Genomic DNA, 72,089 nt, shown 5'->3' with positions numbered 1-72,089 from the left:
AAGGTAATCTATCCCTTCTCGTCCTTCTGGACCTGTCTGCATCCTTTGGCACGGTTGATCACAAAATTCTGCTCCAACGCCTCTCCACCGTCGTCCAGCTGACGGGACTGCACTCACCTGGTTTCATTCCTATCTTTCCAGTCGAAACCATAGAATCACTTGCAATGGCTTCTCTTCCTGATTCCGCACTGTCACCTCTGGTGTCCCCCAACAATCTATCCTTGGCCCCCTCCTATTTCTCATCTACATGCTGCCCCTCGATGACATCGTGAGTTTTCACATGTACGCCGATGATACCCAGCTCTGCCTCTCCTCCACCTCTTTCGAACCCTGAACCGTCTCTATACTATCAGACTGCTTGTCCGGCATCCAGCACTGGATGAGTAGACATTTCCTCCAATTAAATATCGGGAAGACCGAAGCCATTGTCTTCGGTTCACACCACAAAATCCGTTCCCTTTCCACTGATTCGATCTCTTTCCCCAGCTACTGTCTAAGGCTGAGCAAGACTTTTCACAACCTTGGTGTCCTATTTGATCATGAATGGAGCTTCCTACCTCATATCCGTTCTATCACTATGGCCACCCATTTCCACCTTCGTAATATTGCCCGTCTCCGCCCTTACTTTAACTTATCTGCTGCTGATACCCTCATCCATCGCTTTATCACCCATAGACTTGACTTCCAACACACTCCTGGTCGGCCTCCCTAGCTCTAACCTGCATACATTTGAGATCATCCAAAACTCTGCCGCCCATGTTCTAACTCGCACCAAGTCCCGCTCACCCATCTCCCCTGTGCTCGTTGACCTACATTGGCTCCCAGTCCAGCAATGCCTCGATTTTAAAATCCTCATCCTTGTTTTCAAATCCCTCCATGGTCTCGCCCCCCTCCTTATCTCTGTAATCTCCTCCACCCTATAATTCCCCTGGACCTCTGCACTCCGCCTATTCTGGTCTTTTGAACATCCCCGATTTTAAATGCTCCACCATTGGTGGCCGTGCCTTCAGCTGCCATGGTCCTAAGCTCTGGAATTCCCTCCCTAAACCTCTCCGCCTCTCCACTTCTCTTTCCTCCTTTAAGACGCTCCTTAAAACCTACCTCTTCGACCAAGCTATTGGTCATCTGTCCTAACATCTCCTTATATGGCTCGGTGTCATTTTTTTTTGATAACACTCATGTGAAGTGCCTTGGGATGTTTTATCGCATTAAAGGTGTTATATAAATAAAGTTGTTGTTGTAAGTTTCTATGAGGCTATGATTCTATAATAAAGAATAGTCAGCATGGATTTCAAAATGGAAGGTTACACTTGACCAACCTTAATGAATTCTTCGAATAAGTAACAAAGAGTAGGCAAGGGTAATGCATTGGATGTAATAAACATGGACTTTCTAAAGGCCTTCGATAAGGTATCGCATAGTAGACTCATGACTAAGATCAGAGCATGTGGAGTCAGGGGATAAGTAGCAGAATGGATAGCAAACCGACGACAAACAGAAAACAGAGAGTAGAGGTTAAAGGTAGTTGCTCAGACTGCTTGAAGTTGTGAAGTGATGTTCCGCAGGGATTGGTGCTGGGACCTCTGTTGCGCACCATTTCCATAAATGATTTGGACTCGGGAATCGGAAGTACACTATCAAAATTTCCGGATGACACCAAATTAGGGGGTATAGTTTATACTGAGCTAGACTGCAACAAAATACAAGAAGACATTAACAACTTGCAGAATGTGCGTGTAAATGGCAAATTAATTTCAATATAGATAAGTGTGAGGTGGTGCATTTTGGTAGGAGGAATAAGGAGGCCATCTACTCCTTGGAAAATAAGAGTCTAAATGGGGTAGAGACGCAAAGGGTTCTAGGGGTACAGATTCACAAATCATTCAAAGTAGCAACGCAGATTAACAAAGCCGTAAAAAGTGCAAATAACGCAATGGAGTTCATTTCTAGAGGAATAGAATTCAAAAGCAGAGAAGTTATGTTAAACTTATATAGAGCCTTGGTTAGATCACACTCAGAGTACTGTGCACAGTCCTGGTCTCCATATTACAAAAAGGAAAAAGCACAGGAGAAAACGCAAAAAAAGATTTACAAGGATCATACCAGAACTGAGAGTGCACAACTATCAGGAGAGACTGAACAGGCTGAGGCTCTTTTCTGTAGAAAAGAGAAGATTGAGAGGTGACCTGACGGGGGTCTTTAAAATCGTGAAGGGGTTCAATAGGGTAGATGTAGGGAAGATGTTTTCACTTGTGGGGGAGTCCAAAACTAGGAGCCATAAATATAAGACAGTCATTACAAAATTCAGTAAGAATATCAGGAGAAACGTCTTTACCCAGAGAGTGGTGAGAATGTGGAACTCTACCACATGGAGTGGTTGATGCCTTTAGGGGAAGCTAGATAAGCACAGGAGGGAGAAAGGAATAGGATATATTGATAGGGTGAGATGAACTAAGGTGGGAGGAGGCTCGTGTGGATCATAAACACTGGCATAGATCTGTTGGGCCGAATGGCCTGTTTCTGTGCTGTAAAATTCTTTGTAATTCCATGAAGAAAGGCTTGAAAGAATGGTGTTTTATCACGGGAACAGAGAAGGTTAAAGAGGAATGAAATAGAGGTTTTCAAAATGATGAAAGGTTTGAGAAGCTAAATAGTGTAAGGTTGTTTCCAGTGGTTGGCAAATTGATAGTAAGAGAGCATAGACTGAGGCCCAATGTTCCCTCCAAGCTGTGTGCGTGTGCAGCCATGCAGCAATCAGGAAGGTACTGCGCAGGCCGCTCACAAGCTGTTCCCTCTGAGATACTGCGCGTGCGTGGCCGCAGCAATTTTAACGGTACCACGCACAAAAAAATTTAGATGGAACATTGCTGAGGACTATCACTAGAAGAATATAGGAGGAAGTTCGAAAACATTTTTTCTTGGAGAAGGTTCAGGACCTTGGGCCGAACAGACCCTTTCAATGTTGTAAATTTTATGATTCTGTGATTCTATGTCTGGCTACCAAAATGTTGGGAAAACAATTAAAATTTAGGATTCTAACTGTCAGCAGGTTTCTGGCAGGAACCTGCTGGTTTCAGTAAGTTTCTCACCTGTCCACGGCAGTACGAGGCCACAGTGATTTTAACCACCTTATCTTATTAACATGCCGTTGGTCCAATTCCTGCCTGGAATTGGTCAGAAGCAGGCGCGAAGAGGTTGCTGGCCTCCAGAAAATTGGATGGCGGTAAATATAGGGGAGGGGGGCTCTGGAGGGTCTCACAGTAGTGAAGGGAGGGTGGGGGGGTTCGGTGCATAGGAGGCCTAAATGTTTCTTGTGGGGCCCCGAGGAGTACTCCTGCTCATAAGAACATAAGAAATAGGAGCAGCTGTAGGCCATATGGACCTTCGAGCCTGCTCCGCCATTCAATAAGATCATGGCTGATCTTCGACCTCAGCTCCACTTTCCCGTGCGATCTCCACATAACTTGAACCCCCTAGAGTCCAAAAATCTATCTCAGCCTGGAATATACTCAACGACTCAGCATCCACAGCTCTTTGTGGTAGAGAATTCCAAAGATTCACAATCCTCTGAGTGAAGAAATTCCTTCTCATCTCAGTCTTAAATGGACGACCCCTTATCCTAAGACTGTGCCCCCTAGTTCTAGTCTCTCCAGCCAGGGGAAACAGCTTTTCAGCATCTACCTTGTCAATCCCCCTCAGTATGTTATATGTTCCAATGAGATCACCTCTCATTCTTCTAAACTCGAGAGAGTTTCGGCCGAAGCTACTCAATCTCTCCTCATAGGACAACCCTCTCATTCCTAGGGATCAAGCTAGTGAACCTTCGTTGCAACCGCTCTAAGGCAAGTTTGTCCTTCCTCAGATAAGGAGACCAAAACTGTGCCCAGTACTCCAGGTGTGGTCTCACCAAGGCCCTGTACAATTGTAGCAAGACTTCCTTACTCTTATACTCCAACCCCCTTGCAATAGAGGCCAACATACCATTTACCTTTCTAATTGCTTGCTGTACCTGCATGCTAACTTTCTGTGTTTCCTATACGAGGACACCTAAATCTCTCTGAACACTCACCATTTAAAAAATATTCTGTTTTTCTATTCTTCCTACCAAAGTGAATAACCTCACATTTCCCCACATTATACTCCATCTGCCACCTTACTGCCCACTCACTCAGTCTATCTATATCCCTTTGCAGGCTCTTTGTGTCCTCCTCACAGCTTACTTTCCCACCTAGCTTTGTATCGTCAGCAAACTTGGATACATTACACTCGGTCCCTTCATATAAGTCATTGATATAGATTGTGAATAGCTGAGGCCCCAGCACTGACCCTTGCGGCACCCCACTAGTTACAGCCTGCCAACCAGAAAATGACCCATTTATCCCTGCTCTCTGTTTTCTGCCTGTTAACCAATCCTCTATTCATGCTAATATATTACCCCAATCCCATGAGCCCTTATCATTCGTAACAACCCTTTATGTGGCACCTTATCGAATGCCTTTTGGAAATCGAAAGATGCTACATCCAATGGTTCCCCTTTATCCACCCTGCTCGTTACATCCTCAAAAAACTTTAATAAATTTGTTAACCACAATTTCCCTTTCATAAAACCATGCTAACTCTGTCTAATCATATTATGATTTTCTAAGTGCCCTGTTACCACTTCCTTGATAATGGATTAGCATTTTCTGATGACTGATGTCAGGCTAACTGGCCTGTAGTTCCCTGTTTTCTCTCTCACTCCTTTCTTGAATAGCGGTGTTACATTTGCTACCTTCCAATCCGCTGGGACCGTTCTAGACTCTAGGGAATTTTGGAAGATCACAACCAATGCATCCACTATCTCTGCAGCCACCTCTTTTAGAACACTAGGGTGTAGGCCATCAGGTCCAGGGGATTTGTTGGATTTTAGTCCCATTAGTTTCTCAAGTACTTTTTCTCTATTGATATTAATTACTTTAAGTTCTTCACTCTTATTAGCCCCTTGGTTCCTCACTATTTTTGGTATATTTTTGTGTCTTTTTCTGTGAATACAGATACAACATATTTATCTCTGCCATTTCCTTATTCCCCATTATAATTTCACCTGTCTCAACCTCTAAGGGACCAACGCTTACTTTTGTTACTCTCTTCCTTTTTACATACTTGTAGAAGCTCTTACAATCTGTTTTTATATTTCTTGCTAGTTTACTCTCTTTTATATTTTTTGCTAGTTTACTCTCATTCTATTTTCTCCCTTTTAATCAATTTTTTGGTCATCCTTTGCTGGTTTCTAAAGCTCTCCCAATCCCCAGGCTTACTACTATTCTTCACAACATTATAAGCTTCTTCTTTTAATCTAATAGTATCCTTAACTTCTTTAGTTAGCCACGGATGGATCACTTTTCCCGTGGAGTTTTTATTTCTCCTTATGCTCCCCCTGGTCCCACAAAGGAAAATTAATGAACTTACCTGGAGGACCTCTTCAGCTTTCGGTTCCTCTACGCTGGCCTTCACGTGCTGGCTTCCACCCTCAGGCTAAAGTTAAAATTGGGCCCAATTATGTCACGGAGCACGATTAACATATTTGAATTAGGATCACATTGGCTTTAGGCCATTGGCTTAGCCACCTATCCAGAAGTGTCAATTAAATTTGTAAACGTTGGGGTCTGGACGGCTTTCCAGCAAGAGGTTGGGGTTAAAATCCCCCACTTGGCCTAGCAGTCAAATCACTGATTCGTAGTTGCTGACTTCCTTATTCCCATTAGGTGGTACTGTACTCTGCTCTGATTTGCCTACAGCAATGCGTCAGTGCTCTAAGTATTGTGCCCTCTAGTCAGGATTGCAATGATGGCTGCGATTTTGCCAGCGGAGGCGGATTCGCATTGAGTTCGCTGCTCGGCGGGTTCCGGTTTCAGCCGCATTGCGATAAGGATTTTCAGTTAACTGGGCTTATTAAGCCCGCCATGTGCATTACCCGGCCCAATCAGTGGGTTCGGGTCTGCTGCTCACCTCTGCTGATGTCTTCGATTCAGCTGCATTTAAGGGGCCCATGTAGCCTTTGGGTTTTATTCACTTCCTGATGCTCTTCAGTGGTATTGTTTGCGAGATGACTGCTGCAAGAACCAAGGCTTTTCCCCGATTTGATGATGACTCCCTCCATGCTCTTGTAGGGGGAGTAAGAGGATGCAAGAAGGTTCTGTTTAATATATTAGCATGGAGGGGGTAATATATATTAGCATGGAGGGGGTAATATATATTAGCATGGAGGGGGTAATATATATTAGCATGGAGTGGGTAATATATTAGCATGGATAGAGGATTGGCTAACTAACAGGAAACAGAGAGTCAGGATAAATAGGTCATTTTCAGGTTGGCCAACTGTTACTAGTGGGGTGCCACAGGGATCAGTGCTGGGGCCTCAACTGTTTCCAATCTATATTAGTGACTTGGATGAAGGGACCGAGTGTAATGTAGCCAAATTTGCTGATGATACAAAGATAGGTGGGAAAGCAAGTTGTGAAGAGGACACAAAGAATCTGCAAAGGGATAGAGACAGGTTAAGTGAGTGGGCAAAAATTTGGCAGATGGAGTATAATGTGGGAAAATGTGAGGTTATCCACTTAGGTAGGAAAAATAAAAAAGAGATGTGGACTGATTCCTGGTGGGAATCGGCATGAAGAAAAACATGAAGCCGACTGAGGAACTGGAGCTCGCCGACGATGCTTTCAGGGACGTTTAAGTTTTGCAAACCGTGTGTAATGAAGATCGATTTAAATGGAGGGAGACTACAGAATGCTGCGGTACAGAGGGATCTGGGGGTCCTTGTACCTGAAACACAAAAAGTTAGCATGCAGGTACAGCAAGTAATTAGGAAGACAAATGGAGTGTTGGCCTTTATTGCAAGGGGGATGAAGTATAAAAGTAGGGAAGTCTTACTACAACTGTACAGGGCGTGGTGAGACCACACCTGGAGTACTGCGTGCAGTTTTGGTCTCCTTAGTTAAGGAGGGATATACTTACATTGGAGGCAGTTCAGAGAAGGTTCACTCGGTTAATTCCTGAGATGAAGGGGTTGTCTTATGAAGAAAGGTTGAGCAGGTTGGGCCTATACTCATTGGAGTTTAGAAGAATGAGAGGGGATCTTATTGAAACATATAAGATGCTGAGGGGGCTTGACAGGGTAGATGCAGAGAGGATGTTTCCCCTCATGGGGGAATCTAGAACTAGGGGGCATAGTTTCAGAATAAGGGGTCACCCATTTAAAACGGAGATGAGGAGGAATTTCTTCTCTCAGAGGATCATGAATCTTTGGAATTCGCTACCCCAGAGAGCTGTGGAGGCTGGGACATTGAATATATTTAAGGTGGAGAGAGACAGATTTTTGAACGATAAGGGAGTCAAGGGTTATGGGGAGCGGGCAGGGAAGTGGAGTTGAGGCCAAGACCAGATCAGCTATGATCTTATCGAAATGCGGAGCAGGCTCGAGGGGCTAAATGGCCGACTCCTGCTCCTATGTTCTTATGTTCTTATGTTTCCCTCCAATGGACGTAGGAAGCCTCCTCAGCAAACCAAGGCAGCGTGGCTGCAAACTGCTGAGGAGGTTAGCGCCAGGTCTTTGTGTGCACGCACCTGGGTTCGGTGCAGGAAAAGGTTCAATGATCTGCTACGCTCAGCAAAAGTGAGTACAGGTAGACTACCTTTTATCCGAACTTCCGAAAACCGAAACCCTCTAAAAACCGAAGGTTTTTTCGTTCAGCGTAAGTCGTGCGCACGACATGACCAGAGTGGCGCACGACCCCGACCCCCGCGGACGACCCCCCGCGGACCCCCGCCGACCCCGACTCCCGCCGGCCCCCTCGCGGACCCCCGCCGACCCCCCCGCCAACCCCGACTCCCGCCGACCCCCCCGCCGACCCCCCCGTGGACCCCTGCCGACCCCCCCCCGCGGACCCCCGCCGACCCAACTCCCGCCGACCCCCCCGCCGACCCCCCCGTGGACCCCCGCCGACCCCCCCCGCCGACCCCGACTCCCGCCGAACCCCCCGCCGACCCCCCCCGCCGAACCCCCCGCGGACCCCCGCCAACCCCGACTCCCGCCGACCCCCCCGCGGACCCCCGCCGAACCCCCGCCGACCCCCACCGCCGACCCCGAACCCCCGCCGACCCCCACCGCCGACCCCGACGACCCCCACCCCCGACCCCCCGCGGACCCCCGCCGACCCACCCCGACAAATTTCCCAGTCTTATAAAATACCTTCCGAAATCCAAAATTTTCCGAAAACCGAAACACGGCTGGTCCCGAGGTTTTCGGATAAAGGATAGTCTACCTGTATAACATCAGATTTACCTTCAATCTGCTCCCCATCTCTTATCACCAGCGCTCTGCATTGTCAACCTACTCCTGCACATCCCAATTTACCCTTGCACCCTTAACCATCCCTCTCTCTCTATATACAGAATCACTGCACCATTCTACTATGCACCCCTCACACTCGCTCTCACTGTTATGCAATGACAACAACTAACAACGCACAGGGATGGCCCTTAATATTGGCACCTCACTCCATCTTTGTCTCCCTCTAAGCATCTATACTATGGATTCTCTACACTCACTCCAACATTCTTGCTCTAACTCCACTTGTCTCCCTCATTGCAGGAAAAGAGAGCCCACAATAAGAGGGAGAAGGGGAGTACAGGAGGAGGGCCACTTTCCATGGCGCATTTAACCAACGCTGAGGAGACTACTATCGAGATTGTCGGAGGTGCAGAGGAGCTGGAACTGGGGGACTGAGAGACGGGCGCAGTAGAGCAAGCTGGTGACAGAATAGATTTTCAACCCTCATTTAGATTTCATGAGTGACTGATATGGCATCTGATGTTCATACAGATTGAGTTCTGATCATCTGCACAATGGGATGTGTCTGCTACCTAAATATCACATGTTTAACTCATACCTTTATTACTCCACAGGATCATTGAGAGCCCCCCTCCCCACTGTCCAGGAGGAAGAGCCGGACGACTCCTCTGAGGAAGTTGCAGCCGCTGAGAGAGCAGCGTCAGCAGAAACATAGAAACATAGAAGATAGGAGCAGGAGTAGGCCATTCGGCCCCTCGAGCCTGCTCCGCCATTCAATGCGATCATGGCTGATCATCCAAATTCAGTACCCGGTCCCTGCTTTCTCCCCATACCCCTTGATCCCTTTAGCCTTAAGAAATATATCCAACTCCTTCTTGAATATATTTAATGAATTGGCCTCTACTGCCTTCTGTGGTAGAGAATTCCACAGGTTCACCACTCTCTGGGTGAAGAAATTCCTCCTCATTTCTGTCCTAAATGGCCTACCCCTTATCCTTAGACTGTGACCCCTGGAAATGAGCACACCCAGCACCAGCGCAGAGACGCACACCTCGGTGGGTCCTTTGCGAGATAGATTAGTGTTGTCACCTGGTGTATCACAGCTCACAAGTGAGCATCAGCAGATGGTGGAGACAGGGACAGCAGAGGAGAGTCCTCATCGGAGGGCGCTAGACCCTCCTAGCTCTGCTCAGCTGCACGTGGACGCTGTGCCCCTGGGGCCATCCAGAAAGAGAGCGGTGCTGGAGCTTCAGGAACAAGTGCAGGAGGCTCTGACAGGGTTTGCAACCATGGTAACTGTGAGTGTGCAGAGAATGGAGGAGTCCATGTCAAACATGAGCAATGCCGTGGTGCACGCAATGGCGAATATAGGTGTCGCCATGGAGGACATAAATCGCCAGACACAGCAGAACATGGTAACACTTCTAAATACATGGTCATCTATGGAGGAGAGATGGGCATCTATTGAGGAGAGAAACCAGAGGTGCATGGACGTCCTTGTTATGAGGAATGTCAGCACAGAGATGGGTCCTCATAGCCCCACTGATGTGCAGCAAGGTGCGCTCCAGCTACTTGCTAGCAGTGAAGTGCGGGTGACCCATGAGAGGGATGTTGGTGGTCGACAACAAGGAAGTGCGGACTCCTCTCCAAGCGCTCACACTCCCATGCCACTGCAGAGCCCTCGGTCAGAGCCCCAGATTCCTCACCCAACAGAGATGGCTGTCTCAGTCCCTGCACAGCCGTAGGAGGCGCAGACTGTTGCGGAGCCCTCCCAGGATCCCAAACCCATGAACGCCCGCCAAAGGCGTCTAAGCAGGCGCAGCAGAGAAATGAGTAAGCTACCTCTACAACTGCTGAAGCCACAGGGGAAGCACCACGTAGAAGCACGTGTAAGAGAAAGTTAACACACAAATAGTCACAAGGGTAGTCACTTGGGTGTTTTGATATAATACAAAGTCAGGTTTCTCATCGTTATTTCAATTGTATTAAAGAAATGCGATGTCAAAGATTTAAAGAGTTGGCCTATGTGTGCTCAGAAATGGAAGTTGCACAGTGAGGGGTCAGGGCACCTTTCATCTGTAGTGATGGTGGGGAGAGTGATAGGAAAGCACAGTTTATTGTACAGATGCTGTATGGCTTGTTAAGAAGGTGTGCAGACACTCATTTCCATGTGCCAGCCACATGTGTTTGCTGCGTAAACTTACACGAATCTGGCATGGATTAGTGCATCCCATGCCTCAGGGCCAGCAATGTGCTTGCGTGCTGGTGGAACTGGCACAGCCGCCTCCGCAAGGTCTTCCTCATCTGCTGCCTCTTCCTCCTCCTCCTTCTCCTCTTCTGAGGAGGCTGTGCGCTGAGCCACTTGTTCCTCAGGCAGCGCTAAGCCACGCTGCTCTGCGATGTTGTGGACACCCTGGCTGGTGCGTACTGCAGGGCTCCACCTGATCTGTCGAGGCATCTGAATCACATTTTGAGAAAGCCGATGGTTTGTTCTATGATGCTTCTGGTGGAAATGTGGCTCTCATTGTAGCGCTCCTTAGCTTCGTTTGATGGCCTCCTCATCGGTGTCATTAGCCACGTCTTCAGGGGATAGTTCCTGTCTCCAAAGAGCCATCTGGAAAGTTGGGTTGGCGGATTGAAGAGCTGAGGCACAGTGGACTGCCGCAGGATGAACGAGTCATGGCAACTGCCAGGGAACTTGGCCCAAACATGCATAATGTTCTTCCAGTGGTTACACACCAGCTGGATGTTAAGGGAGTGGTAGCCCTTATGGTTCACAAATAGCTGGGTTGTGATGGGGTGCCCTAATGGCCACATGTGTGGAGTCTGCGACGCCCTGCACCCTTGGCAAGCCTGCCATATTTGCAAAGCCAATCGCATGCGCGGTTACACTTGCTTCATCCGTGGAGAAGTGGATGTAATTGTGCGACTTGGCAAAGAGGGCATCGGTAACCTGCGTGATGCAACTGTGTGCGGCCGACTGGGAGATGCCGCTGATGTCTGCTGCTGATCCCTGGAAGGACCCTGAAGCAAAGAAGTTGAGTGCGGTGGTGACTTTGACAGCCACTGGTAGGGAGTGTCCACCCGCTCCTCTGGGCTCCAGGTGTTGGTGCAGCATTGTGCAGATGTCAGCGACTACCTCTTGCAAAATTTTCAGCCTACTTTGGCACTGCTGCTCACTCATGTTGAGGAAGCTCATCCTCGGCCTGTAAACCCTGTGTTTGAGGTATCTCCTGCGGCGCGGTGCAGTCCTGTGCTGATGCCCTCTGCCCTGTGCAGCATCAGGTGGCTGAGGAGAAGGTTGACGCTCCTGTTGTTGGTGCTGCTGTTGTGCCTGGTTCTGCTGCTGCCTCTAATTCTGGCCTCTTGAACATCCCCAATTTCAATCGCTTCACCATTGTTGGCCGTGCCGTCAGCTGCTCTTCCTCCGATTCTGAGGACCAGGATGAGAGGGTATAAATGGTTCCCATTCCGCTGCTATATATCTCAGTTGAGGAATAAATGTTAGAAGCGCTCAGTCAATGTGGGGAGAGGGTATTCCAAGGAGGTCACAGTGCATATGGATCTCAGATTAAAAACTTCCAACCTCAATACACCTGCAAAATGTGTTCCAAATCCTCAAAACAGAAAGTTCTGGCATCTGAAAGTGAACTCATGTTACAGGTCAGCTTTTATGCTGAAGGTAAAGTTATTCAGCGAGTTGCTGAACCCGGCACAATCGGCTGGCGTGTTTGTCGCACGATGTGCAACACGTTGAAAATGTAGTAAAATGGGAAGAGCCTCTCAAAATAGGATTATCCAGGCAGTTAACAAGCTGTTAACTGCCTTAAGTGGCTCTCCCGCCGCTTGGTGTTGGGTCTGATCGGGACTCACAGACCTGACACTTTGTCATTTTTATTTTAACTCCGGACCCGCCTCCAAACCCACCCTCTGAGTACCGGCAAAATCGCGGCTGAAGTGTATAAAGTTGTGGTCAGAATTGGGATGGATACATAAACACCAGGTGCTCAGAGAAGGAAGCATACATTTTGAATAAAGCTTTAGATATGCTACAGCTCTTGAGAGTTGTTCAGATAGACTACAAACATTTACACAGCGTCAGAACTGGAGTATAAATGAAAAGTTTAAAGCTCCTAAATGATTTGAAATGAGAAGGAACACTGGAATTTCCTACCCAACAATTTTGGAGGAACCATCACTACAACGACTAGCAGTTCGAGGAGAAGACCCACCACCACCTTCTCAGGGTAACTAGGGATAGGCAATAAATGCAGCCTTATTCGTTTCACCCATGTCCCAAGAACAAATTTAAAAAATAGTTTGAATGCAGCTCAAATTGATGGGATCAAAGTTTCTCTCTTTTTGCTGGCTGTAAGAATCCTAAATAGAATATATTTTTGATTAATTTCGATCTAATTCACATGGGCTTAAATTCATACCATAAAACTATCCAGTTATCAGCAGCCTCAGCTCATCTGCTGCTGAAACCCTCATCCATGCCTTTGCTACCTCTGGACTTGACTAGTCCAATGCACTCCTGGCGGGCCTCCCACATTCTATCCTCTGTAAACTTGAGGTCATCCAAAACTCGGCTGCCCGTGTCCTAACTCGCACCAAGTCCCGTACACCCATCACCCCCTGTGCTCGCTGACCTACATTGGCTCCCGGTTAAGTAATGCCTCGATTTTAAAATTCTCATCCTTGTTTACAAATCCCTCCATGACCTCGCCCCTCCCTATCTCTGTAATCTCCTCCAGCTCCACAACCCTCCAAGATTTCTGCGCTCCTCTAATTCTGGCCTCTTGAGCATCCCCAATTTCAATCGCTCCGCCATTTTTGGCTGTGCCTTCAGCTGCTAAGGCCCTAAGCTCTGGAATTCCCTCCTTAAACCTCTCCGCCTCTCTACTTCTCTTTCCTCCTTTAAGACGCTCCTTAAAACCTACCTCTTTGACCAAGCTTTTGGTCATCTGCCCTAATATCTCCTTATGTGGCTCGGTGTCAAATGTTGTTTTATAACGCTCCTCTGAAGTGCCTTGGGACATTTTACTATGTTAAAGGCTCTATATAAATACAAGTTGTTGTTGTTAACATTACATTAGCAGACTCATTCAGAGAAGCCAGAAGGATGGTTGACACGGGAAATTAAAGTGTAACAGCCACAAAGTGCAGGAGCCCTTCTAACTTGAGGGTGAAGGTGTATTCTTAATGCAGACGAGGGGAGGTTTACTCTGCCTTTGAATATCTTATCCCTGACACTGGAAGCAAAGAGTGGAGAAAATTGCCTTTCCCCAACTGGTGTCACCCATCTTAATGCGATTAAAGATTTACCAAAGATGAATGCAACGCACACAACTAGTGCTTCCAAACAAAATGATAAATGATTGAAATAACATGTTTCTAATTCTAAAACTCGTGTATAATAGTGAGTTATATTTATCTGGAGGGTGTTTGACAATTAACAGCACTTTGGTTAAGTCATTAAACACCCAGGACATGAATAATTAAGTGTATTTCAAAATAACACTCACCTCAACCTTAGTAAATATTGGAAAAAGATTTAGGACAATGACAGGCGTGTTGATATTTAGATCTGTTATTATCAGGCCTTGTAATATACTGGGTTGGTTTTCTTTCTCATTACACAGGCCCTGTTACTATCAAAGATAATGGCCTAGAAATTCAGTGCCCTTAGCACCGATTTTGCGGCGCTAGAGGGCCTAGCGCTGCAATTGGCGCCGGTTCCTAAATTGCCTGGGGCCCTTCCGCGGCGGTAGACCGGTAGCGCTGCGCCGGCACCGATGACGTCATCGGTGTGCGCAGCGTCCCGGTTGCCGTGGTAACCCGGCCCCAAGCCGAAATTCAGTTGCGGCCGCCTCGCCAGTGGCAGCCGCAACTAAGACTCCGGCAAACGAGTGTTGCCGGAGTCTGCGCCGGCGCTTTAAGGAGGCGCGGCGGCCGGCCGCTTTCCCGCCGGCCGCCTGCCCGCAGCTCCCTCCCCGGACTTCTCCCCCCGCCCCCCCCGGAACAGATGCAAGCCCGGCACTTGTCCGAGGTGCCGGGCTCATTTTTGAAGAGATTTGCGCGGGCCGCGGCCGGGTGCAGGCAGCTCCTCCTTAACGGAAGGAGGAGGCCTGCACTTCCCGAGCCTGCCGCACCGCAGCGGGCGCCGCAGCGCCAGAATAGTGCCGCAATGCGGCGCGTTGCGCCAGTTTTCAGGCGCTAAAACCCTTCAGTAGCGTCGGCAGCCGTTTGGGCGCGGCGCTACTGAATTTTTGGCGCGCGCAAAGGGACTTAGCGCCGGCGCTAACTTCCGGCGCTAAAGCCCTGGCGCAGCGCAAACTCAATTTCTAGGCCAATATGTTACTGTGTGCACAGGCCATGTTATTATTCTGGGATAATATCCACATTTCTGTGAACACAGACCTTATTACTATTCTGGGATAACATTTATGTTTCTCTGTACACAGGTGCTACTAGCCTGGGATAATATTCATGCTTCTCTGTACACTAGCTCTGTACACAATCCTTGTTACTATCCTAGGGTAATATACATGTGTATTTTTGCACAGGTACTGTTACTATCCTGGGATAATATTCATGCTCCGCGGTCACAGGCCCATTTACTATCACCATGAGATAATATTAGGGCTGTCAAGCAATTAAAAAAAATTCACAATTAAAATTTTTAATCTGTTAATCTTACTTTTAATTGCATATTTAATTGATACAATTACTCATACATTTCAAATTTGTTTTATTACTGATGCTATTATTATCACCCAAAAAACAAACCAGCAGAAAAACAATTTCCCTATTTCTGGATTCATATTGTTGGTCTGTCTTTAAAGTTTCATATTTATTAACACAATTATATGGCAATGTTCATAAACGGAACTGTTTATTGTGAAGAGAACATCAAAAACCTTTGAGTCATCATCTCTGAAAGTGCCAATTAAAAGTGAAAATTGGTAGACTTTATTTACATAGTTACTCGTAAGAAAAAAATGCAACGCAGGTCATGAGTCTAACAAACTTCAGTCCTATTGCTTGCTGCCATTTAACCAGTTGCTTAGACAGATAATTTGTTTACGTTTTCAGTAGATAATGCTGCTCGCTTCTTATTTACAATATGATCTGAAAGTGAGAAAAGTTGTTCGCATGGCACAGTTGTCGCTGGCGGTGCTAAGCATTTACGTGCCAGCTTTGCTAAACTTTCATGGACAACATGCTTCGACCACCATTCCAGAGTACAATCTTCCATCTTAATTCTGCTTTGTAACGATCCAATGTGGTTAACTTTTTCCTTTGTTTTCATCCTCTGAATCAGATACCACAAAGAAGAGAATAATGTTCTTTTTCGGTGGTTCAGCTTCTGTAGTTTGTGCACCAGGACTGCTGATCTTGTGAGACACAAGACAATAGTAAGGTAAGAATCAACTTCCACGCCTCATCCTTCTCAGATTTTGGAAGGCAGTTCAGATTCTTACGCCTTGCGTCCAGCGCCATCAATATCTTTAGCCATGTGAGATTGGTGCTTTCTTTGTGTTTAGTTAAGTCTGCAGTGAAAGAGTTCTTAAACCGAACAACATACACTGGGTCATCGGCTGAGAGCAGGAAACACCCATCTCTCCCCTAAGGAGCTCGATCACATACCTGCTGAGCTCCAGTAGGGCTTACAACTTTTTGAGTTTGTCAGGTTCAGCAGCAGTGGGCACTGCTAGATTGCGCTTCTGAAGAGCTAACGTGGCTGTGATAGCGAATCTGCAGTCGCTGAACCATCTGCAATGTGGACTTCCGTCTAGTTGAGATACCTTGTAGAAGAGAGTCTTGTTTCTGTCTATTTGCCGCCTGTTGTCGTTCTAGTGCTGCACTAATAGCTGGGCTATGTTTGAAATGGCCCACTAGTTTCCTACATTTTGTGAATAACTTCGAACCTGGCATTATTAAGCCCGACTGTGATTGATTGTTGCATCGCATGTGCAAAAAGGGCAAAAGATTGGCTGCTGTTATAATATTGTGTGTATTGTCAGTACCAATTGTTGTTACCTTGCCTTGTGTATCCTACTCTTTCGCAACATCCAAGAAACACTTTGCAAATGTTTCAGCATAGTGTCTCTCTTCAGTATGCTTTACTGTTAGTAGAAGAGTGTCCAAGTAGCATCAATCAGGTATGCAGTGATTCCAAGATAGCCGTGATTGCTGACGTCTGTCCAATAATCACCAGTCAAAGCAATGACTGACGCGTTCTTCAGTAGGATCAACTATGTAGTTTTTTTGTTTTATATATCTCGTCTACTCGTGATATGATGGTTCCTCTGGAAGGCAAGGTATACGATTGATTGAAAGATGCTATTTGAATAACATCTCTTAGCCCTTTATCACGTGCAATGTTAATAGGTCTGCAGTCGGTAGCTATCCATTTTGAAATAGCATTGGCTATATTATCGTACTTTGCTTGATTCACGGGCTTGCAGCGATCTTGAATTTCTAAGAGAGTACTCTATCAAAACTGATGGGTTTCGTTTGTTGTATTGTTATTGCTTGTAGCAGAAGAACTGCTAGAAATGTTATTTTCAGAAGTGAAGGCATGTTTAACATGCAGGTGATACAGCAGACTAGATGTACTTCTGTGATATTGTACCATAATAATAATAATAATAATAATCAACTTTATTGTCATTGTTATTGCACAAGTGCAGTACAACGAAATGTAGGCTTGCGGCTCCCGAGAGTGTACATTTAGATTAAGACATTTAACATTCGACATTCATTTGGCTTGTAATACATAAACATAAACATAATAAAGTGCATTGGCAGATGTGCAGGCTTTAGAGTTTATTTGTAGAGTTCAGTAGGATGACAGCCCTGGGAAAGAAGCTGTTCCTAAATCTGGTCGTTCGGGTGCGAATGCATCTGTAGCATCTCCCAGATGGCAGGGGGGCGAACAAACTGTGGCTGGGGTGGGTAGGGTCTTTGATGATGGTCAGTGACCTCCGTAAACAGCGTTTCTGATAGATGTTCTCTATGGTCGGTAGCCGGGTGCCGGTAATGCGTTGGGCAGTTTTGACTACCTGCTGCAGGGCTTTCCGATCATAGGAGCTACAGCTGCCATACCATACTGTGATACAGTTCGTCAGGATGCTCTCTATTGTGCAGTGGTAAAAGTTAGAGAGGATCAGGGGTGACAGGTTACATCCCTTCAGCCTCCGTCTTTCTATCCAATGAATTATCAGAAAGTTTAAAGAAACTAAAATTCCTATTCACAAGTCCTTCACTTTTAGTGCCTTGCTCCATAATGCCTAACTTTTCCTTTCTTTTCTTCGATTGCTTTCTGTTTGAATATTGAGTCACATGATGCCACAGACCAATCAGATCACACAAAGCCACTTAAGGTGTTCATTTTTTTCATTTTCTACTTTTATTTTTTATTTACAGGTGTCAGCCTTGGCTCAGTGGTAGCATTCTCACCTCTGAGTCAGAAGGTTGTGGGTTTAAGCCCCATTCCCGAGACCTGAGCACATAATCTAGGCTAGAATTTCTCTGCGGCACTGAGGGAGTGCTGCACTGTCAGAGGTGCTGTAATTTGGATGAGACATTAACCAAGGCGCTGTCTGCCCTCTCAGGTGAACATCAAATATCCCACGGCACTATTCAAAGAAGAGGAGGAGTGTTTGCCTGGTGTCCTGGTCAACATATATCCCTCAACCAACACCTATAACAGATGATCTGGTTATTTATTTCATTGCTGTTTGTGGTGCACAAATTGGCTGCCATGTTTCCTACATTACAACAGTACTTCATTGGCTGTAAAGCACTTTGGGACATCCTGAGGCCATGAAAAGTTAGTATATAAATGCAAGTTTTTAATTTTTATTTTAGCGCTTCCCTTTTTATTTAATTTTTAGCTCTTCCCTTTTTCAGAGATGACTCTCTGCCCTACCCATCCCAACCTGGCATCTTTCTGACCAGCTGACCAGGAATGCCTCCTCCTCAGCCACCCAGCATCATGTGGCATGTGCTATTACTCCCTAACTAACAGCTTCTAGGTTGACATCATTTTTTTTCTTGGCACCTGCTCTTCCCTCCACTAAGGTTCGGATGACTGGGAAGCAGTAGCGACAAGGAAAGGCACCACAGCATTCAGTGTCGGGGAAATTAACTGATTTAATTTTTGGTTTTGAAAAGACAAAACGAAGGTTAAGTGGGAATCCTTCATGTGGTGTAATACTGTTCCAAAGAGCAAAGTTAAAAAACAACAAACACCTTAGTTCCTTGGCAATTATTTTTGAAACCCAATTGATATGCGTTGAAAATTAATCACCAGAAATATTAATGCGTTAATCGCAGAAATTAATGGAAATTAATTGACAATTCCTAATATTCATGTTTCTCTGTAGGTAATATTTGTTACTTTGCATGCAAGGCCCATTAGTATTCTGGATTAATCATATTTCTCTGTGCGTGGACCCCAAAGTATCATGGGATAATATTCATGTTTCTATATGCACATGCTTTGTTACTATCCTGAGATAATACTTTTGTTTCTCTGTAAATAGGCCCTATTACTATCATTTGATAATATTCATGTTTCTATGTACATAGGACCAGTAGGACCAGTTGTTGTCTTGGGATCATATTTATATTTTTCTGTGCACAGGTTTTATTGTTGTTCTGGGATAATATTAAAAAAAATTTTCTTACAGCTTTGTTGATAAAGACAATAAATGTGTAAAAAAGTAAACCCATTTACTCAATACCTTTTATAAATATCAGTCTGTTTTATTTTAGTCCAACTTCCTGTTCATCTTTACATTTGTGGAAATGAGCCACGTCATCTCGTTTCACATACTGATCCTCAGTAGTTTCTTTCCCTTATGGTCGCTGGGATCTGCCAGTTAAAAGTCTGGCTGTTGATGAAGAACTCAGTAGATCCATCATTTACTGCGGTATGTGTACAGCATTAAATCTAATAACTTACCTAAAAAACAAAGGCCTAGAAATTCAGTGCCCTTAGCGCCGATTTTGCGGCGCTAGAGGGCCTAGCGCTGCAATTGGCGCCGGCGCCGAAATTGCCTGGGGCCCTTCCGCCGCGGTAGACCGGTAGCGCTGCGCCGGCACCGATGACGTCATCGGTGTGCGCAGCGTCCCGGTTGCCATGCCGACAGGCCCCAGCGCCGAAATTCAGTTGCGGCCGCCTCGCCCGTGGCAGCCGCAACTAAGACTCTGGCAACAGAGTCTTACATGACTTTGCGCCGGCGCATTAAAGGCCCCGCGGCGGCCGGCCGCTTTCCCGCCGGCCGCCTGGCCGCATCTCCCTCCCCGGACTTCCCCCCCCCCCCCCCCCGGAACAGAAGCAAGCCCGGCACTTGTCCGAGGTGCCGGGCTCATTTTTAAAAAGATTTTCGCGGGCCGCGGCCGGGTGCAGGCAGCTCCTCCTTAAGGGAAGGAGGAGGCCTGCACTTCCCGAACCTGCCGCACCGCAGCGGGCGCCGCAGCGCCGGAATAGCGCCGAAATTCAGCGCGTTGCACCAGTTTTCAGGCGCAAACAGCTCTCAGCAGCGCCGGCAGCCGTTTGGGCGCAGAACTATTGAATTTTGGGCCCGACCAGCGCGACTTAGCTCTGGCACTAACTTCCGGCGCTAAAGCCCTGGCTGCGCCAAAACTCAATTTCTAGGCCAAAATGATTCCATTCTTTCTAGTCAATAGCATCGCAGGAAAAAAAATTGCCTAAAGAGCTGAGGGTGTAATTACTGTCCGGGCATAGAGATAGAATAAATCAGAGGGACGATGGAGCTTTTCTTATTGCAGCCTGGGGCACAGTCCGCTCTCATTTATTATTAGAGCAATGTAGTTTCAATCAGTATCCAAGTTTTGCATTTAATAACGTCGAGTGAGAATTTATTTTCTTGAGCAGCCCGGGTAAGGTGGGGGTGGGGTAAACTGCAGGGAAGCTTGAGGCGTGGGAGTGTAAGGTGGAGGGAGATCCGCAGGATAATCCATCTCATAGTCGTAGCTGTAAGGCGGAGGGCGAGGAGGAGGGACTGAAAAGAAAAAATGAGAAATAAAACAAATGAACTGAGGAGGCAGCCATCGAAATTCACAGGAGGCGATAGGAACATTAAAAAAATAAAGTCAGTCTACTCTCAAACATTGTCTACAGCAAAAAAATGTTTTGACTTAATAAATCATTAGATAGCACCCACCCACACACATAACGTTTTATCTCACCTTCGCAGTGATAACCAGCAGAATTATATCACACTATAATTGAATAACTAGGACATGATTTTTCATGCATTCCTGATGTGAGAGAATTTTTTGTTGCTGACAGTTTCACAGTTATCCAGATGGCAAGAAGGAATGAAGGTGTCATAGAACTATGTTACTTAGACGACCATCGAAAGCTGTGCTTATTCTTGTGCTTATAATGACACCTATGTTTCTGCCACACATAGTGTGCAGGACAGTGTCTCAGCCACATGATAATGCATTATCCACATGAAACAGGGATAACTACCTATAAATAAAGAAGGTCAATCCTCAGGATAGTCCCCGGTTCAATCCCTGGTCTGTACTGACTTAGCTGACCTCAGCTGATACTGCAAAAAGGGTCGCTATAATTAGCTTTAGCACCCTTACACGCGAGAGAAGATGAAAATCAGTTAGGGTTCTTCCTCTTGATCGCCATCCCTGCTGGAAAGTACATGTGTGTAGATGTCAATTAAGGATGTAACTGGGAAAATAGATAAGGGAGAACCAGTAGATGTGGTGTATTTGGACTTTCAAAAGGCTTTCGATAAGGTCCCGCATAAGAGATTAGCATGTAAAGTTAAGGCACATGGGATTGGGGGCAAGGTATTGACTTGGATAGAGAACTGGTTGGCGGACAGAAAGCAGAGAGTAGGAATTAACAGGTCTTTTTCCGAGTGGCAGGCAGTGACTAGTGGGGTACCACAGGGATCGGTCCTTGGACCCCAGCTATTCACAATATACATTAATGATCTAGATAAGGGAACTAGATGTAATATCTCCAAGTTTGCAGATGACACAAAGCTGGGTGGGCGTGTGTGCTGCGAGGAGGATACCGAGAAACTCCAGGATGATTTGGACAGGTTGGGTGATTGGGCAGAAGCGTGGCAGATGCAATATAACGTGGATAAATGCGAGGTTATCCACTTTGGTGTCAAAAACAGAAAGGCAGACTATTATCTGAATGGCAATAGATTGGGAGAAGGGGAAGTGCAACGAGACCTGGGTGTCCTTGTGCACCAGTCGCTGAAGGTAAGCATGCAGGTGCAGCAGGCGGTGAAGAAGGCAAATGGTATGTTGGCCTTCATAGCAAAAGGGTTTGAGTACAGGAGCAAGGATGTCCTGCTGCAGTTGTACAAGGCATTGGTGAGACCACACCTTGAGTACTGTGTGCAGTTTTGGTCACCTTATCTGAGGAAGGATGTTCTTGCCATGGAAGGAGTTCAGCGAAGATTCACAAGGCTGATCCCTGGGATGGCAGGAATGACGTATGAGGAGAGATTGGGTCGATTGGGCTTATACTCGCTGGAGTTTAGAAGAATGAGAGGGGATCTCATCGAAACTTATAAAATTCTGACAGGTCTGGACAAACTAGATGCAGGTAGAATGTTCCCGATGGTCGGAGAGTCCAGAACCAGGGGTCATAGTCTAAGGATAAGGGGTAAGCCATTTAGGACAGAGATGACGAAGAATTTCTTCACCCAGAGAGTGGTGAACCTGTGGAATTCTCTGCCACAGAAGGTGGTTGAGGCCAAGTCTTTAAATATATTCAAGAAGGAGTTAGATATATTTCTTAGAGCTAAAGGTATCAAGGGATATGGGGAAAAGGCAGGTACGGGGTACTGAGTTTGGATGATCAGCCATGATCTCATCGAATGGCGGAGCAGGCTCGAGGGGCCGAATGGCCTACTCCTGCTCCTATCTTCTATGTTTCTATGTTTCTATGTAAGTACAGGATCACCCGTAGCTGTGATTTCCCCATATGATCAAATATGCTCCCAACTTTCACTGTCTAGGTTTACATGTCTATTGGCCACCTGGGAGGGCTCCCAGATGTGTCTGATGTCCATGGAACCAGACTTGAGCATGTCATCACCTTCAGAAGTGGAGTGGAAATAATAAAGGTGATTTGGGGCGGTAAGGTGCATCAGAACATTAATGTGCTATGGCACAGAACGATAGGATGCGGGTTTGGGGCCATAATTCCCCACTAGGGACTAGCTATTGTTGGAAGCCACTCATTTTGTGGCCAAATGCTTCCTGGAAGGGGAGACATGGGAGAGGGCAGTTGAAGGAGTAGTCAACCCTGGAAGGAGCTGGTTACATAACATTTGTGGTTCAAGCCTATGGGCAGGTCATCTGATCTCTTGGGGACAAATAAGAAAAGCTTTATAAAAAAAACTAAATAAAAATGAATTTTAAAACCGTGAGAAAATGTCTCATGTCTAGCATGCATCTGTCATAGATCAAAAGTCACATTTCAGTGTCTAAAGTATATAAAAATTAAAAGAAAGCCAACCATTTTCTGATGTTTTTTTCTTCATCTTGCCAATCTGGCCTCATCCTAAGGGCGAGCCAAAGATGTACTGATCTACTGGAATATTCCTGGCTGTAAGTTACAGTCAGCTCATTTTTGTTCAAAAAAATATTCTATTTTGATATACATCACTCAATGATAAACTCAGCATCACATATTTAAATGGGTTTACACTCTGTGACATTCTTACTGATCACACATATCACTCATAAGATTTCTGTTGGATTGGGAACTCAACATGAATAAATGAAGAGATACTGAAATAGAAGGCAAGGTAGAAGGATGGACAAAGGCAGAGATAACATATGAGAGATGACTAGAGAGTGGGGATCTAGACATTGAGAGGTAAATTAGATTTCTTTCAGAAAATAATATTTTGGGATACAGTATATGAGTAATTTGGGACATAACATTTGGTAAGTGTAGCATGGTTGGGAAGAACAGGTGACTTAGGACTTGTGGTTCTTAAAGGTCTCCAGCACTGGGGTTTTCCCCTGGGTCTGTTGTAGACTAACTGATAGAGATTGATTGCCAGGATTAGTCAACAGCTCCATTATCGTTGTATCATGGGACTATCAGGACGGTAGAAGGTAAACTAGATGGCCCTTGCTCGATTTTCATTTAGCAATTACTAAGTTCCAAAAAGAAAAGGATAGATTAAGAGAGGTTAAACATAAAGGGAGTGGTGGTGGACTATGGAGAGATGGATAAATGGAGAGACAGAAAGATAGTGATTCAGAAAGAGTTGGATAGATACAGTAAGAGCTCAAGCCCAATAACTGACTGTTTAAGCCAAGCTTTGCTTATGCTTTGTTTCTTACCAGTGAATCGATTGATGGTATTAATATGAGATGACTGTATCACGCCCACACGTGTGCTCCCACTGTTTTTGATACACATGCAGATACAAATGGCTATTCCAGCAACTACTCCCATGAGAAAGACAATCCCAAATACGACACCTGCTATTGCTGTGCCTCTGTAAAAGAAAGGGTAGAGTCACCATAATATGGAGATGTATTTGTAAACTCATTTGCATCAATAAATATCAAACTGTTCGAACTTTAACAAAAATATTGGTTAATATTTTGGTTCTAATACTATTTTACAGATTTCCTCATTTGGCCAGCTTGTTAAAATTCATTCAAAAGTTCCCCCAACAGCTTAATGGACAAATGCACTGTGAGGTGTAGTACTAAATGATGTGGAACCAGGTTTGGTTTGTCCCAAATTAGTTGATCTCAACTGGGCCTGGAGCAGGAGTACTACAATAGACATCAAGTGCTCCTAGGCGGGAAAGGCTAAAATCAGCTCGGATTCTCACTCCTGATTGCTATCTCATGACCTTCTACTGGAAAGTGCATGTGTGGAGATGGGTGAGGAGAAGTCTGCAATGCCCTGCATGGTTGAATAACATTGACCAGCTCAAAGATAAAGTATGACCACCTTGGCTGCTACTCCTTATGGAACTGTATCCTAGCAAAAGTCAGTGTCTTCACAAGAAGAAGAGAGAACAGGGAGAAATATCAAAGAGAAAAAATAATTTGTGGCAATCTTAATCCTACTCTTCCTGCGTAAAAGGACCCTTGACCGTCCATTGAGGGATGAAGGAAATTGCTACAGTTTACTAGTAAATGTTTAATGTGTGGACTCTCTGTTCGTGTCAACTTGTTTTTCCAAAGTTTTAAACACGTCCTGTCCCCAACTTTACAATGACTGGATTTTGACCAGAGACTAACTGGACATTAACCACACACCAACTGAAAGGTTTGATCTTAATCAGAATTGATAGCTGGTGACAGAATTAGCTCGACATCAATTGTAGGAAAACTGCTAGAAGGGATAATTGACAGGAAAGAAAGAAAAAGAAAGAGACTTTCATTTAAATAGCACCTTTCACGACTTCAGAATATGCCAAAGCGCTTTACAGCCTTTTTGAAGTGTAGTCACTGTTGTAATGTAGGAAACACGGCAGCCAATTTGCCTACATACAGCAATGAGATAATGACCAGATAATCTGTTTTAATAATGTTGGTTATTAAACACACCAGGGAGAACTCCCCTGTTCTTCTTCGAAATAGTGCCATGGGACCTTTTACATACACCCGAGGGCAGACGGGGCCACACTTAACATCTTATCCGAAAGGTGGCACTTCCAACAGTGCAGCACTCCCTCATACTGCACTTTTTTTCGGTGCTACAGGTGCTGTTTTGGGTCCAAAACGGTGCACACGCACACTTCTGGTGCAGGCCTGCCGGACGCCATTTTGGTGAGGTCGTAAGCACAGGTGCTGGGAGCGTATGCTGGAGCTACGCAGAGTAAGCAGATTGTGACGTTAGTCAGCGTGTAACGCCCTCTCTTAAACACGTCCAGCAGCAGGAAGGACCCCCCCATCACCAGTGCTATTTAAAGGGATCTTCAACTGCTTTCAGATTAGTTGCTGATTGATTTCTGCTGGCTCTTGGTGAGTTTGTAGAAGTGTTTGGCAGTGTTGATAGCTTTTTTGAAATTGCTGAAGTCTCCAGGAGTGGTGTGGCAGGTTACTTCAAGGCTTCTGCTCAGACCAGCCTGTAGCATGACAGGGAGAATGAGCAGAGTCGACACAGAGTAAGACAAGCTGATCGAAGAGGGAGGAGGAGGAGGGGGAGAATGGCTCTCCGCATGAGGCCATACCCATCCAGGGTCTTCAGGGAGCAATTCTCCTACCTTAATCTCAGCGAGGAACAGTGTGTGCGACGTCTCTGCTTCACTAAGGAGGTGCTCTCTGAAATCTGCCACCTGTTGCAGGCAGAACTGCAGCCTCAGAGCAGTGAGGACGGCGGCCTCAGAGCAGTGTGAGGACGGCGGGCACAGAGCAGTGTGAGGACGGCAGGTGCAGAGCAGTGTGAGGACGGCGGGCACAGAGCAGTGTGAGGATGGCGGGCACAGAGCAGTGTGAGGACGGCGGGCACAGAGTACTGTGAGGACGGCGGCCTCAGAGCAGTGTGAGGACGGCGGGCACAGAGCAGTGTGAGGACGGCGGCCTCAGAGCAGTGTGAGGACGGCGGGCACAGAGCAGTGTGAGGACGGCGGGCGCAGAGCAGTGTGAGGACGGCGGCCTCAGAGCAGTGTGAGGACGGCGGGCGCAGAGTACTGTGAGGACGGCATTGCCACTGGCTGTGAAGGTGAGTGTGGCCATGAATTTTTATGCGTTGGGCTTTTTCCAGGCTGGAGCAGGTGATATTTCCAACATCTCCCAGTTTGCCATGCACTGTTGCATAAGGGAGGTCACTGAGGCTCTGTAAGCAAAGAGAGGTGAATACATTTCATTCTTTCTTGCCAGAGAGAAGCAGGTGCAGTGATGATGCGGCCTGGCCAGGATAGCAGGCTTCCCCATGGTGTAGGGTGCTGTTGACTGCACACATGTCGCTTTGTGGGTGCCGTATGTGAATTCGGAGATGTACCGCAACCGGAAAGGATTTCACTCACTCAGTGTCCAGCTGGTGTGCGACTGTACTCAACACATCATGGAGCTCAATGCTCGGTATCCTGGCAGCAGTTATGATGCCTTCATTCTGCGGCACCACGACAAACCAGAGGGTGGCTACTGCGCGACAAGAGCTATCCGCTGACCACCTGGCTCATGACTCTGGTGTGCAACCTAAGCACACGTGGGTAGCATGCATATAACGAAAGCCATGCTGCCACACAGAATGTGATCGAGCAGACCATCGCAGTGCTTAAACAACGCTTTCGCTGCCTAGACCACTTTGGAGGAGCCCTACAGTACGCGCCAGAACCATCTCAAGATTCATCGTGGTCTGCTGCATGCTGCACAACCTCAACATCATGAGGGCACAGCCCTTACCACCAGGTATACGGTGAAGAGAGGAGGAGGCAACCAACACAGTCCCTTTCTGGCCAGGCTGTCTGTGATTCACTCATCTGACTGCGGTACAGGTGAACGGAACTCCAATTCCCCATTCACCAACACCTTACCTTCCCTCTGTTGCTGACCATCACAGCTTCTTCTTGGCCACAATGCTACAATAAAAGCCACCACAAAACAAACATTCCAGACCAAATTTATAAATCAAACCATCCAATATTACATACCAGAGTCACCCTTGTGCATTCCCTTAGTGCCTGTTTTCCGTGTGCCTTTGTCTGTCCTAGTGCTCCTACGCAGTGCTACCCTGATGGCTGCAGCATGGCTGTTGGAAGGCTACTGACTTTTAGTGGGGGGAGATTACAGATGGCCTTGGAGGATGGCCTCGAGCAGCTCTGGCCCTAGAAAGCCCGGCTTTGGACTGCACCATCTCGGCATGGGTGGCAGCAGTCTGGGCTTGCTGGCTGACAGGCAAAAGCAAGGGCACTGGCGGAGTGGCAGTGGTGGGAGGATGAATGCTGTCATCCTGAGAGAGGACAGCAAATTCGTGCACCATGGATCCGCTGTCACTCTCCCGGAGCGGCACTTAGCAATCCTAGTAATCTGTTGGAGGACAGATTGCTGCACTGCTGTGACACCCTGCAAGCTCCTTTCAGCACTGGTAACCACAGCCACTGAGCAGCAGTCTGAGCTTGCGTGGCAGCAAGCTGAGCTTCCATTGCAACATCCAGATGTTGGGTGGCTTTTGCTTGTGCTGCAATGGAAGCTGAGACATCGGCCATCAGACACTGCATCATGGTTGGGTCCACAAGTGCGCTAATGGAGTTGGAAAGGATGGGCTCTAAGCTCTGCACAAAGTCCTGTGCAAGGTTGGTGCCGGACTCTTCCGTGCTCCTTGACATTGCATGCAGGCTTTCTGGCAGGCCTGGCAATGCACCAAGCATTTTATTGTGCATACCCATCAGTCTTCTTCTGTAGGTTATCTGCTCCCAATGCCTTCTCACAGTTTGACCGGAGGGCCTCCTGGCCCCCTGTGGATAGAAGATCTCATGCACCAAGGCCCCCAGTGCTGCATTGGAAAGTCTTGGAGCCTGCACTCTTTCCCCTGTAGTGCCATTAGTCTGTCTTCTTCCTGCTCAGAATACCTTCCCAGCCATTTCCAGCACCTGCTCCAGCCAGAATGCACCTCACCTTTAAGAGGTGCAGGCGGGCTTTAAGTAGTGCAGGCTAGCTTTAAGTGGTGCTAGCCTCGCACGAACTTGGGCGCCCCGCTGAAGTGTGTAAACACTCAACAGTGCATTCAGTGCTGGGCTGCCTGCTACTATTATTTAAATTAGCAGGCAGCATGAAGTTTACATTTTCGGGCCTTGTGCAATTTCTAGGCCAGTAACAGCTGGACAGACATACCCGCCTTATAATGTATGCCAGCTGACTTCAAAGGTATGACAAAAACTTGAAAGCATTCCCATGACATAAGATTACAGCTCTGGTTACTCAGCTTTAGTTCTGTATGGAGATCTGAACTCTATGGATTGTTAATTCACATTATCCACGAGTAACATTTCATTATGTCGGTCTACAAAAATTGTTTCATCCAGAATCTTGTTGCTTACCAAATTGTATACGGAATATATTTTAGAAGGGGTATTTTAAACTCTTATTGACTCAGTCTATCTTTATTGTTTTGAGTATTGTACTTTCAGTAACTGCGGGCTGGATTTTACCAACCTTGGCGGGTCCATGGCGGGCGACATCGGTAGCGGGTTCCGGCTTTGCTGCCGGCTCCAGCCCACTGTCCAAAATGATTTTCCCCTGATTGGGCTTGTTAAGCCCGCCCAGCGCGTTTGCCAGCCAATTGAAGGAAGCGGGTCTGATGACATCATTCGATGAAGCGTCATCAGTCGGTTTCCTTAAAGGGACCATGCGCAAATTAATTTTGACATTTGTGCTGTCAGTGTTCTACAGCATTGAAGTGCTGCAAACACTGACAAGCACTGCAAAAAGGTGCACGGCTGCACCCAGGCTCGTCCATGACTCCCTCCATATGCTTATGGAGGGAGTCACAGCACGCAGGGAGGTTCTCTTCCCTTCCAATGGGCGGATGAGACCTCCCCAGGAGATCAACGCAGCCTGGTTGCACATTGAATAGAAGGATACAAGCAGGGATGTGGTCAGGAGGACCAGGCTGCAATGGCGCAAGCCTTTCAATGATCTCAGTAGATCACAAAACGTTACTGCAAAGCCACACTCAACCTCATCCTGCTGTGCCACTCATCACATCCCCATCACTCTGCCTTCCCTACCCTACTCCTGCACATCCTTACTCACACCAACTTACCTTGCACCTCCACCCATCCCTCTCTATCTACATTATCACTTCCCCATCTCACTAGCCACCCCTCACACTCACCTTCATCCTAGTCCAATCATACCAACTAACACACAAGGGTAGGCACTTGTGTGTTTTAGCCAATGTTCATGTGAAGTTTCTGTTAATGTGCTATCAAACATTGACACCTTTATTTTGAACACTTTGCGTTCTTGGACAGATCTGTGTGCATCTTTGGAAGTGTCTTAGTGAGTTGCAGTGAATGGTGAGACACAACGGTACCCCCGGCAATGGTCATGAGTGTGAAAGGAATGGCTTGGGCATTGTAGGGATGCTTTATGGTGTTGGTGTGGGGTGGTGCCAACCTGGCGCATCATGTGGCAGCCAGGGTGTACAGCGTCAAGTGAAGTAAATGTGGCCATCGTGAGGCCATCCCTGACGTCCCGGGCAGCAATGTGGTCGGGTGCTGATGCCCTGTATCGTGTGCAGCATCAGTTGATTGCGGAGAAGGTTGGTGTTATTGTTGGTGCTGCTGGTGTGCCTGGTGCTGTTGGTGTTGGGGCTGATCGTGGTGGGATTCTGAGGACCGAGGTGAGAGAGTATAAAGGGCATCGATGCTGATGTAATAGATGGCAGGTGAACTTGAGCTGACAGAAGCGATCTGTCAATGGTGAGAGAGGTTGTCCCAATGAGGTGACACTGGATAGAGAGTTGCTTACCGACCTGCTTACCTGAAGTGATCTCCGAGCAGCATAGACCCCGTGGGCAACCTGGTAAACTCTGAAGGTGATCTCAAAATAGTTCTTAATGGTCTGTTAACAAGGTCATAATGACCTGAATTGCCTCCCCCGCCGCTGCGTGTCTGCTCAGCGTTGATAGACCCGACATTTGGGAAAGATGCATGGCGGCAGGTTGACAGCGGGGTCCTGACCCGCTGTAAAAAAAAAACATTTTCCCACCCGACCCACCACCAATCGTGCCCGCTGACCCCCCGAAAAATTACCCCCTGCGTCTTTCTGCTTCTGTCTAAATATATCTATTAGTTTTAGCCTGAACATTTTGCTCTGACTATGTGAGAAGGATGTGTGGACATCCCACATGCTCTTTGGTACCTATATATAATAACGGGGTTAATTATGAATCTCATGGCACACTAATCCATTCGCGGATGCATGTATAAAGACATCGGTTTCAGTTCATAGGAGACTTATTCTATTTATGGAAACTGTCTTTTTGCTGTGATCACCAAACAAAAGTGTTGGGAGAGAGCCTGAAACATAACACCAGATTTAAGAACACCCTGCTTAACTGCTTTATAGGACTGATACCTGTCCAATTTTTGACTGGACTATAAAGAAATTTCTAAAATATAACTTGGACACTGAAAGCCCAGTTTTTATTTAAAGTTGTCACTGGGATCACTGGAGCTGGAATCATGGTTGATATTTTACTGTTCCCAAACCCAGGCCAGTTTGTGGCATTTCTTCTGTTGCTCTGGCTGCGATCAGCTAACTTAGCACAGGCCAGAACGTCATATAATATTGAATAATAATAATGACAATTAAGACCTTCCAGGTCTGTGTAGTTCAGTATCACATCTGGCTGTCAATTTATCTACTGTCATTGGGGAACTGTATTATAATGTGATGGAAACATGGAGATCAACAGATGAATAAAGAGACTCCTGTAGTTTTTAAACACGAGGAAGAAATTACCTTTGACCTTCCATCCAGGGAAATTGCTAGAGTTTACTAGTGAAAGGTTAATATGTGGACTCTGTTTGGGTCAACTTGTTTTCACTAACTGTTGAGTTTACAAGGTTTTAAACATGTTTAGCTTCTGTCCCTAACTTTACAATGACCGCATGTTGACCAGAGACTAACTTGGACATTAACCGCACACCAACAGGAAGGTTTGATCTTAATCAGAATTGAGAGGTGGTGACAGTGTTAGCTTGATATCAGTTGTAGGAAAGTGGCTCGAAGGGATCATTAGAAATGCCTTATACAAAGAGCTTGACAGAGAAGGGTTATTAGGGCCATGCAACATGGCTTCTGGAAAGGTCATGTTTTACTAACATGGTTGGTTTAAAGAGGTTACTAGGTTGATGGAAGAAGGTAGCCCAATTGACATTGTATATTTGGACTTTCAGAAAGCTTTTGTTAAGGTGCCTCACAATAGGTGGGCAGTTCCTGGATTGGATAGGGAATCAGTTACGTTCTTGCTCACTGAGGGTTACCATTAATGGTAGTGGCTGTGCTTGGAAACTAGTTGCCAATGGAGTCCTTCAGGGATCAGTGTTAGGGCCGTTACTCTTGTGCCAGAACCCTTGAGGAAAAGAAAAGATTACAATCTGATTTAGATGCCTTCGGTGAATGTTCCCAACATTTGGCAGATGACATTTAATGTAGTGTGACACATGTTGGTAGGGCTAATGCCAAACATGTGTGTACCATGCTGGGGTCTGAATTAAAGTCTGTTGAAAGGGGAAAAGACCTGGGTTTTATCGTGCATTAGTCTCCAAAGTTCCACAGCCATTGCCGAGAGACTGTAGTGAAAGCAAACACTGTATTAGGTTGCATATCTAGGATGATACATTACAAAGAGCACCATACTGTCCCTGTCCAAGACCTTGGTATGCCCCATCTAAAACCTGGTAACCTCTTCAAAGAATTCAACCATGTTGGTAAGATATGACATTTTACAAAAGCCATGTTGCATGTCCCTAATAACCCCTTCCCAGTCAAGGCAGTCATATAGGGCATCTCTAATAATCCCTTCTGCAATACGATGTTCAGTTCTGGTCCCCTCTCAGTGGGAGATATATAGGCCATAGAAAACGTTCAGTGGAGAGGCATTGGATTAACACCTAGCCTAAAAACCATTAGCTATCAAAAGTAGGCTCAGGGACCTGGTCTCTTTACTCTAGAGAAGTTTAGACTTTGGGGAGACTTGATTGAAGTATTTAAAATTATGAAGGAACTAGACATGTGGATAGATTATTTGAATTAGGTTGTCGTACGTGTCTTCACACTGTTCCCTTTGGGGAACTGTATGAAGTGGTGGAAGGATTTCTGGCCGCGATTAACGCTCCTTCCGTGACCGTAACCATCTTCGCACCAGCCATTAGGGTGGTTATTCCTATGGCGGGAGGGTTTTACGGGCTCCCACAACCCATATGAGGGGGGGGCCACCCACACCCACGGACGCAAGTATCCCGCTGGATGTCAATGCAGAATTTAGAGCCGGAGCTCCGACTCCACTTGCCGGGACTGTCTGGAGCGGGGTTCGAAACCCTACACCTTCTGGCCCAGCGGCGGGGATGCTACCGCTACGCCAAAGGCCCACTCCTTGAATTAGGTAAGTTAAGGAGAACAAGGGAACATGTGTACAAGCTGCCTAAGCATAGAACTAGGGTAGGTATCAGGAGGTTTTTTCCTTTTCCCATTGGAATAAGTTGCTTGTTCGTGCAGTGGATACAAATTTGCGGAATATGTTCACATGGGAGCTGGACAAGTTCCTGGAGGAGGTTAACATAGCGGCATACAAAATGTAGGTGGGATGTTGGACAATGTACCCGTGGTCATTTATTATCTCCTGGAACTTGTTCTGATCACCTTTGGGGGTCAGGGAGGAATTGACCTAAGATTTTTAAATATATATTTTTTTGCCTCTCCCAGATTACATGGCTGCTGATGGACGGGGATTACTGGAGGCCGTGTTGCAACTAAGCAACACGACTGAATGGGACAGACTCAGTGGACTAGCTGGTCTTTCTCTGTCCGTCTTTTCGTATTTCATAAGGTGACTATCTAATCGGTTCTCCTGAATCATTCACACAGAATCATAGAATCATAGAATGGTTACAGCACAGAAGGAGGCCATTCGACCCGTCGAGCCCGTGCCGGCTCTCTGCAAGAGCACTTCAGCTCCTCCCACTCCCCCGCCCTTTCCCCGTAGCCCTGCAAACTTTTTTCCTTCGGGTACTTATCCAATTCCCTTTTGAAAGCTACGATTGAGTCTGCCTCCACCACCCTTTCAGGCGGTGCTTTCCAAATCCTAACCATTCTGCGTAAATTTTTATTTCCTCTTGTCGCCTTTGGTTCTTCTGCCAATCACCTTAAATCTGTGTCCTCTGGTTCTCAACCCTTCCGCCAATGGGAACAGTTTCTCTCTATCTGCTCTGTTTAGACCCCTCATGATTTTGAACACCTCTATCGAACCTCCTCTCAAACTTCTCTGCTCCAAGGGGAACAACCCCAGCTTCTCCAGTCTATCCACATAACTGAAATCCCTCAATTCTGGAACCATTCTTGTAAATCTTTTCTGCGCCCTCTCTAAGGCCTTCACATCCTTCCTAAAGTGCGGTGCCCAGAATTGGACACAATACTCCAGTTGAGGCCGAACCAGTGTTTTATAAAGGTTCATCATAACTTCCTTGCTTTTGTACTCTATGCCTCTATTTCTTCTTCTTAGGCAGTCCCTCGGAACCTAGGGTGACTTGCTTCCACCCTAAAAATGAGTTCTCAGGTGACTGATGAGCCCAATGCGGGACCTACAGTCTCTGTCACAGGTGGGGCAGATGGTGGTTGAAGGGGTGGGTGGGTGGGGTGCTTGAGTTGACGTGCGCTCCTTCCACTATTTGCGCTTGGCTTCCGCTTGCTCCCGGCAAAGAAACTCGAGGTGTTCGGCGCCTTCCCGGATGCTTCTCCTCTACTTTGTGCGGTCTTGGGCCAGGGATTCCCAGTTGTCGGTGGGGATATTGCACTTTTTCAAGGAGGCTTTGAGGGTGTCTTTGAAGCATTTCCTCTGCCCACCTGGGGCTCTCTTGCCATGTCAGAGCTCCGAGTAGAGTGCTTGTTTTGGGAGTCTCATATCGGGCATGCGGACGATGTGGCCTCTATTTATGAAGCCCAGGGATCCTGTATGTTTTTATTAACCGCTTTTTCAACCTGCCCTGCCACCTTCAACGATTTGTGCACATATACCCCCAGGTCTCTCTGTTCATGCACCCCCTTTAGAATTGTACCCTTTAGTTTATATCGCCTCTCCTCGTTCTTCCTACCAAAATGTATCACTTCGCACTTTTCTGTGTAAAATTTCATAGCCACGTGTCCGCCCATTCTACCAGCCTGTCTATGTCCTCTTGAAGTCTCTCACTGTCCTCCTCACTGTTCACTATACAGGAAACTTTGGTTTATCCGGAGGTTAACTGTCCGGAATGTTCGATCCACTGGCAAAAATCAGGAGCCGTTTCGTTAGGTTTTTTTTCTTCTCGTTGCCTTTTTTTCACCAGTCAGGCTCTGCAAGGTCTCGCTGAAGCTGTTGCTAAGCTACAGAGATGCTTGCAAGGTACGGCCGACTGTTTAGAAGCTGTAACAGGGTTTGTTGCCAGATATGGAGCTAGAGCTCCGTATGTTTCAATATTAGCGCTGGTTTGTCCGGCAGTTTTGATGGGACGGCAACAGCTCGGTCCCGTCGGTGCCGGATATCACAAAGTTTCCTGTAGTTCCAAGTTTTATGTCATTAGCAAATTTTGAAATTGTGCCCTGCACTCCCAAGTCCAAGTCATCGACATAGATCAAGAAAAGCAGTGGTCCTAGTACCGACCCCTTGGGAACACCACTGTGTACCTTGCTCCAGTCCGATAAACAACCGTTCACCACTACTCTCTGTTTCCTGTCACTTAGCCAATTTCGTATCCATGCTGCCACTGTCCCTTTTATTCCATGGGCTTCAACTTTACTGGCGAGCCTATTATGTGGCACTTTAGCAAATGCCATTTGGAGGTCCATGTACATCACGTCAACCGCATTGCCCTCATCAACCCTTTCTGTTACCTCATCAAAAAACTCAATCGAGTTAGTTAAACACGATTTGCCTTTAACAAATCCATGCTGGCTTTCCTTAATTAATTCGCACATGTCCAAGTGGCTGTTAATTTTGACCCGGATTACTGTTTCTAAAAGCTTCCCCACTACCAAGGTTAAACTGACTGGCCTGTAGTTGCTGGGTTTATCCTTACACCCTTTTTTGAACAAGGGTGTAACATTTGCAACTCTCCAGTCCTCTGGCACCACCCCTGTATCTAAGGAGGATTGGAAGATTATGGCCAATACCTCCACAATTTCCACCTTTACTTCCCTCAGCATCCTAGGATGCATCCCATCCGCTCCAGGTGACTTATCTACTTTAAGTACAGACAGCCTTTCTAGTATCTCCTCCTTATCAATTTTTATCCCATCCAGTATCTCAACTACCTCCTCTTTCACTATGACTTTGGCAGCATCTTCTTCCTTGGTGAAGACAGACATTTAGTACCTCAGCCAAGCGTAGATCTCCATTTTGGTCCCTAATTGACCCTATCCCTCCTCTTACTGCTGTTTATTATTTATATGCCTATAGAAGACTTTTGGATTCCTTTTTATGTTAGTTGCCAATCTATTCTCATAATCTCTCTTTTTGCCCCTCTTATTTCCTTTTTCACTTCCCCTTTGAACTTTCTATATTCAGCCTGGTTCTCACTTGTACTCTCAACCTGACATCTGTCCTACACCCCCTTTTTCTGCTTCATCTTACTCTCTATCTCTTTTGTCATCTAGGGAGCTCGGACTTTGGCTGCCCTCCCTTTGCCCCTTGTGGGAATGTACCTCGACTGTACCTGAACCATCTCCTCGTTAAAGGCAGCCCATTGTTCGATTACAGTTTTGCCTGCCAATCTTTGATTCGAATTTACCTAGGCCAGATCCGTTCTCAACCCACTGAATTGGCCTTCCTTCAATTAAGTATTTTTACTCTATATTGCTCCCTATGATCACTGTTCCCTAAATGTTCCCCTACTGACACTTGCTTCACTTGACCCACCTCATTCCCCAAAACCAGATCCAGCAATGCCTCCTCCCTCGTTGGGCTGGAAACATACTGATCAAGAAGTTCTCCTGAGTGCACTTCAGAAATTCTTGCTCCTCTCTGCCCTTTACGCTATTACTATCCCAGTCTATATTAGGATAGTTGAAGTCCCCCATTATCACTACTCTATAGTTCTTGCACCTCTCTGTAATTTCCCTGCAAGTTTGCTCCTCTATAGCCTTCCCACTAGTTGGTGGCCTATAGACTACACCTAGTAGTGTAATGGCACCTCTATTGTTTCTTAGACCAGAGCAGAATTTTTTTTATAGAAGAGTTTATTTCAGGAAAGTAGGTAGTGCAGGGGTCCCCTGTGGCCATCCCCCTCTCAAACAGATTATTTTTCTCTTTTTAAACTTTAACTCTGTGGTTTATAGTTTTTAAGGTCTCTTGTCGTGTAGCGGGGACTGTTGGTAAACCAGGGCCCTTAAATATACTGTTTAACTGTAGTGTAATTGGTGGGATTGATTTGATTTAATTTAATTTCAATTAATTAAAGGGTAAGTCATGGCAGGACAGCCCGGCCACGTGGTATGCTCCTCCTGCGATATGTGGGAACTCAGGGACACTTCCTGTGTCCCTGACAACTATGTGTGCAGGAAGTGTATCCAGCTGCAGCTACTGGCAGACCGCATTGCGGTGCTGGAGCTGCGATTGGATGCACACTGGACCATTCGCAATGCTGAGGACGTCGTGAATAGCATGTTTAATCAGTTGGTCACACCGCAGGTAAAGGTTGGACAGGCAGAAAGGGAAGGGGTGACCAACAGACAGAGTACTAGATGCAGGCAGGTAGTGCAGGGGTCCCCTGTGGCCATCCCCCTCTCAAACAGATACACCACTTTGAGTACTGTTCGGGGGGATGTCTTATCAGAGGAAGGCAGCAGCAGCCAATTTCCTGGCACCAGGGGTGGCTCTGCTGCACAGGACAGGAGAAAAAAGAGGGGTAGAGCTATAGTAATAGGGGATTCTATTGTAAGGGGAATAGATAGGTGTTTCTGCGGCCGCAAACGAGACTCCAGGATGGTGTGTTGCCTCCCTGGTGCAAGGGTCAAGGATGTCTCAGAGCGGCTGCAGAACATTTTGGATGGGGAGGGTGAACAGCCAGTTGTCGTGGTGCATATAGGTACCAACGATATAGGTAAAAAACGGGATGAGGTCCTAAAAGCTGAATATAGGGAGATAGGAGGTAAATTAAAAAATAGGACCTCAAAGGTAGTAATCTCAGGATTGCTACCAGTGCCACGTGCTAGTCAGAGTAGAAATAGAAGGATATTTCAGATGAATACGTGGCTAGAGGAATGGTGCGAGAGGGAGGGATTCAAATTCCTGGGCCATTGGAACCGGTTCTGGGGGAGGTGGGACCAGTTCAAACCGGACGGTTTGCACCTGGGCAGGACTGGGACCGATGTCCTAGAGGGAGTGTTTGCTAGTGCTCTGGAGGAGGGTTTAAACTAAAATGGCAGGGGGTTGGGAACCTGAGCAGGGGGACAGAGGAAAGGGAAACAAGGATAAAAGCAAAAGTTAGGAAGGAGAAAAACAACAGTGGCAGTCAGAGAAATCAACGGTTTAAATCAAACATGGCCACAGTTTGGGACTAGGGACAGGGTCACTGGCAAGGCTTGAGAAGTTAAGCAGAGCCAGCCTGGTTAGTACCTGGAGGGGTGACCATCAGGGAAGACCAGGTGCAGAAGGTCACGGAAGGAGCCCCGGGAGGGGCGGCTGGTGAGCAGGCCCGGGCGCTGGGCTGAAGATTGCCGGACAGGAGGAATGGTGGAAATGGAATGGCGGCGCGCACAGACGCAGCGGCTTTGCTTCTCCCAGGACGGTGCTATTTACGTTTAATGTTAATGTTATTTGTACTGGACTCATGGGAACTTGCAAGATCACATTTCGTTGTTCATGTACTTGTGCATTGTACAATGACAATAAAGTTGAATTATTATTATTATTATTAGGTCTAAGAGTGTTAAAAAAACAAGCCTGAAGGCTTTGTGTCTTAATGCGAGGAGCATTCGTAATAAGGTGGATGAATTAGCTGCGCAAATAGAGGTAAACGAATATGATTTGATTGGGATTACGGAAACATGGCTCCAGGGTGGCCAAGGCTGGGAACTCAACATCCAGGGGTATTCAATATTCAGGAAAGATAGGCAAAAAGGAAAGGGAGGTGGGGTAGCATTGCTGGTTAAAGAAGGGATTAACACAATTGTAAGGAAGGATATTAGCTCTGATGATGTGGAATCTGTATGGGTAGAACTGAGAAATACCAAGGGGCAGAAAACATTAGTGGGAGTGGTATATAGACCTCCAAACAGTAATGCGGAGGTTGGGGATGGCATTAAAAGGGAAATTAGAGAAGCGTGCAATAAGGGCACAGCAGTCATCATGGGTGACTTTAATCTACATATAGATTGGGCTAACCAAATTGGTAACAATACTGTGGAGGAGGAATTCCTGGAATGTTTACGGGATGGTTTCCTGGACCAATATGTCGAGGAACCAACCAGAGATCAGGCCATCTTAGACTGGGTATTATGTAACGAGAAAGGATTAATTAGCAATCTTGTTGTATGAGGCCCCTTGGGTCGGAGTGATCATAATATGATCGAATTCTTCATTAAGATGGAGAATGAAGTTGTTGACTCAGAGATTAGGGTCCTAAATTTAAATAAAGGAAACTACGATGGTCTGAGGAGCGAGTTGGGTAGGATTGTTTGGGGAATGTCACTCAAAGGGTTGATGGTGGATAGGCAATGGCAAACATTCAAAGACCGCATGGATGAACTACAGAATTTGTTCATCCCAGTTTGGCATAAAAATAAAACAAAAAAGGTGACTCAACCGTGGCTAACAAGGGAAATTAGGGATAGCATAAGATCCAAGGAAAGGACGTATAAATTGGCCAGAAAAAGCAGTAAACCTGAAGATTGGGAGCAGTTTAGGATTCAACAAAGGAGGACAAAGGGATTAATTAAGAAGGGGAAAATAGAATATGAGAATAAGCCTTCAGGGAACATAAAAACTGACTGTAAAAGCTTTTATAGATATGTGAAGAGAAAAAGATTGGTGAAGTCAAGCGTAGGTCCCTTGCAGTCAGAATCAGGGGAATTTATAATGGGGAACAAAGAAATGGCAGACCAATTAAATACATATTTTGGTTCTGTCTTCACAAAGGAGGACACAAATAACCTCCCAGAGATGTCAGGGAACATAGCGTCTGATGAAAGGGAGGAACTGAAAGAAATCAGTATTTGTAGGGAAATGTGTTAGGGAAATTGATAGGATTGAAGGCCGATAAATCCCCAGGGCCTGATAATCTACATCCTAGGGTACTTAAGGAAGTGGCCCTAGAAATAGTAGATGCATTGCTGATCATCTTCCAACATTCGATGGAATCTGGAACAGTACCCATGGATTGGAGGGTAGCTAATGTTACCCCACTATTCAAAAAAGGTGGTAGAGAGAAAACGGGGAATTACAGACTGGTAAGCCTGACATCGGTAGTGGGGAAAATGCTAGAGTCCATTATAAAAGATGTAATAGCAGAGCACTTGGAAAAAAGTGACCGGATCGGACAAAGTCAACATGGATTTACAAAAGGTAAATCGTGCTTGACTAATCTACTGGAATTTTTTGAGGATGTAACTAGTAAAATAGATAAGGGAGAACCAGTGGATGTGGTGTATTTGGACTTTCAGAAGGTTTTCGATAAGGTCCCGCATAAGAGATTAGCGTGTAAAGTTAAGGCACATGGGATTGGGGGCAAGGTATTGACTTGGGTAGAGAACTGGTTGGCAGACAGAAAGCAAAGAGTTGGAATAAATGGCTCTTTTTCCGAGTGGCAGGCAGTGGCTAGTGGGGTATCGCAGGGATCGGTCCTTGGACCCCAGCTATTCACAATATATATTAATGATCTAGACAAGGGAACTAGATGTAATATCTCCAAATTTGCAGACGACACAAAGCTGGGTGGGCGTGTGTTTTGTGAGGAGGATGCCGAGAAACTCCAGTATGATTTGAACAGGTTGGGTGATTGGGCAGATGCATGGCAGATGCAATATAACGTGGATAAATGTGAGGTTATCCACTTTGGTGGCAAAAACAGGAAGGCAGATTATTATCTGAATGGCAATAGATTGGGAGAAGGGGAAGTGCAACGAGACCTGGGCGTCCTTGTGCACCAGTCGTTGAAGTTAAGCATGCAGGTGCAGCAGGCGGTTAAGAAGGCAAATGGTATGTTGGCCTTCGTAGCGAGAGGGTTTGAGTACAGGAACAAGGATGTCTTGCTGCAGTTGTACAGGGCCTTGGTGAGACCACATCTTGAGTATTGTGTGCAGTTTTGGTCGCCTTATCTGAGGAAGGATGTTCTTGCCATGGAAGGAGTTCAGCGAAGATTCACCAGGCTGATACCTGGGATGGCAGGAATGACGTATGAGGAGAGATTGGGTCGATTGGGCTTGTACTCGCTGGAGTTTAGAAGAATGAGAGGGGATCTCATTGAAACTTATAAAATTCTGACAGGACTGGACAGACTAGATGCAGGAAGGATATTCCCGATGGTCGGGGAGTCCAGAACCAGGGGTCACAGTCTAAGGATAAGGGGTAGGCCATTTAGGACAGAAATGAGGAGGAATTTCTTCACCCAGAGAGTGGTGAACCTGTGGAATTCTCTACCACAGAAGGCAGTAGAGGCCAATACATTAAATATATTCAAGAAGGAGTTGGATATATTTCTTAAGGCTAAAGGGGTCAAGGGGTATGGGGAGAAAGCAGGGACCGGGTACTGAATTTGGATGATCAGCCATGATCGCATTGAATGGCGGAGCAGGCTCGAGGGGCCGAATGGCCTACTCCTGCTCCTATCTTCTATGTTTCTATGTTAGGAACCTTAGAGACAGGCAGTGATGGATATCCTCCTCTCCCCCACTCTACCTTTCTGCTCAGCTCTTTGATCTTCCTCTTCCCCCCTTCTCTATCTCTCTTTTCCAAACTCCTTCTCCAATTCCCTCCACTACCCCCTTGCACTGTCCCATCTCCACGGCAATATTCCCTTCCCTCTCTTCACTCCCTTCCTTTCCTCCCTATCCATATCACTACTGCTCTCCTCTATTCTTCATTTCCCTTCCCATATGTCTTCCTTACCTCCTCTATGTACATTTCTCCTACACGCTCTCATACCTCCTTGTCGTGAATTGTTTTGATTAAAATGATCTGATTACATTTATCTGTTCTAAAAAGAGTTCTGTGACCATTAATACTTATTGGGAGAATTGACTTGGTTCAGTATGTACTTAGCAGCACCCTCTGGTGGCTAAACTGTGTAATACACAATTAGCAACATAACTACAGTAAATTGCAGTAACCGATCAACCTGTGTGTTTTCATAGCATCATAGAATAGTACAGCACAGAAGGAGGCCATTCGGCCCATTGAGTCTGTGCTGGCTCTTTCAAAGAGCCATCCAGTTAGTCCCACTCCCCTGCTCTTTCCCCATATCCCTGCAGTTTTTTCTGCCTCAAGTATTTGAAAGGTACTATTGAATCTCTATCCACTGCCCTCTCAGGCAGTGCATTCCAAATCCTAACCACTCGTTACATAAAAAAGTTTTTCCTCGTGTCGCCTCTGGCTCTTTTGCCCATCACCATAAATCTGTGCCCTCTTGTTATCGACCCATCAACCATTGGAAACATTTTCTCTTTATTTAATCTATCTAAACCATTCATGATTTTAAACACCTCTACCAAATCTCCTCTTAGCCTTCTCTGCTCTTAGGAGAACAACTCCAGCTTCTCCAGTCTATCCATGTAACTGTAATCCCTCATCCCTGGAACCATTCTAGTAAATCTCTTCTGTACTCTCTCCAAAGCCTTCACGTCCTTTTTGTTAAGTGTAGTGCCCAGAATTGGACACAATACTCTATCCTGGGGTAACAACAGAAAATGCTGGAAATACTCAGCAGGCCAGGCAGCATCCGTGGAGAGAGAAACAGAGTTAACGTTTCAGGTCTGGGACCCTTCATCAGAACTGGAAAAAGCTGGAGATGTAACAGATATTAAGCAGGTGCCAGCGCCCCTCCAGAACCTTCTTCCCCGTTACTTTCCTCCGATCCGATCCCTTCTTCCAGTCTCACCCCCTGCTGCGTTTTCACTATCCCCTCTGACCTTCCCCTCTCTGACCCTGAACGATCAGTCCTCAGCAAAGGCCTGAGCTTCATCTCCTTACGCCCCCATCTGAATGAATTTCGAGCTCGGCACGATGCTGAGCTCTTCTTCCGTCGCCTTCGTCTCCGTGCCCACTTCTCTGGCCAGGAGTCTTCCCCCCGCACAGCTAATCCTTTCTCCCGCTTTCTAAATTCTCGTTCTACTTGGACCCCTCCCTCTGGCCTCTTACCCTCTCTAGATCTTTTCATTGCTAACTGCCGACGTGACATTGGCCGTCTCCATTTCTCTGCTCCCCTCACTCACTCCAACCTACCTCCCTCTGAACTTGCAGCACTCCATTCTCTCCGATCCAACCCTAACATTATCATTAAACCTGCTGATAAGGGTGGTGCTGTTGTTGTTTGGCGAACCGACCTCTACCGTGCGGAAGCTGAACGCCAACTCTCCAACACCTCCTCCTACCTCCGCCTGGACCATGACCCCACTAGCAAATATCAAGCCATTGTTTCCAAGTGTGTCACTGACCTCATCTCCTCTGGAGATCTTCCCTCCATGGCCGCCAACCTCATAGTCCCCCAACCCCGCACAGCCCGCTTCTACCTCCTTCCCAAGATCCACAAACAGGACTGCCCTGGTAGACCCATTGTTTCAGCCTGTTCTTGCCCCACGGAACTTATCTCTTCCTATCTCAACTCTATTTTTTCTCCCCTTGTCCAGTCTCTTCCCACCTACATTCGCGACTCTTCCGACGCCCTCCGTCACTTTAACAGTTTCCAGTTTCCTGGCCCCAACCGTCTCCTTTTCACTATGGACGTCCAATCCCTCTACACCTCCATCCCCCACCAGGACGGCCTTCGGGCGCTCTGTTTCTTCCTTGAACAGAGGCCCAACCAGTCCCCATCCACCACCACCCTCCTCCGCCTGGCTGAACTTGTTCTCACATTGAACAACTTCTCCTTTGACTCCACTCACTTCCTCCAAATTAAAGGTGTTGCTATGGGAACCTGCATGGGCCCTAGCTATGCCTGCCTGTTCATGGGATATGTGGAACATTCTTTGTTCCAGTCCTACTCAGGTCCCCTCCCTCACCTCTTTTTCCGGTACATCGATGACTGTATTGGTGCCGTTTCCTGCTCTCGCCCTAAAATGGATAAGTTCATTCACTTTACTTCCACTTTCCACCCTGCTCTCACCTTCACATGGTCCATCTCCGACTCTTCCCTTCCCTTCCTTGACTTCTCCGTCTCCATTTCTGGTGATCGGCTTTCAACAAACATCCACTACAAGCCCACCGACTCCCACAGCTACCTGGACTACACTTCCTCCCACCCCACTTCCTGTAAAGACTCTATTCCATTCTCCCAGTTTCTCCGTCTCCGCCGCGTCTGTTCTGACGATGCCACCTTCCATACTAGTGCTTCTGACATGTCTTCCTTTTTCCTCAACCGAGGATTCCCCTCTACCGTGGTTGACACGGCCCTTGACCGTGTCCGTTTTATTTCCCGCACTTCTGCTCTCACCCCTTCCCCTCCCTCCCAGAACCACGATAGGGTTCCCCTTGTCCTCACCTTTCACCCCACCAGCCTCCACATTCAACGGATCATCCTCCGCCATTTCCGCCACCTCCAACGTGATCCCACCACCAAACACATCTTCCCCTCACCTCCCCTTTCAGCATTCCGAAGGGACCGCTCCCTCCGCGGCACCCTGGTCCACTCCTCAATCACCCCCAACAGCCCTGCTCCTTCATCTGGCACCTTCCCGTGCAAGCGCAGGCGATGCAACACATGCCCTTTTACCTCCTCCCTTCCCACTGTCCAGGGCCCCAAACACCCCTTCCAGGTGAAACAACGATTTACTTGTACTTCTTGCAATTTAATATACTGTATTTGCTGCTCACGATGCGGTCTCCTCTACATTGGGGAGACCAAACGCAGATTGGCGACCGCTTTGCGGAACACCTCCGTTCAGTCCGTACGGGTGACCCTGAGCTTCTGGTCGCCTGTCACTTTAATTCTCCGCTTCACTCCCACTCTGATCTCTCTGTCCTCGGCCTATTACACTGTTCCAATGAAGCTCAACGTAAGCTCGAGGAACAGCACCTCATCTTTCGATTGGGCACTTTACAGCCTTCTGGACTCAACATTGAGTTCAACAATTTCAGATAATTATCCCTGCCCCCATTTTTCATGCAGTATGATTTTTGCCATTCCCATTTGCAACATTTTATCTTTCCTGCCTCTTACAAAAGTACAGGATGTTCTTTCTACTCCTTCCTCCCCCCCCCCCCCCCCACCCGTCTCTGCACCTGTTTAATATCTGTTACATTTCCAGCTTTTTCCAGTTCTGATGAAGGGTCCCAGACCTGAAACGTTAACTCTGTTTCTCTCTCCACGGATGCTGCCTGGCCTGCTGAGTATTTCCAGCATTTTCTGTTGTTATTTCAGATTTCCAGCATCCGCAGTATTTTGCAATTATACTCTATCCTGGGGGCTGTGCAAGAGATCCTGAAACTGGCATTATAGTGTGGAACAGTGACATCTTATTAAACTGTTCTCTCGGGCAGATAAGCCTTAGCAGTCACAAGACAAGCTGGAGAGCTCTATCTGTTTGATGTCTATGAAACAGTTGTGGCCTCCCTGATGGCTCAATTGGTAAGCATGCTGCAGAATGTAAATTGATCCATAAAGATCTGAAGATCCCAGGTTTAATTCTAGATCTTCAGCTGGGGTGGCAAAGATGCTGTAACTGGCCTGGGGGAGGGGGAAATTCATCCAGGATTCTTGCTCCTGACTATCGAGAAACTCCTGCTAGAAAGTGCCATGCGTAGATGTCAGGTGAAAACAGGACTTCGCTCAGCTGTGACACCCTCCAAGGATGAACAGCCTCTAGCCTCCAACCTCTGTCTATAACAATGATGATTTTTCTCCTGTCAATCTTTGCTGTACACATTCAGCCCAGGACTCCCCTTAATGAGGCCATTACACACCTAAAGTTTCTTATCTTGTTTCACCCAATTTCTAAATATCAAACATGCTATTCCTTCTCTCCAAATCCTCATTATGTAGAAATTAAGATTTCAATGCACCATGTCCTCCTAATTCATTCTGTCCCTTTGCCTTGGTATCGCCTAATGACTACTTCTACATTTACCCTGTTTCCTCTTCAACCTATATGGCCCGGCACTCTAGGTGTTGGACCAGTACCCAGGGTTTTCAGGGAGAAAAAACACTGACTCTCAAACTGCATATAGGAGTCAATTAGAGACCCTCAGTACAATCCCAGAGAAAAGATGGGTTCACCAGAGCCTGGGATACTTGAAAAGGAGAGGATTTGGTTAATTGGTTAACTAATTCATACTCACCAGTCACCACATAATAATAGTAATTTCATTTGAAAGTAATTAATTGTAAGGGATGCACATTCTGTGAGACATAACAAGGCACTATATAAGTTCAACTCTTCCTTTCTTTACAGCCAAATCCAAATAGAAATCATCACCCTCAGGAACTTGCAAATGAAGATAATTAGAAGCAAAAACTGTAAAAATAAATCATTTGAGACAGTGGTGTAACTATTTGTGTAATCACCTATCAAAAATGGCACTCTTCCCCTAAATGACCCTCTTCTTTAAAGGTGTTTCACTCACTTTCTTTCACTCACCTGTGTTCCATTCCAACGACAGAAAACTGACAAGAACATTATCCACATTCAGCCCAGGACTCCCCTTAAAGAAAGACTTTGAAGGCAGGCTCCGAAAAGTCCTACTGTCACTTTACCTTGGCACACAGCAATCTCTAAGGTCAGACATTAAGAGTTGAAAGGCTATTTTCTATTTTAACTTTTAAATCAGTAAACTTCCAGAATGCAGATCAGGATAACTTAGGTGACACGGGAGTGCTGGCTGATAAGTTCAGTGAGAGTGCAGGTATCTGAGCACTGACTGACAATAACACATTATTATACCAATTATACTTCCCTCCCAGTGGGCAGTATTTTTAGACCTTTCACATAATGAGTAATAGTCCTTATAGGATGAACAATGGAATAAAGTTCACATTTAATTAGCAGAACACGAGAGCAGGGACAAGAAAAAAGCCATTCATCCCATGTGGCTTGTCCTGTATTTTAGCTTCCTTTTCAGTGGGTGCCAATTAGGTGCTTTGTGTATAGTTTCTACAGCAACAAATAATAAACCTGCCTATTTGTCACTAATAAAATAGGTGCCTCCATGGTGATGGTGGTGGTGGTGGCACAATGCAGACAGAGCACGGGTAGCTTAGGCATGCTGACTGACAAGAGCTTATAGGACAATCTCAGTTGCTTTGTATAGTACTGGAATATTAGTATTGACTGCTCTCCATATTGCTCCTGTTTGCCATGCCGAGGCCACCCATTGCTTCACATACATCCAGACTTTTTGCCACGCTTCACAGCGGTCAGTTTAGGCGATCGTGAAACCAATAGCCAATTAACCAAATCCTCTCCTTTCCAAGTATCCCAGGCTCTGGTCAACCCATCTCTTCTGTGGGATTGTACTGAGGGTCTCTGATTCCTATACAGGAAACGTTGGTTTATCCGGAGGTTGTATGTCCGGAAACCTCGATCTAACGGCAGAAATCAGCAGCCATTTTGGTTAGGTTTTTTTTCTTCTTCTAGCATTTTTTTAACAGTCAGGCTCTGGAAAGCACCTCTGTAGCTTAGCAACAGCTTCAGAGACGCTTCCAAGGTACGGGCCGAGTGTTTACAAGCTGTTGCTAAGCAACAGTGTTTGTTGTCAGATACGGAGATGAAAACCTCCGTATCCTTCAACATTAGCGCTGGTCTATCCGGAAGTTTTGATAGATCGGCAGCAGCTCGGTCCCATCGGTGCCGGATATCGCGAAGTTTCCTGTATGTAGTTTGAGAGTCAGTGTTTTTCCCCCCTGAAAACCCTGGGTAATGGTTCAACACCTATAGTCCAGGACCATATAGGTTGAAGAGGAAACAGGGTAAATGTAGAAGTAGTCATTAGGTGATATGAAAGCAAAGGGACAGTATGAATTAGGAGGACATGGTGCATTGAATCTTAATTTCTACATAATGAGGAATTGGAGAGAAGGAATAGCATGTTTGATATTTAGAAATTTGGAGGAACAAGATAAGAAACTTCAGGCATGTAATGGCCTCATATATACGTACAGCAAAGATTGAAAGGAGGCTAGAGGTGAGAGAAGGTTTGCCTGTTAGACAACAAGATTGTTCTTGGATCCTTTGCAGGAGTATAAGAAAGGTGTTGGAAGAATATGCAAACTCCCATAATCCAATCACATTGAATAACATCGCCTCTGTTCGCGATGTTCTTAAGAAGGTGACATTACTAGAGTATAAATGATGTGTAGGCAGAAGGGACCAGCGACCTTTTGTGTGCTGTGTTATTTATTACAGTGAATATTGTTCATTCTGCCGTAGAATGCAGGCAGCCAGGCTTTGTAGGACTATGCATTGAGAGAGACATGGCTAACATGAGCATGATCGATGCTCATTCATGTGCAGGAACAAGACCCGTCTTTGACTTTGTCCTTTATATGTTGTGGACCGCAAAAGTGTTTATCATTTTTTATTCTCTCAGAAACCTCCCAAGAGTAAAATCTAAATTGGATCAGTAGTTTATATCATTATATAAGCCAAGGTGCCTTCAAAGCTACTGTGCACATCATAGGGTGTTTAGATACTGGAAAACTGTAAATGATGTGAGCGTCTGCAAATTAAATGGACAGTTTTTTTCTATTTAAAATGTCAACAAACCACTGTCAATTATAAATAAAATAATAAATATGTATTATCAATAATGCATCTGAAACAAGCTATAATCCCAGTTCATAACACATATATAAAATGTCTTTGAAAATTAAATAAAAAGGCTTGCATTTATGCAGTGCCTTATCACATCTCTCAGAAATGTTTCAAATCAATTTGCATGCAATTAATTCCTTGAAGTGCAATGACTATTGTTATGTTAACAAATGCCACATTTAAACACAGTTATATCCTATAAACAAATATGAGATGAATGACCAATTAATCTGTTTTTGATAGAAAAGGTTCGGGGAGCAATGTTGGCCAGGACGTCAGGGAGAACTCTGCTCTTTTTCGAAATTCTTCATGGGACACTTAACGTCCACATATCGCTGGAAGTAATGTACAGACCATTGATTTAAAGGAGAGAGAATCATCCACCTCCACAACCTGGCAAATCCAGCATACTCCAGTGAACCATTCAGCCACACATATACCAAATCACTTAAACACACACCCACATAATCACTCAATCACACACAGTTACTGAAATGCATAACCACTGAAGTGCACAACAACATAAACACACAGCCAAACACATACCACTCAGAAACGCAACAAACATATAGCCAGTCACACACGCCACCAGTCAAACATGCCACCAGTCAAACACGCCACCAGTCAAACACGCCACCAGTCAAACACGCCACCAGTCAAACACGCCACCAGTCAAACACACCACCAGTCAAACGCGCCACCAGTCAAACACACCACCAGTCAAACACACCACCAGTCAAACGCGCCACCAGTCAAACGCGCCACCAGTCAAACACGCCACCAGTCAAACACGCCACCAGTCAAACACGCCACCAGTCAAACACGCCACCAGTCAAACGCGCCACCAGTCAAACGCGCCACCAGTCAAACACGCCACCAGTCAAACGCGCCACCAGTCAAACGCGCCACCAGTCAAACACGCCACCAGTCAAACACGCCACCAGTCAAACACACCACCAGTCAAACACACCACCAGTCAAACACGCCACCAGTCACACACGCCACCAGTCAAACGCGCCACCAGTCAAACGCGCCACCAGTCAAACGCGCCACCAGTCAAACACGCCACCAGTCAAACACGCCACCAGTCACACACGCCACCAGTCAAACGCGCCACCAGTCAAACGCGCCACCAGTCAAACACGCCACCAGTCAAACACGCCACCAGTCACACACACCACCAGTCAAACGCGCCGCCAGTCAAACACGCCACCAGTCACACGCGCCACCAGTCAAACACACCACCAGTCAAACACGCCACCAGTCAAACACGCCACCAGTCAAACACACCACCAGTCAAACGCGCCGCCAGTCAAACACGCCACCAGTCACACGCGCCACCAGTCAAACACACCACCAGTCACACGCGCCACCAGTCAAACACACCACCAGTCAAACGCGCCGCCAGTCAAACACGCCACCAGTCAAACACGCCACCAGTCAAACACGCCACCAGTCAAACACGCCACCAGTCAAACGCGCCACCAGTCAAACGCGCCACCAGTCAAACACGCCACCAGTCAAACGCGCCACCAGTCAAACGCGCCACCAGTCAAACGCGCCACCAGTCAAACACACCACCAGTCAAACACACTACCAATTAAACACACTGAAAGGATAGTTACTTGTCCTAGCCCCTTTGGGGCTATCCCGGATCAGGCGTATTTCTCAGATGCTCACTTTCAACTAAAGGTTGAGGTAGCCGAATCCTAACGATGCTTAACTGGACTATCTCACCCTAAAGGAAAGGAGCAACCCGAGAATGTTACCATCCTCCAGATAGCACTTTTAATAAGTTCAGTCAGACTGTAACATCCCAGATATTATGAGGGTCCGGAGATCTCCTTCAGAAATGTACCTCTTCACCAAAGAGTGTACAGAGATTGGGTTTGCGAGTTATTGACACAGAAGACTCATGTGAGACAATTCTAAAAATATATAGAGATTTATTAAAAGAACCGACATGCAATTTATAGTTGGTGAATCAGTGAATCGCAACGTTAACAGTTCTAAAAAGAGAAAAAATACGACCTTATTTTTAACAGAGAATCTTACTTTTAAATCTTAACTTCGCTACAGTATTATAGTTCTTAAAATTTTCTATACAGAATATCCATCAATATCAAATTACCTTCGATCCCTGAGGTACAAAGAGTGGAAGACCACAGAGCTGCCTCTGTAGTCGAGAATTGCTATTAAAGCGAGTCTGATTATCTCATTCGAGAATCCAATATTTATACCCTTTTTCAGTTGTTTTTCATGAGGTTTGTGTTAATCCCAGTTAATTATCACTAATCATCTTTTAGCTGATCCCTGTATTTCTTACTGCCACATCATCATTAGTTATTGGTAGTTTACCATATATGTGCAAGGGGCAGCTGTCCCTTACCTCATGTCATTCTTAAGAGGTTTAATCAAGATCATTTATCCAGGGTTGACCATTGTTCTGTTTTAATAAGACTACCCATTTGGGGCCACCCATTCTTCTGTTTTAATACGGTTACTTATTCAGGGTCAACAACTTGTCCTGTTTCAATAGCCAGAATTCTTTCATAGCTATTTCATAGTTAGGTTTCTAAATTTCCAAACCCAGTTTGTCATGTTTTAAAAATTTATACGGTAGAGTTCCTTATAAGGTGCCCTTCAGGGTCAACCACTGTCTTATCTCAACAAGGCCAGAATTCTTTCAGAAGGTAGGGTTTCCAAATCCAGCTTGTCATGTTTTAAAAAAAAGTTATATAGTGTATTTTTCTAAAAAGGCTATGGTGTATTTTTCTAAAAAGGTTATATAGTATATTTCTCTAAAAAGGTTATATAGTAGAATTCCTTCACAACACCACCAGTCAAACACACCACCAATTAAACACACCACAAGTCAATCTTCTTCTCAGGCAGTCCCTCGGAACCGAGGATGACTTGCTTCCACATTAAAAATGAGTTCTCAGGTGACTGATGAGTCCAATGCGGGACCGACAGTCTCTGTCACAGGTGGGGCAGACGGTGGTTGAAGGGGCGGGTGGGTGGGGTGCTTGGGTTGACATGCGCTCCTTGCACTGTTTGCGCTTGGCTTCCGCTTGCTCCTGGCGAAGAAACTTGAGGTGTTCGCCGTCTTCCCGGATGCTTCTCCTCCACTTTGTGCAGTCTTGGGCCAGGGATTCCCAGGTGTCGGTGGGAATGTTGCACTTTTTCAAGGAGGCTTTGAGGGTGTCCTTAAAGCGCTTCCTCTGCCCACCTGGGGCTCTCTTGCCGTGTCGGAGCTCAGAGTAGAGCGCTTGTTTTGGGAGTCTCATATCAGGCATACGGACGATGTGACCCGTCCATCAGAGCTGATCGAGCGTGGTCAAAGCTTCGATGCTGGGGATGTTGGCCTGAGCGAGAACACTGATGTTGGTGCGCCTATCCTGCCAATGGATTTGCGGGATCTTGCGGAGGCAGCATTGGTGGTACCTCTCCAGTGCTTTGCGGTGCCTGCTGTACATGGTCCATGTCTCTGAGGCATACAGGAGGGCGGGTATCACTACTGCTCTGTAGACCATGAGCTTGGTGCTTGGTTTGAAGTCCTGGTCTTCAAACACTCTCTTCCTCAGGGGACCGGAGGCTGCACTGGCACACTGAAGGCGGTGTGGGACTTCGTCATCGATGTCTGCCCTTGTTGACAGTAGGCTCCCGAGGTATGGAAAATGGTCCACGTTGTCCAAGGCTTTGTCGTGGAATTTGATAATCGGGGAGCTGTACTGTGTGGCGGGGGCAGGTTGGTAGAGGACCTTTGTCTTACGGATGTTTAGTGTAAGGCCCATGCTCCAGTACGCTTCGGTGAAGGTGTTAACGATGGTTTGGAGTTCGCCCTCCGAGTATGCGCAGACACAAGCGTCGTCTGCATACTGTAATTCGACGACAGAGGATGGGATGACCTTGGATCTGGACTGGAGGTGACGGAAGTTGAACAGTTTACCGTTTATTCTGTAAATTAGCTCCACTCCAGCGGGGAACTTACTGAGGGTGAGATGGAGCATTGCAGCAACACACCACCAATTAAACACACCACTAATTAAACCCGCCACCAGTCAAACACACCACCAGTCACACACATTACCACTCAGATACACAACCAGTCAAGCACACAGCCACTCAAATATACCACCAGTCACACCCAGCCACTTAAATACACAACCAAACACAATCACTCAAACACGCTACCACTCAAACAGATCACCAAATACCCCACTAAACATACAGCTGTTCAAGTATAGTATCATTCAAATACTCCGCCAGTCAAACATACAGCCGCTAAATACTCAACCAGCCCAAAATCAGTCACTGAAACACACAACTGAATCATACAAACAAATAGCCATTTAATAACATAAAGACTTCTCAATTGCATAATTGCACAACCACTAGTCACACAAACACGAAACCAAATCTGAACCATTCAAAAACATAATCACTTAATCACACTGCCATTCAGTTACATACTATTCATTAAATATACAATCACTCAAACACAGTCACACAAATACAAAAATCAAATATACACAAACGAATTCACTGAAACGTGGAATCCTTCACTACACACACCAAAATCACTCTGTCAAATGACCATGCAGTCTAACATTTAACCACATGATCACACAATTACTCAACATACGCAACCACACGCACACAGTCAGAGAGCTACACTCAGACAAACAATGCAAAAGCAAAATACTGCGAATGCTGGAAATCTGAAATAAAAACAGAAAATGCTGGAAACACTCAGCAGGTCAGGCAGCATCCGTGGAAAGAGAAACAGGGTTAACGTGATGTCATTGACCTGAAACGTTAACTGTTTCTCTCCCCACACATGCAGCATGACCTGCTGAGTATTTCCTGCATTTTCTGTTTTTATCTCAGACAAACAATGACTTGAAATCACAAAGACAATGCAAAGTATAACTTATATGCAATCAATGCTCCTTTAACATGGCATGACATGGTAGCACCCCTAAAGGAAACACGACTCCATCCATTTGCCAGTTTGATTACATGAAGAGGTAAAGAACAATGTTGCCGATTTCTGGTTGCTAGGCAGGACAGCCACCATGGAAACACAGTAAAATTCCCTTGCAGCTGATCACAAGCCTCTGGTTGGAACTCCTCTTCACCAATAACAGAGACATTTGGTCGTGAATTGCAGCTGGTGCTTTTAATCTATAAAGTCTGTTTGTTCTCAAAAAATCTGAGTGCGGGACTGATCAAAAGATTTGAATAGATTTTTGTATTTGAAATAGATGGAAAACGCTATAATTGGTACCTTTCCAGTTCCATTTGATTTTGTTCTCACATTTAAAAAAAATCAAATTTAAAAGCTGATTTAGACTTTAAAAGGTGATTTGTGTATAATAATATGTCATAACTATTAGCCTGCAGTCAGAATTAAACCTAGATTTAAAGCACAGATTAACAAACTAGCTTTACCGTACAGGGTAAATTTTGCGAGGCTGCACTTTACTGACCCAGAATTTTTCTTTATGCGCTGGCTGTGTGTGAGGCCCTGCTTGCGGCACGGAGCCTTGCACGTTCTGAAGCCCTGTTCTACACCAGTCCTTCTGAACACTTTGCTCCTCCAATTTTCTCTCCTTTACTCAGCTGAAGGTGGTGATTCATGCTGGGGTATATTTCCACAGGTGCTAGCCGTTCTCCAGTATTTCACTCAATTTGTTATTCTTCATGTATGTGCATAAACAACAAATGCTAACAGGCCATACATAGAAGGCATCATAGCCAAGCCCAATTCTGGTCTTACCCAATGTGCATAGTGTCAACCATGGGTCAGCTCTTGAGTTAGAAGGTTATGGGTTATAAGAAAGAACATAAGAAATAGGAGCAGGAGTAGGCCATACGGCCCCTCGAGCCTGCTCCGCCATTCAGTAAGATCATGGCTGATCATTGAACTCAACTCCACTTTCCCGCCCGATCTCCATATCCCTTGATTCCCCTAGAGTCCAAAAATCTATCGATCTCAGCCTTGAATATACTCAAAGACTCAGCATCCACAGCCGTCTGGGGCAGAGAATTCCAAAGATTCACAGCCCTCTGAGTGAAGAAATTCCTCCTCATCGCAGTCTTAAATGGCCAACCCCTTATCCTGAGACTATGCCCCCTAGTTCTAGACACTCCAGCCAGGGGAAACAACCTCTCAGCATCTACCCTGTCAATCCCCTTCTGAATCTTGTATGTTTCAATGAGATCACCTCTCATTCTTCTAAACTCCAGAGAGTATAGGCCCATTCTACACAATCTCTCATCATAGGACAGCCCTCTCATCCCAGGAATCAATCTAGTGAACCTTCGTTGCACCGCCTCCAAGGCAAGTATATCCTTCCTTAGATAAGGAGACTAAAACTGTGCACAGTACTCCAGGTGTGGTCTCACCAAGGCCCTGTACAATTGTACCAAGACTTCCTTACTCTTATATTCCAACCCCTTGCAATAAAGGCCAACATGCCATTTGCCTTCCTTATTATTTGCTGTACCTGCATGCTAGCCTTCTGTGTTTCTTGTACGAAGACACACAAATCTCTCTGAACACCAACATTTGAAAGTTTCTCACCATTTAAAAAATACTCTGTTTTTCTATTCTTCCTACCAAAGTGAATAACCTCACATTTCCCTACATTATACTCCATCTCCACCTTACTGCCCACTCACTCAGTCTATCTATATCCCTTTGCAGACTCTATGGGGGTGATTTTCATTCAGAAGTCGGGAAGGAGGCGGGACTACAACTTTCAGGTTGTGGTCCCGCCTCCATCGAGATGCGGCCAATCCACGCAATTTTCACTTGATTGACCTTGTTGAGCCCGCCCAGCGGGCCCAGCAGGCCAATTAAGGGCCACCCGGCAACAGGTGACGTCACAGACTGAAATTTCATCTGTCAAGACGCGTTGACAGATGAAATATCAGTGTTTCACAGCTGTTTGAAGCTGTCAAACACTGACAGACTTACTTCTAACCTGAGTCCTTCTACGCAGACTCAGTTAGAAATCTCGCCGGCACTGAAAGCTGCAGGCTGTCACTTTTGACAGATCGCAGCCATTCTGCTTTCTGTGCCGGCTGAATGATGGACTCCCCAAGCCTAGAGGAAGGAAGGCTGTAAAGGTAAGTACAGGTAATTTAAACTTCTTTACACACTTTAGACACACCAAACACACTTACCTTTGCACTCATGCACCCATCACTCACCTGAACACTGACACCTCGACCCCTCCAAGTCCTTCAACCCGACGGTCCGACTCCTCTAACCTGGCGTAGTTTGGAGCCGTCGGGAATCCCACACGACAACCTTCAAAATAGGGATTAGGCTAAAAACTACCTGTTAACTACCTGTTAACAGGCAGTTAATTGGCACTAATCCCTTCCTGCCTCGGGTCGGCGGGTCCCAGTGCGGGGTGGGTACCCGCCTCCTTTGTAACTTACATGGAGGCGGGTTGGGGGCGGGATGGTGTCGGGACCCCCAAATTCGGGATTTTAGCCCCCCGCACGCATAAAAGCCCGCCTCACGGCACACTGAAAATCAACCCCTTTGTGTTCTCCTCACAGCTTACTGTCCCACCTAGCTTTGTATCATCAGCAAACTTGGATAAATTACACTCGGTCCCTTCATCTAGGTCATTAATATAGATTGTAAATAACTGAGGCCCCAGCACTGATCCTTGTGGCACCCCACTAGTTACAGCTTGCCAACCTAAAAAAGATCCGTTTATACCTACTCTCTGTTTTCTGTCCGTTAACCAATCCTCTATCCATGCTACTACATTACCCCCAACCCTGTGAGCCCTAATCTTGTGTAATAACCTTTTATGTGACACCTTTTCGAATGTCTTTTGGAAATCCAAATATACTACATCCACTGGTTCCTCTCTATCTACCCTGCTAGTTACATCCTCAAAAAACTCTAATAAATTTGTCAAACACGATTTCCCTTCCATAAAACCATATTGATTCTGCCTAATCATGTTATGATTTTCTAAGTGCCCTGATACCATTTCCTTAACAATTGATTCCAGCATTTTCCCAATGACTGATGTCAGGCTAACTGGCCTGTAGTTCCCTGTTTTTTCTCTCCCGCCTTTCTTGAATAGCGGTGTTACATTTGCGACCTTCCAATCCGGTGGGACCATTCTAGAATCTAGGGAATTTTGGAAGATCAAAACCAATGCATCCACTATCTCTTCAGCTACCTCTTTTAGAACCCTAGGATGTAGGCCGTCAGGTCCAGGGATTTGTCGGCTTTTAGTCCCATTAGTTTCTCTAGTACTTTTTCTCTACTTATATTAATTACGTTAAGTTCCTCACCCTCATTAGACCCTTGGTTCCCCACCATTTTTGGTATGCTTTTTGTGTTTTCTACTGTGAAGACAGATGCAAAATATTTGTTTAACATTTCAGCCATTTCCTTATTCCCCATAATAATTTCTCTTGTCTCAGCCTCTAAGGGACCAATGTTTACTTTTGCTACTCTCTTCCTTTTTACATACTTGTAGAAGCTCTTACAATCTGCTTTTATATTTCTTGCTAGTTTTCTCTCATTCTATTTTTTCCCTTTTTATCAATTTTTTGGTCAACCTTTGATGGTTTCTGAAATTCTCCCAATCCTCAGGTTTACTATTATTCTTTGCAACATTATAAGCTTCTTCTTTCAATCTAATGCTATCTTTAACTTCTTTATTTAGCCATGTTTGGATCACTTTTCCTGTGGAGTTTTAGTCCAACTCTCGAGACCTAAGCCCAAAATCTAGGCTGACACTCCAGTAGAGTACCAAGGGAGTGCTGCACTATTGGAGGTGCCATCCTTCAGGTGGAACATTAAACCGAGGCCCTGTCTGCCCTCTCAGGTGAATGTAAAAGATCCCATGGCACTATTTTAAAGAAGAGCAGGGGAGTTCTCTCCCATGCCTTGGCCAATATTTATCCCTCAACCAACATCATTAAAAGCAGATTATCTGTTCATTATCACATTGCTGTTTGTGGGACTATGCTGTGCAAATTGGTTGCCATGTTTTCTAAATTAGAACAGTGACCACACTTCAAATCTACTTCATTGGCTGTAAAGTGCTGTGGGATGCCCTGAGGTCGTGAAAGGCGCTATAAAAATGCAAGTCATAGAATCATAGACTCATAGGGCTGGATTTTCATTGAGGAGTCGGGTAGGAGGCGGGACTACAACTTTCGAGTTCTAGCCAACCCACACGATTTTGACTTGATTGACCTTGACCAGCGGGCTCAGCAGGCCAATTAAGGGCCACCCGGCAACAGGTGATGTCACAGATTGATATTTCATCTGTCAAAACCTTTTGACAGATGAAATATCAGCGTTTCACAGCTGTTTGAAGCTGCCAAACACTGACAATCTGTACTCTAAGTTAATTCCTTCCTCTCAGGATGATTTAGAGATACCTCCAGAACAGAAAGCTGAATGCTGCAATTTTTGACAGCTCGCAGCCATTCTGCTTTCTGTGCCGGTGAGATGAGGGACTCCCGAGACCTGAAGGAAGGCTGTAAAGGTAAGTAAAGGTATGTAAAACTTATTTAAACACTTTACACACACCAAAAACACTTACCTTTGCACTCATGCACCCATCACTCACCTGAACACCGGACATCTCGACCCCTCCAAGCCCTTCATCCTGACGGTCCGCCTCCTCTAACTTGGTGTGGTTTGGAGCCGTCAGGAATCCCACACTTCAACATTAAAAATAGGGATTAGGCTAAAAGCTGCCTGTTAACTACCTGTTAACAGGCAGTTAATTGGCACGAATCCCCTTCCCGCCTCGGGGAGGTGGGTCCCAGTGTGGGGCGGGTACCCGCCTCCTTTGAAACTGGCATGGAGGCGGGTTGGGTGCGGGATGGGTTGGTGCCCCCTGATTTCGGGATTTTAATCCCCTACACGCCTCCAAACCCGCCTCCACGGCCCAATGAAAATCCTGCCCAGAGTCTTTCTTTCTTTCACACACATGCACTTTCTGGCAGGAATCACCAGATCAAGAATGGAAACCCTGACTGAATGTTCCTGCTCCCCAGCCTACAGGCATTGTGACCAATTATGATGTTTATACTATCGCCACAGCTGAGATGAGCTAACTCAATACAAAAGAGGAATGAAACCTCGTCTGTATGGCTCAGCAGCACACCAGCCATTTACAGCTGAGCCACCAGGGGACCCAGCAGTTCTGTGACTTCAATCTTTCATATGTTATCTTAATAGTCACTTCCAACATTTCATCAGGATGACAGCCTTGATGAAGAAGTAAGGATGCAGGTGGGATTTCTCTCAAACTCCCATTTTGCATGGTTTCCGGGAGTCAGGAAATACAAAAATGGACATTAAGCTGCCTGTTTGCCATTTCGTTGCAGTGCACAGGCAAAACATAATAGAGAATCAAAGAGTGAAAGAAACAGAAAAGCAAAGAGTGATGGCGAAGCAGGATCTAGGGTGAGAAAATGAGCAAACTAGGCCGAGACAATGGCAAGAATCGTACAGATAGCAAAGAAACAAGACATGGGACAATCAAAAGAATGAGAGACAGCAACGTTGAACAGACAGCTGAGACAATCTAGGAAAGCAAAGATAAAGACACAGAGACAATGTCGAGAAATAGAAGCTACAATGGTAAAGCAAACAGAATCACAGAAACAGCAAAGAGAAAGATACAATAAAAATTAAGATCAAGAGCTAACAGAAACACCAAAACAAAAACAACTGGAAGAGGTTGCAGAGGAATGATGAGGTTAGGACATGGAAGGAATTGAAGACAAGGATGAGGATTTTGAATTTGATGTGCAGGAGGACAGGGACCCAACGTATGTCAGCATGGGCAGAGTAGATTGGTGAGCAGGACTTAACGTGGGAGTTGATACTCCTGAGTTTTGGACAAGTTGGAGTTTGTGGAGGGTGGAAGACGGGAGGCCAGTGAGGACATTTGAGAAATTGAGTATTGAGGTGACAGAAGTATGAATCAGCAGAATCATACAGTACAGAAGGACGCCATTCAGATCATCGTGCCTGTGCCAGCTCTTTGAAAGAGCTATCCAATTAGTCCTACTCCCCTATTTTAACCCCCATAGCCGTGCCAATATTTCCTTTGCAAGTATATATCCAGTTCTCTTTTGAAAGTTACTATTGAATCTGCTACCACCACCTTTATCATTCTAGATCATAACTCCCTATGCAAAAAAAAAATCTCCTCATCTCTCCTCTGGTTCTTTTGCCAATTATCTTAAATCTGTGTCCTCTGGTTACCGACCCTCCTACCTGTGGAAACAGTTTCTCCTTATTTGCTCTATCCAAATCCCTCATAATTAAATCTCCCCTTTACCTTCGCTGCTCTAAGGACAACATTCCCAGCTTCTCTGGTCTCTCCACATAATTAAAGGATGTCATCCCTGGTAGAATTCTGGTAAATGTCCTCTGCACTGCACCCACCTCCCCCAGCCCGTTAAACATATCTCAACATTGATCAACATTATATAAACCTCGATAGTGAATCCTGTCGTACATATCACAATACAGTCATAATGACTAGGGTTGCAAAATTCCAGGAATTTTTAAAAGAGGAAACCTTCCATGGGAATTTTCGGGAATTTGGGGAATTTATGGGAATTTTGAGTTTTTTTGCACACTAATGGTTTTTGTCTCTGACCCTTATATTATCTTTGTCATCAAAATAGACATACTGTTCCATACAAATAAAAACAGGCTTTCAAAACTTTATTTAGGTTATAATTTTGAACTTTATTGAACCCCCACAAAAAAGACCCATCTAAAATAAAATAAAAAGAGCGTCAGCTTATTTAGCCTGTAAATTGTCCTTATTTTGTCCCTTTGAGTCTTCTACTCATCATTGCTCCTCCTGATTCTCTGACTCTGGCTCTGACGTGTCCATTTCCTCCTCTGTGTCAGTGTCTAGCTGTGTGGTGGACACTTCTGTATCTGGCTCAATAAGTTGTAGGTTCGCCCGGATAGCCACCAGTTTTTTCACTCTCTTGTTAGTCAGCCTGTTGCGCACCTTTGTATGCGTATTCCCAAAAAGTGACCAGTTTTGTTCAGAGGCCGCTGATGAAGGTGGGATTTGGAGTATCACCGATGCAATGGGTGACAGGGCCTCAAGATGCACAAAGTCCCTTCCACCAGGTATGTGCACTGATATGCTTGCATGATTCCCATATCCCATCCCCATTCCAAAGACCTTGCTTGGTAGACTTCCCAGAACTTTGCCCACGTCCAGATTGAGGTGGTGTGAGAGGGTAGAAATCACACTGTAAGCGCTGTTGATCTGTTCTCCAGAAAGTATTGGTCTCCCAACATGCTTTGGGTCCAGCATGTACGCTGCAGCATGAATCGGCTTGACACAAAATTCTTGACGCATCTGTATGAATTGAACAATTGCCTTCTCCTCTGCTTTGAACAGCAGGGATGTGGGTAGGGCAATGTTGATTTATTCTTTTAAATCAGCAAAAAGCCTGAACATCTGACAAGGCAGCGTCATCTCCTTCAATCTGAGCAATTGCAGATGTTGCTGGTGAGAGCAGTTTAAGGCTGCTAACCACTCTCTCCCAAAACACATCATCCAGCAATATTTTCTTGATGGTGGTTTCCATATCCCCAGACTGGGATATTGCCATTTCTTGCAGCGACTCTTTACCCTCCAGAAGGCTGTTGTACACTATGACAACGCCACCCCATCTAGTGTTGCTGGGCAGCTTCAGTGTGGTGTTCTTGTTCTTTGTCATTTGCTTGGAGTTGTAGGTTGCTGCAACTACCTGTTTTCCCCTGACATACTTAACAACTTGCTTGGCTCTCTTGTACAGTGTTTCCATGGTTCTCAAACCCATGATGTCCTTGAGGAGCAGGTTGAGCCCATGAGCTGCGCACCCAATAGACGTAATATGAGGGTAGGCCTCCTCCACTTGAGCCCAAGCAGCCTTCATATTCGCAGCATTGTCAGTAACTACTGCAAAGACCTTTTGTGATCCAAGATCTTTGATGACCGCTTTCAGCTCATCAGCAATGTATGTGCCTGTGTGTCTGTTGTCCTTCGTGTCTGTGCTCTTGAAGAACACTGGGAGAGGAGTGGAGATGATGTAGTTTATGATGCCCTCCCCTCGTACATTTGACCACCCATCTGAGATAACTGCAACACAGTCTGCCATCTCTATCGTTTCTTTGAGCTTTCCTTGGACTCTTATACTCAGCCTCCAGCAAATAAGTAGACAAAGCATGTCTGGTGGGAGGACAGTATGCAGGGCGAATAACATTGAAAAATCTCTTCCAGTACACATTGGCTGTGGGCATGAGAGATGAGCCTGTCGCATATACAGCTCGAGCAAGGCACTCATCTGCATTCTTCTGGCTATGGTTATCCATTGTATCAAAGAACCTTCCAAGTGGGCCAGGAGTTGCTGATGATAAGGAGCCTGATGCTGAATGTGAACCATCATCTTCTTGAATGGAAGCAGAGGAACTCTGGGCTGACTGCTGTGAGCTTTGAGTGAAGTTGTTGCATTTGGATAACTTTTCCTGATGCTCCATGTGATGGAAGCATGACCTGTGCATGCATGACGCTACATCACCAATAGAGGGAGCTAATCGCTCATCCACTCATCCAACCAATCAGGACACATTTGTTCACAGTCACACACAAAACTTGTAATTATTAAAACAAGCCAAGTAAGAAGATAAACATATATTGATTAAGAAATTCCTTAATAATTAAGATTCCATCTCTGTTAATAATTTTAAGAGGGGACCTGTGGGAAAAAAATGAAAGAAATACAAAAAAAACCCCAAAAAAACACTATTATGCTAGCATGTGCTTTTTTGGGCAAAATTCCCAAAATTCCCAAGCTAAACTTCCCGTGGAAAATTTCCGGAAATTTACCAGAAACTTTCCACCCCTTTGCAACCCTAATAACGACTGGTATATTTACCTTGATAGTTCTTCCCTTTGTACATATACCAGACACAAGGATCTGTATGAAGAGAATTTGACTTTTAATCAAAACAGGTTATTCTAATTTTGTATAGATTGTTGGTGAGATTTAATTGGGCAGCCTACTACCTTCAAATGAAGTTAGAGAGGATTCAGAGAAAGAAGGGACTTGCATTTATATAGCACCTTGCACATCCTCAGAATATCCTGAAGCATTTTCCCCAATCGTCTTCACATAGTACCATGGCATCTTTTACATCTACATGAGAGTGGTTTAACATTTCATCCGCAACACAACATCTCCAACAATAAAGCAGTCCATCAATACAGATACTCACTGAAGAGCTAGTCTAGACTGTAAACTCAAGTCCATAGTGGGGCTTGAACATAAGCTGATAAGGGAATTAGGGGTTACGGGGAGCGGGCAGGGAAGTGGACGTGAGTCTAGGTTCGGATCAGCCATGATCCTATTGAATGGCGGAGCAGGCCCGAGGGGCCGTATGGCCTACTCCTGCTCCTACTTCTTATGTTCTTATGTAAAATCAAATTGAGAGGGCACTAACGCACAGTCTAAATCAAGTAACCTACTTACATCTAAATCATCTATAACTCCCAGCATTTTAAAGACCTTGAATATGTCCCCCCATAATCTTCTATTTCCCAGCGAAAACAGCGCTGCACGTCTCACCTTGTAATGAAGCCCTAAACCCTGGAATTATTCGTGCCCATCTTCCCCAAACCCTCTTCAATGCATCAGTGTCGTATATTTCAGCAAGTTTTAAGCAAGGCATTCCCACTAAAACAGGAAGAATTGTGGTGTTATCCTTTGAGCCTGCATTCTCTTTTCAAAATAACTTGGTTAGACATAACTTACGATAAGACGCTTCCGATGTAGGCGTAGTATGAGCAGCAGTATGGAGGGGAGCCTCTGCAGCAGTAGGAAGATTTGCAGTCTTCACATTGTGCACAGTAACACTCTGAATCATTCAAAAACACATTCTCAGTAAACTATATGAAGCTGTCTAAATTAATGCTTCCCCCCATCTCAGAACATCAGAAAAGGACAAAGAAGGCCATTCAGCCCCATATAGTTCATTTCTCACATACTCCAACTATCCCATTAGAGCCATAGAAGTTTACAGCACAGAAGGCGACCATTCAACCCATTGGGCGGAATTTTAACCCCAAAAAACAGGCGGGTTGGGGTCGGGTGGGAGGTTAAAGTATTAAAAATGTGGTTCCCGACCCCAACCCGCCCACTTCTGGGTTTAACAGAGGCGGGGGGGGGGGGGGGGGGGCGGGCAGCCAAACCGGTCCCAGGAGGCGGGTTGGCACTTTAAATATTATAATGAGGCTGGAAGCCTCTGATTTAACTAGTCCGCCGAGGATCCCTGGCCTCAGGATTCCCGACAGTTGCAACGAAGCGAGGACAGCCTCGGGAGCAAGCCTTGTGGGCTGGGAGGCACAGGAGTGCTTCCTCCCAGCCCCCTGAACTCCCCCACCATCAGCCTCCATGCAACCCCCACCCACCCCCACCCCCACCCCCGGGTCAGGGATCAATCACCCCTGGGATCGGACCCACCCCCCCATTCCCATCGCCCCCCAGGGCGGGGCTTAATGACCCCTCACCACTGGATCTCCAGCTAGAGGAAGTAGTCTTTTCCTATAACCATATCAAAGCCCTTTATAATTGAAAAAACTTCCATTAAATCTCCTCTTAGCCTTCTCTGCTCCAGTGGAAAAGTTTCATGATAGCATGGAGCTGCACTCTGAATGTATTTACTGTTTCTACCTCTGCTCCTTCATCTGGCAGATTGTTTACAACATCACCCTCTGAGGAAAGTTCTTTCTCATCTGTTTTTCGACAATTTGTCAGTAATTTAAATTTATCGCCACCACTTCTACTTTCCTGCTTGAATTTTAAGCATCATTCAGGGTTACCCTGTTCATATACCATTTAATATTTTGTTTGTCCCACTGAAACCCCTTTTAAAATGTCTCTTCCCGGATTGAAATGTTTAATCTCTAATCTTTCCTCACAGCTTTTCCCATCTACTTTTGTCAGTTTCAGGCAAACATAATTTCTTAAATGTAATTCAATTAAGCAATGCAGTTCCTCAAACTGTTGTTTGTTTCCCACCTGAACATACACCGAGAAGATACGCAAGAAGGTAACTGATTCTGTAAATCCTCAAGACGTCCATCCACGATGAATTGGAAACTGCTCTTTTATTGTTCCAGGTTTAAAAAGTTATCGAGCCGGTTCGCCAAGTCCTGACTCCCTGGCGCGGATGTTCTCACCAGCGATCGGATCTAAGATCCAACACGATAAGAAAGAGAAAGACAGATCGAAAGACTTTCCTTTCCAACATCTAACCCTTGGGCAGCCCTCCTCCGTAGCCATCTTCCATGACCGACCTTTCCATCTTGGTAGCTTGCTAACGTTACTCTTTCAAAGTGTTACTTTTACTTCTTTTGCTTATTTCGGGTATTAAGCTCGAATTTCCGCAAACTAAACTCTCAAAGGACTTTTCGCCTTTTGCTCTTTGTCAGCTCTGCGGTTTCCGTGTCCTGGGCTAACTCCACGCTTGTGCTGCATTCTCACGTTACAGCGCTGTGGGTGGCATGAAGGAAGCTGGGTGGTGCAGGCGCCGCTCAATAAACCCTTATTAAACCAAATCACTAGTAAAGGAGGAAAAAAGCTGTAATTATGCTGTGCAGAAAATCATTACAATCTTTCTCCCCGCCCCCCCCACCTCCCTCAATCTTAAGTTACAATCTTTCTGCAATTTTCAACAATTTATATAGCGCCTGCAGTTAAAGGTACTTCAACAACAATAACTTGCATTTATACAGCGCCTTTAAAACATCCCAAAGCGCTTCACAAGAGCGTAATAACACAAAAAATTGACGCCAAGCCAGTGAAGGTGATATTAGAATAGATGACCAAAAGCTTGGTCAAAAAGGTAAGTTTTAAGGAGGGTCTTAATGGAGTAGAGGGAAGTGGAGGGACCCCCACCACCATTGGACACCTCACCGGGGTCAAGGAGCGCCCCGGAGTCAGGGATCCCCCCACCCGGAGTCAGGGATCGGACCCCCGTTTGGGATCGATTCCCCCCCTGGAGTCAGGGATTGGACCCCCCTTTGGGATCGATTCCCCCCCTGGAGTCAGGAATTGGACCCCCCTTCGGGATCGATTTCCCCCCCCTGGAGTCGGGGATCGGACCCGCCTTTGGGATCGATTCCCCCCCACCCGGAGCCAGGGATCGGACCCCCCTTTGCAGGGTGCAGGGTGACAATGCCTGGGAATTAAACATACCAGGTTATTTAACGATCAGGAAGGACAGGCAGGAAGGAAGGGGAGGTGGGGTGGCTATGTTAATAAAGGAAGGAATCACTGTAATACAGGCAGCACGGTGGCATAGTGGTTAGCACTGTTGCCTCACAGCGCCAGGGACCCGGGTTCGAATCCGGCCTCGGGTGACTGTCTGTGTGGAGTTTGCACATTCTCCCTGTGTTTGCGTGGGTTTTCTCCGGGTGCTCCGGTTTCCTCCCACAGTCCAAAGATGTGCGGGTTAGGTTGATTGGCTATGATAAAAAATTGACCCTTAGTGTTAGGGGGATTAAATACGTGGGGTTACGGGGATAGGGTGGGATATGTGTTGGTGTAGGGGTTACGGGGATCGGGTGGGATATGTGTCGGTGCAGGCTCGATGGGCCGAAATGGCCTCTATCTGCACTGTGGGGTTTCTGTGATTCTGTGAATACAGAGAAATGATATTGGGTCAAAAGATCAGGATAATGAAACAGTTTGGGTGGAGGTAAGGAATAATAAGGGGAAAAAAACACTAGTGGGCGTAGTCTATAGGCCTCCGAACAGTTGCAACTCTGTTGGACGGAGTATCTATCAGGAAATAGTTGAGGCTTGTAATAAGGGAACATCTATAATTATGGGGGATTTTAACTATCATATTAATTGGACAAATCAAATTGGGCAGGGCTGCCTTGAGGATGAGTTCATTGAGTGGATTAGGGATGGGTTTCTTGAGCAGTATGTAACTGAACCGACCAGGGGGCAAGCAACCTTAAATCTGGTCCTGTGTAACGAGACAGGATTAATTAAAAATGTCATAGTAAAGGATCCCCTTGGAATGAGTGACCATAACATGGTTGAATTCCATATTCAATTAGAGGGTGAGAAGGTTGGATCTCAAACAAGCGTGCTAAGCTTGAATAAAGGAGACTATGAAGGTATGAGAGCGGAATTGAGTAGAGTGGATTGGGAAAATAGATTAAAGGGTAAGACGATACATGATCAGTGGTGTACATTTAAGGAGTTACTTTACAACTTCCAAAAAATATATATTCCACTGAGAAGAAAAGGGTGTAAAAGGAAAGACAGCCATCCGTGGCTAAGTAAAGAAATTAAGGATAGTATTCGACTAAAAACAAGGGCATATAAGGTAGCCAAATCTAGCGGGAGGATAGAGGATTGGGAAAACTTTAAAAGACAGCAAAAAATAACAAAAAGATTGATTAAGAAAGGGAAGATAGATTATGAAAGTAAATTAGCAAAAAATATAAAAACAGATAGTAAGAGTTTTTATAGTTATATAAAAAGAAAAAGGGTGGCTAAAGTAAATGTTGGTCCCTTAGAGGATGAGACCGGGAAATTAATGGTGGGAAATATGGAGATGGCAAAAACACTGAATGAATATTTTGCATCAGTCTTTACAGTAGAAGACACTAAGAATATCCCAACACTGGATAAACAGGGGGCTAAAGGGGGGGGGGGAGGAGCTAAACACGATCAAAATCACTAAGGAAGTGGTACTCGGTAAAATAATGGGACTCAAGGCGGATAAATCACCTGGACCTGATGGCTTACATCCTAGGGTCTTGAGGGAAGTGGCAGTAGGGATTGTGGATGCATTGGTAATAATTTTCCAAAACTCCCTGGACTCGGCAAAGGTCCCGGCAGACTGGAAAACTGCTAATGTAACACCCTTATTTAAAAAGGGCAGTGGACAGAAGGCTGGAAACTATAGACCAGTTAGCCTAACATCTGTGGTAGGTAACATTTTGGAGTCCATTATTAAGGAGACAGTAACAGGACATTTGGATAATCATAATTTAATAGGACAAAGTCAGCATGGTTTTATGAAGGGGAAGTCATGTTTGACAAATTTGCTGGAGTTCTTTGAGGAAGTAACATGTAGGGTGGATAAAGGGGAACCAGTGGACGTAGTGTATTTAGACTTCCAAAAGGCATTTGACAAGGTGCCACACAAAAGATTATTGCTTAAGATAAAAAATCACGGGATTGGGGGTAATATTCTGGCATGGATAGAGGATTGGCTATCTAACAGAAGGCAGAGAGTTGGGATAAATGGTTCATTCTCAGACTGGCAATCAGTAACTAGTGGTGTTCTGCAGGGGTCAGTGCTGGGTCCCCAACTCTTTACAATCTATATTAACGATTTGGAGGAGGGGACCGAGTGTAACATATCAAAGTTTGCAGATGATACTAAGATGGGAGGGAAAGTAGTGAGTGAGGAGGACATAAAAAACCTGCAAGGGGACATAGACAGGCTAAGTAAGTGGGCAGAGATTTGGCAGATGGAATACAATACTGGAAAGTGTGAGGTTATGCACTTTGGCAGGAAAAATCGTAGAGCAAGTCATTATCTTAATGGCAAGAAACTGGAAAGTACTGAAGTACAAAGGGATCTGGGGGTCCTGGTGCACGAAACTCAAAAGGTTAGTATGCAGGTGCAGCAAGTGATCAAGAAGGCCAATGGAATGTTGGCTTTCATTGCTAGGGGGATAGAATATAAAAATAGGGAGGTATTGCTTCAGTTGTACAAGGTATTGGTGAGACCGCACCTGGAATACTACGTACAGTTTTGGTGTCCATACTTAAGAAAGGACATACTTGCTCTCGAGTCAGTACAAAGAAGGTTCACTTGGTTAATCCCGGGGATGAGGGGATGGACATATGAGGAGAGGTTGAGTAGATTGGGACTCTACTCATTGGAGTTCAGAAGAATGAGAGGCGATCTTATTGAAACATATAAGATTGTGAAGGGGTTGGATCGGGTGGATGCGGGGAGGATGTTCCGATGATGGGTGAAACTAGAACTAGGGGGCATAGTCTTAGAATAAGGGGCTGCTCTTTCAAAACTGAGATGAGGAGGAACTACTTCACTCAGAGGGTGGTAGGTCCATGGAATATGCTGCCCCAAAAAGCTGCAGAAGCTACATCATTACATAAATTTAAAACAGAAATAGACAGTTTCCTAGAAGTAAAGGGAATTAAGGGTTACGGGGAGCGGGCAGGAATTTGGACATGAGACTAGGTTCGGATCGGTCATGGCCCTGTGGGTAGCGGAGCGGGCCCAGGGGCCGTGTAGCCTGATCCTGCTCCTATTTCGTGTGTCTAATTCTGTTAGATTCAGGAGATGGTTCTATGATAGTGGATTGGCGGTTAGGATCAGATCAGCCATGATCTTATTGAATGGCGGAGCAGGCTCGAGGGGCCGATTGGCCTACTCCTGCTCCTATTTCTTATGTTCTTATGTTCTTTGGGATCGATTCCCCCCCTGGAGTCAGGGATCGGACCCCCCTTTGGGATCGATTCCCCCCCTGGAGTCAGGGATTGGACCCCCCTTTGGGATCGATTCCCCCCCACCCGGAGTCGGGGATCGGACCCCCCCTTTGGGATCGATTCCCCCCCTGGAGTCAGGGATTGGACCCCCCTTTGGGATCGATTACCCCCCTGGAGTCAGGAATTGGACCCCCCTTTGGGATCGATTCCCCCCTGGAGTCAGGAATTGGACCCCCCTTCGGGATCGATTCCCCCCCTGGAGTCGGGGATCGGATCCCCCTTCGGGATTGTTTCCCCCCCACCCGGAGTCGGGGATCGGACCCCCCTTCGGGATCGATTCCCCCCCTGGAGTCAGGGATCGGACCCCCCTTTGGGATCGATTCCCCCCTGGAGTCAGGGATCGGACCCCCCTTTGGGATCGATTCCCCCCTGGAGTCAGGGATCGGACCCCCCTTTGGGATCGATTCCCCCCCCTGGAGTCAGGGATCGGACCCCCCTTTGGGATCGATTCCCCCCTGGAGTCAGGGATCGGACCCCCCTTTGGGATCGATTCCCCCCCTGGAGTCAGGGATTGGACCCCCTTTGGGATCGATTCCCCCCCCACCCGGAGTCAGGGATCGGACCCCCCTTCGGGATCGATTTCCCTCCCCCGAAATCGGGGATCGGATCTACCTGCTCCTCTGGAGTGCTCCCTGCCAGACTGGAAGCCAAACCTGTCAATCAGGCTGACGTCTGGGCGGGGAACCTGTCAGGGCCAATGGCCACATGCTGTGGAGTTAGTACTCCACAGCATGCGGGGCACCCAGACTTCTGGGTTTCCCGTCCGAAACTCCGTCCTCCCACCCCCCCCCCAGTCTACGCAGCCTTTGACAAGGTCCCGAATGGCAGGTTGGTCAGAAAAGTAAAAGCTCATGGGATCCAAGGGAAAGTGTCAAGTTGGATCCAAATTGGCTCAGTGACAGGAAACAAAGGGTAATGGTCGACAGGTGGGTTTTTTTTCAGACTAGTGTGGCCGTATTCTAATGGTCGAAGGGTGTTTTTGTGACTGGAAGGCTGTTTCCAGTGGGGTTCTGCAGGGCTCAGTACTAGGTCCCCTGCTTTTTGTGGTACATATCAATGATTTAGGGGACATGATTAAGAATTGTGCAGATGATATAAAAATTGGCCGTGTGGTTGAAAGTGAGGAAGAAAACCGTAGACTGCAGGAAGATATCAATGGACTGCTCCGGTGGGCGGAAAAGTGGCAAATGGAATTCAACCTAGAGAAGTGTGAGGTAATGCATTTGGAGAGGGCTAACAAGGCAAGGGAATACATAATGGGCCAGTAATTCCGTTCCCAACGCGTGTGTACGGACGGTGTACTCACGCGTGTGGCCGGAGGAATTGCCGGATTCCAGCATGCACAGCGCATGCGCGGGAAACCGGCATTTCCTCTCCATCGAACTAAGGGGTTAAGAGGTCCAACGTGTGCGCACGCGTTGAACTTCCTTCGTTTTGACAGGTTTGCGCGTGTGCAAGGGCCTGAACTTTTTGGAAATGAAAAAAGGAGGCGTAAGGAATGGATTCTTGAAGGTAAGCGGTCTATTTTTTTAAATTATTACATTTTTTCCACAGCTTCATTGTTTTTAAGGACTTTACAGTAAGGTAAGTTTATCTTTAGACCCGAATTCGTAAAAAAAAAAAATTTCAAAAATTTTATTAATTGTTTTAAATAGTTTTTTAAAGTTATTTATAGTTTATTTAATTATTGGGATGTTTTTTTAAAATTTTAATTAAAGTTAAACTAGTCTTTTGGGCGCCCGTACTTTTCATGAGTTTGACAACTCTTACTATCAAACTCATGAATGAGTTTCCCCTCCCCTGATTGGCTGCAGAGTGCTCACCTGATCCCAGCCGGCACATCGCACTAACTACGCTGCTGGATCAGGTAAGCACAGCGCGCCGACATCTGAACCGGGCCAGTGACAGGAAACGCAAGCAGGCCCGGGCTTCAGATGTCGGCGCGCAGGGTGAGTGCAGATCCGGGGCTTGCACGCGCGGCAAGCACCCGATCCTAATTTCTGGCTCAATAAATGGTAGGATACTGAGAAATGTAGAGGATCAGAGAGACCTTGGAGTCCATGTCCACAGATCCCTGAAGGTAGCAGGACAGGTAGATAAGGCGGTTAAGAAGGCATACGGGATACTTTCCTTTATTAGCCGAGGCATTGAATATAAGAGCAGGGAGGTTATGCTTGAACTGTATAAAACACTAGTTAGGCCACAGCTAGAATACTGTGTACAGTTCTGGTCACCACATTACAGGAAGTATGTGATTGCACTAGAGAGGGCACAGAGGAAATTTGTGAGGGTGTTGCCAGGATGAGAATTTTAGCTGTGCGGAAAGACTGGATAGGCTGGGGTTGTTTTCCTTGGAACAGAGGAGGCTGAGGGGAGACCTAATTGAGATATATAAAATTATGAGGGGCCTAGATAGAGTGGATAGGAAGGACCTATTTCCCTTAGCAGTGGGGTCAATAACCAGGGGGCATAGATTTAAAGTAATTGGTCAAAGGATTAGAGGGGAGTTGAGAAGAATTTTTTTCACCCAGAGGGTGGTGGGGGTCTGGAACTCACTGCCTGAAAGGGTGGTAGAGGCAAAAACAAACCCTCATCGCATTTAAAAAAATACTTGGATATGCACTTGAAGTACCATAACCTACAGGGCTACGGACCAAGAGCTGGAAAGTGGGATTAGGCTGGAGAGCTCTTTTTTGATCGCCGCAGACACGATGGGCCGAATGGCTTCCTTCTGTGCTGTAAATTTCTATGATTCTATGCAGTAAATATCCAGCCCATTGTCTTCGGTCCTAGCCACGGACTCCATCCTTCTCCCTGGCAACTGTCTGAAGCTGAACCAGACTGTTCGCAACCTTAGTGTCATATTTGACCCCGAGATGTGCTTCCTACAACATATCCGTGCCATCACTAAGACCACCTATTTCTACCTCCGTAACATCGCCCGACTCCGCCCCTGCCTCAGCTCATCAGCTACTGAAACCCTCAGCCATGCCTTTGTTACCTCTAGATTTGACTATTCCAACGCACTCCTGGCCGGCCACCCATCTTCCACCCTCCGTAAACTTAAACTCATTCAAAACTCTGCTGCCCGTGTCCGAACTCGCACCAAGTCCCGTTCACCCATCACCCCTGTGCGCGCTGACCTACATTGGCTCCCGGTTAAGCATCGCCTCGATTTTAAAATTCTCATTATGTTTTCAAATCCCTCCATGGACTCGGCCCTCCCTAACTGTAACCTCCTCCAGCCCCACAACCCTCCGAGATATCTGCGCTCCTCCAATTCTAGCTTCTTGCGCATCTCTGATTTTAATCACGCCACCATTGGCGGCCGTGCCTTCAGCTACCTGGGCCCTAAGCTCTGGAATTCCCTCCCTACACCTCCCTGCTTCAATACCTTTCTTTCCTCCTTTAAGACGCTCCTTAAAACCTACCTGTTTGACCAAGCTTT

At 46.0% G+C, this 72,089-nt stretch overlaps 1 protein-coding gene across 1 annotated transcript; it reads right to left on the bottom strand.

The window, feature by feature from the left end:
- Positions 1–19,804: 19,804 nt before the first annotated feature.
- On the bottom strand, positions 19,805–64,209 carry cyyr1 (cysteine/tyrosine-rich 1). The gene is made up of 4 exons (XM_086007237.1): positions 64,115–64,209; positions 62,849–62,951; positions 23,723–23,880; positions 19,805–20,376 (listed from the first exon to the last, which is right to left on the bottom strand). Exons 1-4 carry the CDS (start codon positions 64,176–64,178, stop codon positions 20,234–20,236), a joined length of 468 nt encoding a protein of 155 aa, XP_085863363.1. The 5' UTR covers positions 64,179–64,209; the 3' UTR covers positions 19,805–20,233.
- Positions 64,210–72,089: the final 7,880 nt, after the last annotated feature.

The sequence above is a fragment of the Somniosus microcephalus genome, chromosome 14 (assembly GCF_052327205.1).
Source record: "Somniosus microcephalus isolate GS21.2 chromosome 14, FLI_Smic_1.0, whole genome shotgun sequence".
Lineage (NCBI taxonomy): Eukaryota > Metazoa > Chordata > Chondrichthyes > Squaliformes > Somniosidae > Somniosus > Somniosus microcephalus.
The sequence above is the reverse complement of the archived record's forward strand: the minus strand, read 5'-3'. Positions and strand labels throughout refer to the sequence as shown.

What these genes read in the sequence shown, in the direction of transcription:
- cyyr1 (XM_086007237.1), bottom strand. Translation starts at nt 64,178, where the DNA reads ATGGACGTCTTGAGGATTTACAGAATCAGTTACCTTCTTGCGTATCTT. An exon ending in TCTTCTCGGTGTATGTTCAG is followed by an intron (nt 62,952 to 64,114) that starts GTGGGAAACAAA and finishes TGAATGATTCAG; the next exon opens with AGTGTTACTGTGCACAATGT. An exon ending in TACCATCAATCGATTCACTG is followed by an intron (nt 20,377 to 23,722) that starts GTAAGAAACAAA and finishes TTTTCTTTTCAG; the next exon opens with TCCCTCCTCCTCGCCCTCCG.